At 43.5% G+C, this 60,948-nt stretch overlaps 1 protein-coding gene across 1 annotated transcript; it reads left to right on the top strand.

Annotated features, from left to right (window-relative positions):
- Positions 1-892: 892 nt before the first annotated feature.
- On the top strand, positions 893-50,173 carry LOC143768192 (uncharacterized). The gene is made up of 15 exons (XM_077256883.1): positions 893-1,053; positions 3,124-3,232; positions 3,316-3,413; positions 3,612-3,702; positions 12,205-13,479; positions 15,204-15,329; positions 20,411-20,619; positions 20,853-21,072; positions 22,627-22,923; positions 24,757-25,793; positions 34,354-34,533; positions 34,617-34,740; positions 34,823-34,920; positions 35,227-35,308; positions 47,654-50,173. The coding sequence occupies exons 2-15, from the start codon at positions 3,148-3,150 to the stop codon at positions 48,592-48,594; spliced, it is 4,863 nt and encodes a 1,620-aa protein (XP_077112998.1). The 5' UTR covers positions 893-1,053; positions 3,124-3,147; the 3' UTR covers positions 48,595-50,173.
- The last annotated feature ends 10,775 nt before the right edge of the window (positions 50,174-60,948 follow it).

Below are 60,948 nucleotides of genomic sequence, written 5' to 3'. Positions count from 1 at the left end.
CACACGGCTCTGCTCCGTACACCTCATACACAGGTGGCTCCGCTCTGTACACCTCATATACACACGGCTCCGCTCCATACACCTCGTACACACACGGCTCCGCTCCGTACACCTCATACACAGGTGGCTCCGCTCTGTACACCTCATATACACACGGCTCCGCTCCATACACCTCGTACACACATGGCTCCGCTCCATACACCTCGTAAACACGCGGCTCCGCTCCTTACACCTCGTACACACACGGCTCCGCTCCATACACCTCGTAAACACGCGGCTGTTCTCCGTACACACTCGGCTCTGCTCCGTACACCTTGTACACACACGGCTCTGCTCCGTACACCTCATACACAGGTGGCTCCGCTCTGTACACCTCGTACACACATGGCTCCGCTCCATACACATCGTAAACACGCGGCTGTTCTCCGTACACACTCGGCTCCGCACACCTTGTACACACACGGCTCCGCTCCGTACACCTCGTACACACACGGCTCTGCTCCATACACCTCGTACACACACGGCTCTGCTCCGTACACCTCGTACACACACGGCTCCGCTCCGTACACCTCGTACACACACGGCTCTGCTCCGCACACCTCGTACACACACGGCTCTGCTCCGTACACCTCGTACACACACGGCTCTGCTCCATACACCTCGTACACACACGCGGCTCCACTCCGTACAAACGCGGCTCTGCTCCGTACACCTCGTACACACGCAGCTCTGCTACATCCACCCTGTAAACCCCTCCTGACCCCACACATAAACTTCCCCTCATCCAGCACCATGACAACCAGCACAGCAGAGTCCTGCATACACTGAGGCCCCTGATCATGTGACCCCTGACTCCTCCCCTCGTGTGACCTCAGCACAGGTCCTGTGCGCACAGAACAATACACTCCCAGCTATGTATTGTGTGTTGCTGCAGGCTGGCTGCTGAGCTGTGATCTGTTGTCCTGAGGAGAGCTCGTGTCTGGATCAGGGTCGGTGAGACGGACAGCAGGAGGCTCGTGCCACAGAGGAGTGGGAATACTGGTGGGGACAGAGGTGAGCAGGCCGAGGGGCCGCCCATCTGTACTAACTACACAATAAATAATACATCACTGTGTGCTGGAGTTCAGTGTTAGATTAACCCCTTCCCGACATCGGATGTACTGGCATGGTCTATGTATGGTGCAGGTGTATCTGACCTTAAGTTCTACACAGCCTCCATCCGCCTCTAATGGCAGCGATCAGAGCTAAGCCGTGGCCCATTATATGTCAGCGTATAAGTGAGCAGGATTGAATTATCGTTAGTGGTTTCATGATTGTTCACTTTTTTTACGTGCGACCAACACATGTAGAGTGATGAACAAAAGGGTAACAATGTTTTGACTTCTGACTTTCAGGCTCCATATCTCACCATCCACTACTGCTTTGAACGTGAGACTGCCATAATTTTATAGACAATCATCTTGGCTATCTCATACATAAATTTGACTTACAACTATTTAGCATATGATTAGTTTTGTAGATGCTTGTTATGTCATTGCATTGCTAATTAGTATTAGTATTGTTACTAAAAATCTATATTTTAATTTTTATCATTTTGTATATCCACCTTTTCGCTTTCAACACTGCCTGAGTTTTTCTAGCCAAACTCTGATCTAATTCAACCATGTCTCGACCGAAATTTGATCTCAGGTCTCTTCTACACGTTACCAACGTTTGTACGTACTTGTCGACTCACTTGAGTATGTATTCAGTTTTTCCTTCAGCTCTACCCACAAGTGTGCTGGAACACAATGTTGTCCATTTCATACCCATAGTACTTGAGTGTACGAAGTAAATCACCTTGTAGGATGCTCACATATAGCTCAGCATTGAGACCACCATAGATCTTAGTCAAATATTCAACGCCTTTGGCTGTGAAACAACTCCATACCATCAGGTTTCCTCCACCGAACTTGACAGTTCCCTCAATTTTTCAATTTGTTCGCCCCTTTTTCCCTTATTTCTTCCAGACCCATTTGCACCCATCATAGCCTAGTCTATTGACTTTTGTCTCATTGCACCAAATCACCTGTTTCTACTTTTCAGACTTTTTGGCAAACTCAATCCGACATATTTTATGACGGTGTTGAAGTTGAAAATTGTGGTTTGGTCAGATAAAGAGGTTTGAAAACTTTCAAAGACGTTGACACAATAAACTGGATTTATGCTTCACCTTTGTGTATGACTGTACCTTTGAACCTCGGGCAGCGCGGGCTCTGAACCACCGTATTCCTTATTTATTGCATGATATTGATGTGAAGGTTTCTTCACCTTTTCATGGGCCACCATTCCAGAATTGTGTAATGTATGGTGCTTTGATGGACGTCTGTGATCTCACTATTACGAAGCATACGAGCCACCTCCACTGCTGTGTTTGTCGCGCCAAAACTAATAGACCTTGTGAAGACCAACTTGTTGATTCTGACACCTTTTGGCTTTTGGATTTCATTTCATATTCTTCGAACTGTCAGGGCACTCACATGATGCAGTTTGGCAATTTTCTTGGCCAAGAGACCGCTATTGATGAGCTGAATGATGCTTTTTCTCTTTTCTTGGGAAATCTTCTTTATGGCTGCTCTTCGATTCGTACCAGTGACCTTTCACTTGGGAATCAACCTAATAATACACTGCGCTATTAGGCAATGTGAGAACATGTTGTATTTTGTAGTATACAGGAAGAAAAAGATTTTTTTTTCCACCACCAGGAGCAAAACCATAACCATGCAGTGACATGACAAGTATCTGAATAACTAATCATATGCTACATAGTTGCAAGACAAATTTATGTATGAGATAGCCAAGATGATCCTCTATAAAATGATGGTAGTCTCATGTTAGAAGCAGTAGAGGATGGTGAGATATGGAGCCTGAAAGTCAAAAGTTCAAAACATTGTTACCCTTTTGCTCTTCAGCGTATAAGTATTCATTTTGGCTCCAGTAGTGTCATTGATTCAATGCCCAGGTTAAGGTTTCCCTCTGACTTTTGACAATTCAGCAAAGTTGGCAAATTTGAATTTCAAAAGATTTGCTCATTGCTGGAATATTTGTGTGAACAAAGTAAAGAATCAATGTATTTTGTTGTAGAAGAGAAGGCTACAGTATTTTTCCATGGAGGAGAGAGAGTATTTAGAAGGACACAAAGATCTGTACAAGGAGGTCATGATGGAGGTTCCCCAGCCCCTCACATCACCAGGTAATAGACAGGACTAAATACACACGGCCTATAATTATCTGTATGTAAAGAATTAATTCAGTCCCTGTATGTGTTTCCTCCAGTTCTATCCAGTAAGAGGACAACACCAGAGAGATGTCCCTGTCCTCTTCTTACACAGGACTGTAAACAAGAAGATCCCAATGTTCCTCAGGATCATCAGGTAGATGGAGAGAAGGTGTCATGAGATCTCCCCTATGATGTGTAGACGGCTGTGAAGGTCTTGTGCTCAGTCTTGTTTTATCCACCAGTATTATATGTTTTATACTTGTGTAATGTGAACGATGGAGATGGCAGGATTAGAGCTGATCATAGATGTGACTTCTCCATCTGTCTGTGACTTTTACAATATTTATTTCAGGGTGAAGATCTGACCCATATTAATGTTATAGAGACATATGTGAGGGGTGATGAGCGATATAAAGAGGAGATTCGTACATATGACCACACAGGTGAGTAGTGACCATTAAATGCACAGATTTTCCTCAGTCACTGGCTGCTACATTTTTTATTTTCTTTATGTTCTGTTGTCTGTCAGGTTTGATTTTGTGTTTTCTTCCAACACAGTGGTGCTTGAAAGCTTGTGAACCTTTCAAAATTGTCCATACTTCTGCACAAATTTTACCTAAAACTACTTAAGATTTTCACGTAAGCCCTAAAAGTAGATAAACAGAACCAATTCAAAAATATTAGACATTGTCATTTTTTTAAATGAGAAAAATGATTCAATATCAGATGGCTGGTGTTCTTAATCTATGGCATGAAAATCTATCAAGATCAAACTATTTTTTATAAATAACGGAGATCTATCAAAGTATGATTTTTCACAACACATTGTTCTTGATGTATGCCATGGCACGAACAAAGATGATTTCTGAGGACTAGTGATGAGCAAACATGCTTGGATAAAGCGCTATCCAAGCATGCTCATGTGCTAACCGAGAGTCTTCAGCGTGCTCAAATTCTGTGTTCAAGTCCCTGGGGCTGCATGTCTCGTGGCTGTTAGACAGCCACAACACATGCAGGGAATTCCTAATAAACAGGCAATCTCTGCATGTGTTGAGGCTGTTGAACAGTCACGAGACATGCAGCCACGGGGACTTTTCAAGCACACCGAAGACACTCGGTTAGCACACAAACATGCTCTGATAACGCCTTTTCCCGGTATGTTCTCTCATCACTACTGAGGACCTCAGAAGAAAAGTTATTGATGCTCATCAAGATGGAAAAGGTTAAAAAATTAAAGAGTTTGGACTCCACCGATAAACAGTCAGACAGATTGTGTACAAATGGCAGAAATTGAAGACTATTATTACTCTCCCACTCTGTTACTCTCTGAGCAACTAAAGGCCTCTGTCACATTAGCTAATGCTTCACCATTATTAGGACACGGAACAATAATGTTATGTATGGAAGTGTTGCAATGAGGCCGCTGCTCAACAAAAGAATCTTGCCATCCCTCTGCAGTTTGGTAGAGATCACCTGGACAAGCCAGAAGACTATTGGAACAATGTTTTGTAGACAGATAATATCAAAAAATTTTATTTTTATTTAAATGATTATCACGATGATTGGAGAAAAAAACCTGTGGTACAGGATAAAATCCTCATAGCATCTGTGAAACATCATGGTATCGAGGTTTCGCTCTGTTTTTCTGCATCTGGGCCAGGACAGGTTGCCAATATTGATGGAACAATGAATTCTAAATGCTAAAGAAAAATGTCAGGACACCTCTTTAGGAGCTGAATGTTAAGAAAATGTGGGTCGTGCAGCAACACAATAATAATAATTTTATTTGTATAGTGGCAACATATTCCGCAGCACTTTACAATTTAGCAAGAAAATGTACCGACATTAAAAACAATACAAAGCAACAAGTAATTCACCAGTTGCAGGAGGAGTTGGATTCCAGCTCGCAAACTACAATCTATAAGGAAATGGAATGGGGGGAAAGAATAGGTAGAACGTGTTTTATGTACAGTCCAACCATCTTTATGATAAATAGGGCATTTCAAATAAGCTGCATGATTTTGTCATTAGCCAGGATCTGTGTAATTGTAGTTACCGTGTGCTATTGGAGCCTGGAGGATGTGGAGACAGATGAGTAGAAGGGAGCAGATTCTGAGGAAAATTTAGGAAGAAGGAACAGGGGAGAGTTAGATTAGTGAAGTGATAGGCCTGTCTAAAGAGATGTGTTTTTTAAAGCAGGCTTAAAAATGTGGGGACTAGGTATTAGTCGGATTGTCCAGGGTAATGCATTGCAGAAAACTTGCACAACACGAGAGAAGTCTTGGAGAATTGGGAGGTTCGGAATATGTAGCATGTTAAGTCTTGGTTCAAATGTGGAGCGGAGAGCACAGGTGGGATGATGGATAGAGACAAGGGAGTAGTTGTAGGGTGGTGTAGAACCATGTAGAACTTTTGTGAGTGAGAGAGATACGTTTACATTGTATTCTGTAGTGTATGGGTAACCAGTGTAATGACTGGCACAGGGTGAAGGCATTGATGAAGCGGCTGCACAGAAATGTGACCCTGGATGCTGCATTCAAAAACGATTGGAGAGGAGAAAGTTTGGTTAGAGGGAGACTGATCAGTATAGAGTTCCAGAAGTCCAGACAGGAATGAATAAGAGCGACAGCAAGAGTTTTTACATTTTCAGTGAGAGAAGGTCGGATTCTAGGATGTTATTAAGATGCAGGTAACATGAGCAAGTGAGTGATTGGATATAGGGAAAAAAGGAAAGTTCTGTGTTAAACATGACCCCCAAGAGACACAGTAACACCAAAGCACGCGACATTCTACAAAAGAATGGCTAAAGATTAAGAAGAATAAACTTTTGGAATGAACAAGTCCTGATTTTAATCTTTTAAAAATGTTGTGGAAGGACCCGCAGCAAGTAGTTCATAAGACAAACTCCACGAATATAGAACAGACACCAGAAAAGGAAAGAGATGACAACTGGTCACACAAAATATATAGAAACAATATAAACTTTATTAGTAATATTCTACAATATTAAAACCAGGTGGAAGGAGGGAAGGTAGTAGCAGCACAAAAAACACTGTTGAAAGATTAACAGAAAGCGCGCCACCAGGACCTACAGTCCTCCAAGTTTGAAAATTATGAGTGTATACAAGTAGAAAAAATAAGCAAAAATAGAAAAAAACATAATAAAAAACTAAGCAAACCACAACATAATAATACATAGATCTTACAGCGGGGGAGAACCGAGCAGTCAGCAACAATTCACAATATATGAAATAGGCAAACAGACAAAAGTCGCTATAATGCTATCACATATGTGTGCCATAACCTATCAAATGGACATAATAAACGCTGCTGCAGCAAGGTACCCACCGCACGGAGGACTGAAGTACTGGAGACGCGCTTCCACCCCAACGCACGTTTCGGCGATCACACCTTCATCAGGGGGCATAGAAAGTGTGTGCACATGGGTTTAAAAAGCACCCGAACAGGAAATGTGCGGGTGTAACGACCAAAAGTGCCTGTGCGGCAACGTAGGAATGAGGAATAGCGGCCGCGTGTGCAGGAAGTGGAGGGGCGTGGCTACCGAAGTGATAGCGCGGCACCATGGAAACCACAACGCCGGCAGCGTCCGAAAAAAGCCGAAGGAAGCCGAGGATCACCGGGGCCCCAGGTGATCCACAGCAACCAAAGGCCATCACGGAAGCGCGCCGGCGCATAGGAACCATACGGGCAGCGCTATCGCACTAACACCCAAAAATAAACACAATTGCCTCAACTGCTACAGCAAAAAGCCGTGCCAAAAAATAACGCAGTGGACCTGAATACATAGAGATTGTAGCAATTGTTAATAGGGATCACCGTAATGGGATCTACCTTTTACAAAACTAGCAGACGCAGCCCCAAAAGGGAAAGAGTATCTAAATATGTCACAGAAGCCACCAGGTAACATATTCAAAAAAGGGGGCATAATTTAAGCAAATAATAGCCACAATTAGACATATACAAAACATATTTACGTCACCTACAGTCCTATATAGATTAATACAGAGGACTTATATCACAATCTCTACATTAAGGCCTCAATAAAATGAAAATAACATATGTAACAAAGTTTATACAAATGCAATGAATATGATTATAGATACAAAACTTGATTAATTATAGCCACAGTCCATTTATCAGTGTCCACAGTCCATTTATCATTTGTCCCTACTGAATCCTTTTTCAGATTGTTGTCACGTCCACGATAGAAACAGACGATGTCCCCTTCATAGCGTTGCAGAACAAGGATTCAAACGAGCCACAGAGCACTACCAGGTCGACATGTGCTAAAAATAATTAAGGTAAGTTAAAAACAGAAAATAAAAACAAAGGCAACAACAGCGTAGAAGTGTTGGCACTACAGAAACAAGGCCAACAACCAAAGATGAACCTGAGGGATGAATATTCAAACAGGGCATTTAATATTAAATATTAAAGAAAGGGGGCATAGCTAATATTGTCGTTAAGGCCAGCCGGCTGCACCGTGCCCAGAGTCCTGATCCACCTCGACTCAACACGGGCCAGCCTCTGGAAGGCACCACCCCCACGGATCCCAACGTCAAGCAAGTCAATCCCTCTCGCCCTGAGAAGGCCAGGATTGCAGTCATGAAAGATCTTAAAGTGGCGTGGTATTGTTTTGAGGGTGGATGCATCTTCCACAGTGGTCACTGCGCCGATGCCCAGAACATGTTCACGAATGCGTGTTTTGAGCTGGCGGGTGGTCATTCCAACATACATTTTGTCGCATGGACATGTGACAACATAGATCACATTAGTGCTGGTACATGTGATTTTTTTCTTGATTTTAAATTCACGTGATCTATCACAGTTGGAAAATACGCCAATTCTCTCAATGTTCGGGCATGCGACACAGCGGCCACACGGAACACACCCCACCCGAACCGCCATACTGTCCAGGAAGGTGGTCATCCTTTCACCAGTATAGTGACTGTGCACTAAGACATCCCTAAGATTGTTTCTGTAGTGCCAACACTTCTACGCTGTTGTTGCCTTTGTTTTTATTTTCTGTTTTTAACTTACCTTAATTATTTTTAGCACATGTCGACCTGGTAGTGCTCTGTGGCTCGTTTGAATCCTTGTTCTGCAACGCTATGAAGGGGACATCGTCTGTTTCTATCTTGGACGTGACAACAATCTGAAAAAGGATTCAGTAGGGACAAATGATAAATGGACTGTGGACACTGATAAATGGACTGTGGCTATAATTAATCAAGTTTTGTATCTATAATCATATTCATTGCATTTGTATAAACTTTGTTACATATGTTATTTTCATTTTATTGAGGCCTTAATGTAGAGATTGTGATATAAGTCCTCTGTATTAATCTATATAGGACTGTAGGTGACGTAGATATGTTTTGTATATGTCTAATTGTGGCTATTATTTGCTTAAATTATGCCCCCTTTTTTGAATATGTTACCTGGTGGCTTCTGTGACATATTTAGATACTCTTTCCCTTTTGGGGCTGCGTCTGCTAGTTTTGTAAAAGGTAGATCCCATTACGGTGATCCCTATTAACAATTGCTACAATCTCTATGTATTCAGGTCCACTGCGTTATTTTTTGGCACGGCTTTTTGCTGTAGCAGTTGAGGCAATTGTGTTTATTTTTGGGTGTTAGTGCGATAGCGCTGCCCGTATGGTTCCTATGCGCCGGCGCGCTTCCGTGATGGCCTTTGGTTGCTGTGGATCACCTGGGGCCCCGGTGATCCTCGGCTTCCTTCGGCTATTTTCGGACGCTGCCGGCGTTGTGGTTTCCATGGTGCCGCGCTATCACTTCGGTAGCCACGCCCCTCCACTTCCTGCACACGCGGCCGCTATTCCTCATTCCTACGTTGCCGCACGGGCACTTTTGGTCGTTACACCCGCACATTTCCTGTTCGGGTGCTTTTTAAACCCATGTGCACACACTTTCTATGCCCCCTGATGAAGGTGTGATCGCCGAAACGTGCGTTGGGGTGGAAGCGCGTCTCCAGTACTTCAGTCCTCCGTGCGGTGGGTACCTTGCTGCAGCAGCGTTTATTATGTCCATTTGATAGGTTATGGCACACATATGTGATAGCATTATAGCGACTTTTGTCTGTTTGCCTATTTCATATATTGTGAATTGTTGCTGACTGCTCGGTTCTCCCCCGCTGTAAGATCTATGTATTATTATGTTGTGGTTTGCTTAGTTTTTTATTATGTTTTTTCTATTTTTGCTTATTTTTTCTACTTGTATACACTCATAATTTTCAAACTTGGAGGACTGTAGGTCCTGGTGGCGCGCTTTCTGTTAATCTTTCAACAGTGTTTTTTGTGCTGCTACTACCTTCCCTCCTTCCACCTGGTTTTAATATTGTAGAATATTACTAATAAAGTTTATATTGTTTCTATATATTTTGTGTGACCAGTTGTCATCTCTTTCCTTTTCTGGTGTTTGTCTATCCTGATGATAGGTCTTGTTGGTCCTTTTTCACATATGGTACAGATTTCTGCTATATTATGAGTTACCATGGTGATTAGTCATATAAGTTGGTGAATATAGAACAGAGGTGAGCTTTTTTTTTTGGCCTTTTTTGTACGTCCCTTTTTAAGGACCGCAAATGCGGACGTACACACACCCATGGTATTCAATGGCGGGGTGCACTTATCAGGTTTTTCAAATGGACCGTGAGTCTGTGTGAAAACCCGCAGACATGTCAATTTGTTTTGCGCAGAATGGACAAAATGCATGCTGCACATGTGCACACAGATGACATCTGTGTGTCATCAGTGTGCCACATATCGGCACCTGGGAGCAAGTGGTACAGTTCGCGATGTTCACTGGCGCTGGCCAGCGGCTGAAGGCAGCTGTCATCATTGTCTTCTGCTCTTGCTGATCTAAGTGTGACCAGGAGACCAGGATGGGAGTTGTACCTAGCCGCAGCTGTGTAAAATAAATAAATTAAAAGTGTGGGCTCCCTTGCAGTTTTCATAACCAGCAAAGGGAAAGCCCACAGCTGAGGAATGATTAACCTGTACAATACCTCATAAGGTTCCCAGGCTATTAATAACAACTCACAGCTGTTTGTTTACCCTCTCCTGGTGAATTTACTGAGAACCCCGGAAAAAAAATGATTTAGGACCCTCCTGTAAATTCAAACCAGTGAAGGATTGATATTAATAGCCTTTACAGGGGTCAGTGATAATGTTGCCGCCCCAGAAATGGCGCATCAATAAGATGTACCAAATCTGGCGCTTAGCCTCGCTCTTTCCAGTTGCCCTGTGGCTTTGGCAAGTGGGGTAATTTGGGTTGGGGGGTTGATGGTACCTTTGTATTGTCAGGTGACATCAAGCCCAGGAGTTAGGAATGGAGAGGCGTCTATAAGGCGTCTATCCATTACTAGCTCCAAAATCATATTGTAAATAAACACACAGCAAGAACAAGGTCCTTTATTTGAAATAATGCAAAAAAAAACCAATTTTTAACACATTTATTTAAAAACAAACAGTTATACTCACCTTGACCCCATTCCATTGAAGCCCTCACACCCTTAACAACCATATACCATGCCATAATCCATCTCAGTGATAACTTTCACAACTTGGACGGTGCTAAGATGTGACCGTCCAGGCTGAAGTGCAGGATACAATGAGGTGCTATGAACGCAGCTACAGTGATGAGTAGGGACATCATAGAGTTCACCGCCGGTCATTGTAGCTGCTTTCCCACACTTCACTATGTGCGGCACAATGAACTGCGGTGACCTCAATGAGATCACTGCGAGAAATGCACCGTCCAGGTTGTGCAGCAGTTATCGGACAGGTGAGGGATATAGTAGTTTATTATTTTTACCAGAGACAAGGGCTTCAATGGAATGGGCATAAGGTGAGTACACATTTTTTTTTTTCTGTTTTTTTTTTACAGGGGAAAAGGGCTTAAATGGAATGGGTGTAAGGTGAGTATAACTGGTTTTTTTTTGTTTGTTTGTTTTTTATATGTGAAACAGTGTATTTTGTATTATTTCAAATAAAGGACTTTATTCTTGCTGTGTGTTTATTTAAAACATGACTATGGGGTTAGTAATGGAGAGGTGTCTTATAGATTAAGTTGACAGGTCCCTTTAATTGTTTTTTGGCGTGTTTTGTGACCCTGAAATTGGAGAAAAAGACCATGTGATGTCCTTAATTCCTTGTTCTGAAGTTTACAGCATTTTGAGTTTGCAAGAAAGAATACAGAACCATAATTTGTTTTTCTGTATTTCTTCAAAATAAAGCTTCTTTAGCCAAGATTATTACCACTATATGACATCCCACATTGTTGATTGGGATGTTTTTTTACCTATTGTTTATCTTCTGTGAACATTCATTTAGCAGTACCTAGAGGATTCACTTACATGTCTTTTTTTTTTTTTTTTTATTGTGGGGGCTTACAGTTTTCAGACATCTTGTTGTCCATTCTGCCTATCCCCTCCGGGGGCAGGGGGGTTTCATGTGATATAAAAGCGAGAGAAAGTTTATTTAAATCTCACATTTCTCAGATGTTTCAGCTCTCCAACGCCATGGTAACGTTCCTTATACTACATGTGAGCACTGCAGCCCATCACTGGCCTTATGGTATAGAACACACGATCCATCTGTTACATGTTATATATGGCTAGTCATCACTGCAACCAATTGCACAAAGATTGGAGGGGAGAACCAGAGAGTCATTACTGGAATGGCCTATGGATATACTGACTTCAATACAGAATTAAAAAATTGTTAGAAAACAGCCCAATGGCTAACCATAAACTCCAAGCTCTACTGATAAGCATCAATGGTTTTGTTGACTGTCTCAGTCAATGATAATTAATCTTTCAATTTCTATATGAAGATTTTTAGAAATTATATAAATAATTATTTTCAAGATGTTCAGAAATAATTATTTTTCATTCTTGACAGATGATTATGATTTGAGATCAGAGGAACGTATGACATCTTCAGAATTTAAAACAGATGATATTCGTTTAACACAAGATACTTATGAAGAGCATTCCACCATACCAAATCCACCCTCTGCTCTGCTCAACAAGGATCTAACAACAGACCCTTATAAACAAGTTCTATCTTCTGATTTATCACAAACTTTTAATAAAAATGAAAGTCATAGAAAGGTTGTTAAAAATCAAAGAGATCCCACAGTAAAGAAGGCATATTCATGTTCAGAATGTGGGAAGTATTTTTTTATAAAGTCAGTCTTTGTTCGACATCAAAGAACACACACAGGGGAAAAGCCATTTAATTGTTCACAATGTGGGAAATATTTTAAGCATAAATCAAGTCTTGTTATTCATGAGAGAATTCACTCAGGAGAGAAGCCTTATGCATGTTCAGAATGTGGGAAATGTTTTAAACAGAAATCAGATCTTGTTAGACATCAAAGAAGTCACACAGGGGAGAAGCCATATTCATGTTCAGAGTGCGGGAAATATTTTCAGCAGAAATCAAGTCTTGTTATACATGAGAGAATTCACACTGGGAAGAAGCCATATTCATGTTCATATTGTGGGAAGTGTTATAACCAAAAATCAGATTACATTAAACATCAAAGAAGTCACACAGGAGAGATGCCATTTTCATGTTCAGAATGTGGGAAATGTTTTAACCAGATATCAGAACATATTAGACATCAAAGAAGTCACACAGGAGAGAAGCCATTTTCATGTTCAGAATGTGGGAAATGTTTTAAGCAGGAATCATATCTTGTTACACATCAGAGAACTCACACTGGGGAGAAGCCATATTCATGTTTAGAATGTGGGAAATGCTTTAGCCAGAAATCGGTTGCTATTAGACATCAAAGAATCCACACAGGGGAAAAGCCATATTCTTGTTCAGAATGTGGGAAATATTTTAACCAGAAAGCATGTTTGCTTGCGCATCTGAGAATTCACACAGGAGAGAAGCCATTTTCATGTTTAGAATGTGGAAAATGTTTCAACCGGAAAATAGATTATGTTAGACATCAAATAACTCATACAGGTGAGAAGCCTTTTTCATGTTCAATGTGTGGGAAAGATTTTAGGCATAAATCAAGTCTTGTTACACATCAGAGAAGTCACACAGGAGAAAAGCCATTTTCATGTCCAGAATGCGGGAAATGTTACTTTCACAAAAAAACTCTTGTTAAACATCTAAGAACTCATACAGGGGAGAATTCATTTACATTCTCAGAAGGTGACTAAAACTTTGAAAAACTCACAAATGAAAACAGCCACACAAACTGCACAAGAAAACAAGTAAAGTCACATGGGTTTTTAAGAACACATGACTTTATGAAAGGGAGTACCTTAATTAGAATTAAGAAATGTATGCAATTACTAATAGACGTCTGTTATCTGAACAGAAAATAAAATCAAATAGATAAAGCATGCACTGAATATTTGACACTAATAAATATATATACCTGGTTTCCAAACTTTAATAAACATTGTTTAATATTAAACATCAAGTGTGTCTGCTTCATTATGTGCATGTAATTTTTGGGCAATGATGTTTTTCGGGGTGTAAAATTGTTCTATATTTATGGGTACTAAGTGTCTCCTGCAGTTATCTGTTCACTGGTTGTTGTCAAGACTGATCCATCTATTGATACAGATAAGCAGTACAGGTTACAGGAAGTGAGGGCATGTCATTATGTGCCTGCTATCACTGTCAGATCGTATACAGTGTGAAACAACATCCTTGCTACACAAAGTGACGTACACCTTAGGGAGCTGCTGGATTCTTCATCACACCAGTTTTTGCCTTTAAGCAGTGATTATTTTAGGATTTTACAGACTAGTAGGCTGATGAAAATAACGGCAGCACTTTTGTATTTCCTGCTGTCCTCCGGATACATTTGCTGTGATTGCCGCCTCACTCGTCGCATGTCTTCTACTTGCCTCTTTGCTTTTTATAGAAGATTAGCACTTCTATTCTACCCTTCTCTCTCATCCCAGCTTTGTCTGCTATCTCTTCCCACCCGTAATCTGCTTTCCTCTTTATTTCGTAATGCACATCTGCCAAGTGCATTGTGGGAAGTAAGGGAGGAGAAGTTGGTGCACACACTTCTTGCAAGCTCAGCTGGCACAGTATGCACCCACCTTGCTCTTGGGAGAAATTGAGGAATGGTGAGAGGATCAAGCAACTGGAGGGAGCATAAAATGTGTTAGAATAGCAGAGATAACACATGATACATTGGATTATGCATTTTTTGTATATTTTAAACAAATAACCGATACACATGTATGAAAAATGCCTGTCGGCTCTTCCTTAAACAGGTGACTAGAGAGGGTTGCATGTGCCCCAGTCACGGCAGCAGTGGGGCCCAGTTGTCTGCCTCATGCTAGGGGCGGCATTTGGCCGTTCTCCAAACTGATTGTTAAACTGACAGCCGACTCAAAGAATAGGTGAAAGGCCAATTCCCTGTACTCTATTGTACTTTTATCTTATCCTACAAAGCGCAAAAAGGAGCAAAAGCTCACACAAAAATATACATAATAAACAACTATAATAATTTGTACAAATAGTCTTTACTAAATAATTAACACAAAAAAGAGAGTATGGACATAAATAGCCCCAAATACAAGATGAGAATAAAAGGGGTAAGGGAACCAAGCAGCACTGGTGATACTGAACCTCTCATGCTCATGATTAGTGTATAAAAGCACTGAGCACCCCAACAAATGTATAAGCCCACCTCCAGAGGGCAGACCACAGCAAATATATGTCAATAATCAGTCTATGTGGATACAGTAGATTATATGGCTAAGAGTGCCCATAGCTACCGGAGACTAAAGTGCCGCTCATAGTGCATAGGAGAGCTATCACTTACCCATAGCGGGGAGAGGAATCAGGCCAGTGCTTGCATGCCAGAGCCCTGACGCGCATTTCGCGTGATAATGCTTCCTATCTTGTAGACGTAAATGAAGTTCTGATGGGCGGCACTTCCAAAGTGAAGGTGGCATGCAGCAGCATACTGAGGTCACCTGTTCACACTGCTTGTGTCACTCCTGCCTTGCAGAGGAGTAGCAGACCGAGCAAAAGTAAGTTCTCCAATAGAGCAGAAGATATTGGGGACATTTATTGGGGGGTGAAGGGAAATAGTGTGAGGGAACAGAACGGGGGGATAAAAATGTGAAGGGTAAAGTAAACAGACTAATGACAATGTGAAGGGAAACTACACAGATGAGATGGTACTGGGAGAAAAGTATGAGCAGATGTCACAGTATGTGGGGACAGTATAGAAAGGTGGCAGTGTGGGGGACTGTGAGGGGAGTCGAGAGAGACAGCGTGGGGGACTGTGAGTGGACTGTATGCAGAGGGGTAAAACATGTGAGGAGTGGGCACTTGATATAGAAACTGGGCAATATGGTGCATATCATTGAGAGGCAGCAGCGTGGGGAGACAGTTTGAGAGGTAAGTGGGCACAATATAGAGACTAGACAGTATGAATAGGATACAGCATAAAAGAACTGTTAACAGGAGACCCAGCATAGAAAAGGGGAAGAGTAGTGAGGGATACTGAAATAGGGACAGTGTGGATGATGTAGAGACAACATTTTATAGAAAGGCTAGTATGGAGGCCTTGTTCAAAGAGACGCAGTATTGTAGTCATATTTTGGACAGCAAAACAATAAAGTGTGATTATTTATTGAGGGGCACAGCATAGGACTAGTGATGAGCGAGTGTACCCATTGCTCGGGTTTTCCCGAGCACGCTCGGGTGACCTCCGAGTATTTATGACTGCTCGGAGATTTAGTTTTCATCTGGCAGCTGAATGATTTACACCTACTAGCCTGCTTGATTGCTTGTGGGAATTCCCTAGCAACCAGGCAATCCCCACGTGTACTCAGCCTGGCTAGTAGCTGTAAATCATTCAGCTGCCGCGATGAAAACTAAATCTCCGAGCAGTCATAAATACTCGGGGGTCACCTGAGCATGCTCGGAAAAACCCGAGCAACGAGTACACTCGCTCATCACTACATAGGACATTTATTTTTATTCAGGGACATTATAATGGCAATTATATTTTTAAGGGCACCAAAGAAAATTACTCCAATCAAGGATGACACCTATAAGTTTCCTGGATGTAAGTGTTTGTTTGATAGCTGTTAACTCCCAGTATCTCCTTACCATTATTAAGGAGGACATACTGGGTGTTGAAGGTTCATGCTATACAAATGTATAATGAACTGACCTGACATTGCCATTAATCGCTGTACTAACGTAGTCATGTACTGATGATTGTCCTGGAACTGTATTGATGTACTGATGATGGTTCTGGTGAAGTATATTCATGTACTGATGGTGTTTTTATTGCTGTATTCATGTACTGAAGATGGTTCTGTTGCTGAATGCATGTACTATTATTGGTGATGTATGCATGTACTGTTGGTTGATCTGCATTTTGTAATCATGTACTGATGGTGGTTATTCTGCTCTATTTCTGTACTGTTCTGATCCTGTACACATGTAGCAATCCTTAACTAGTCAGATAATGTGATATACGGCTATGTTAAAAAAAAGGCTGCCTGGTAAGTTACGTGTTACTACATCTGTATTTATATTAGGAACATTAATTCTACAATTAAGCACTGTAGAATAGCAAATCCTAACTGTGTGTAATATGGTGGATGAGGCTTTCCTTGCCAACCACCCATATGTGCTTTTCATACCTATAGTCACATGACAAATAGCTTCTTTTCCTTCTTCTATGAATCAAGCAGGAGCTATATTTTTCACTTAACTGATAATTATGTCAACTGTTTAAAGCAATCCTCCACCCCAGCACTGAAAACTGAATATGAAACCAGCATTTCAGTTTCCTGCATAAAAGATAGCCACCACAGTGATAAGATTGAACCATGCCTGCATAGCTGAGGAGAAGCAGAGTTCACACCACCACTACGGTGGCCATTTTGAATGCAGGAGGACTAGAATGCTGGTCTTGGCAGAGGGGCAGCAGAACATAAATAGGTCATCGGTTGAGGTAACTATACATAAACAAATGAACAGGCACTTTTCAGTGCCAGTGTGGGGAGCATCACTTTAAAGTTTACTTACCATCAATTCAGAGCTTGAGAAACAGATTACCTAAGCTTCCGTTGGTGTCCAAAGGTGCTTATTGCTGTTTCCTGTTAAAGCAACTCTCCACTTGTCACTGGAAAGTGACTCCCTTTTATCATTTAAAGTCATAATACATGCTGCCCTCGGTTATCCTTTCTGCCTCCATCACTCAGATTAGCGTTGTGTTGCTCCTGCTTCCATGATGGTTGCAGTAGTGGCATGGGGAGTGCAGTTGTAAGCCTAAGCCATACCTTCTCTCACTTTCCTGGCCCGTAGGATTGTAAGCGTATGTTCCGTCATGTGATGTTTGTGTATAGGCTAAAATGCCCCATACCCGTTGTCATAGAAAATATTAAAAATCTCTGAAGTCCCTCACATCCCCCCCCCCCCTCTCTCTTTTCTCTCTCACACCAATTTACAGTAAACGTAACAGAGGACTCGATACTAAACCCCTCTTCTTCCTCTCCCATTTGCAGTGAGGAAATAGGAGATGGCAATCTAAAGCTGCCGTTACGTAAAATGGCAGTGTACAAAGAGATGTGAACCATCTTAATTAAAATGTATGGAGTCCTCTTTATGACTAGGTGACTGAACGAGGATGTATATTGTGCATAAAGAGTACAGATTGGACAAATAGTTTAGACAGGAAAAGGCTTTTTAAGTTTTGAGCGAATTAAAGGGAATATCTCACACCCTTTAGAAATAGCCATGGTCACGCAGCCTACACATAAACAGGACAATGGAAGCCCTTTTGTCTACAAGAGATGCATGTTGAATTCAGATGACATTGGGTTATTGCCAGGGGAAATGTTACAATAAGTGAGCTCAGACAGTATGTCTTTGAGAGATAATATAGAATATGGGAATTTGTATGAATCCAATATTAATGAAACATACATTTTCGGTGCTGGGCTAACCGGGGAAAAAGATACATATTTTTTCGTAACTATAACCCCCAGCAAAAGGCCCCATATCCATAGGCGCCATATAACTACCAACAGCTATGACATGTTTGGTTTTTAAGTAAAGATAAAATCCCGATAAAAAATGTGGCATCAGTTTTGAACTTATATGGTCATCCAGTGAGGAGTTATCACATAAGTCGGGATTTCATAAAATCCTGAATGGCTGAGAACAGCCCACAACCCAGCCCACGTGAGGTCATCATGGGGAGGGTGTGTGGGTGGCAATCGGTCTGATAAAAGATCAAGCCGAATTATGATCTTTGTTCTTGTAGAGACATGCACATCGTGTATGCATGAATCCCGTTTATTGACAGCTCCAAGCGAAGCGCTCTCCTTCAGTTAAATTAAATCATCTCTGATCGGTGTAGTAATTTCTCTTGTTAATCCTTTTTATTTTCTGTAACTGTATATTCTGTATTATTTTATCCCCCTTCTAAAATCTTTTGAATTTTTGTCATAAACACTGCCACCTTTTGGATTAAACATAAAATAGTTCTGTTCCTTTTGTTCAGTAAACCACGCCTCGAAGCCATACACTACCTGTAAGGGGTGTCCAATCGGCCTGTATAAATGATTGGTGGTGGCAGCAAGTAGTCCAGGGTTATCATGGAGTTAGCATTGACTGTACGGAGGTATATATGTATATTCCATGCATTGGAATCCAGAGGTGTATATACCATATGCTTCCCTGTTAGTTTCCCGATAACTGGCCTTTTAGTACAAAGAGCCTGTGGCCTCCTCCGTTATTCATCGGCCAATCATGTAATTGTCCAGAAGGTAGGGTGCAGCAGAGAACTGTTCGCTCCAGAGATCAAAGTGTGTGGTTCTTGTGATCTTCCCGGCCTGTGATATTGTGAATTTGTGATTAAATTCTTCACAAATTTGAGAAATCATTCCTGTCACTGAAAAGTTGCTTGGTTCTCGAGAGAATTCTGCACAAAGTTTTGAGTAATCAGACTCCAGTGTTTTTTTTTAAATATTTTTCTCTAGGACATAACTGTACACATAGCCGTAACACCCCACCTCATTCTCTTGTTTTTTCTGTCCTATTCTTTGTTTGGCAATGATGGCTATGAGCAGTCCAAAGACACCTTTATTACCCTCTGTGCGCAGAGGCAGATTGACTCTACGGGCAAAACGAAGCCCCAAATGATTGCTGAACTGTTGCAAGGTGCCATAGAGCCAGTCCGTTACCAGAGCCCTGATGACAGAGAGGCCAGCCCAGGCGGTGCTGCTGCAGAGATTTAAGCGGTGAATGCCAGCCATACTAACAACCAGCATAGGGTGGACCCCTCCTGTGGATGGCTTTGGAGCAACTCGACGTAAACGATCATGAGGTACATCTGAAGCTAATTCAGCAATACCAACAGACCCAGGCCAAGTGGGAGGAGTGACAGTACTAGCTGAAGTTAGCCTGAATCCAGCTACAGAGATCTCCATCAAGCAGTGAGTCCAGCAACTCCAATTGCTTTAAACCCCATCCACTGCTTCCTGTGATGGACAAGGATGGGGACATATTTCTGTGGGGGTTTAAAAAAGCTTGTAGGTAGTACCAGCTGCCTGAGGACCAGTGGTCCCGATATCTAACCCCAGGGCTCAAAGAAAAAGCTCTAAAGGTGTTGGCTTCTCTTCCTCGAGACCAAGATGGAGACTATGAAAAAATACCAGCTTACTCCAGAGGTATACCATAAAAAGTTCTGAGCCCTCCAGTGTAGACCATGCGACAGCTTTAGTGATGAAGTGGATGGACTCAGAACCAACTAGGAGCAGTGGGTCCAAGGACCTTCGAGCACTTGAAATGGTGGTAAAAGACCAATTTCTTCATGTTTGTCCTGTGGAGGTAAGACGGTTTGTGCTGGACCGGGAGGCCACTAAAGTAGCACAGATCATTGATGCCTATGGAGTCAATCATACACTGGAGGTGCAGAAGTCGGCTGTCTTCCACTGGAAAGGGGGTAAGCCGACAACCACCCCTAGTGCCCCTGCCAGCCTTCCCTTAGGAGGTCTTTCCCAATCTTCCAGCACCCGGCCTGCATATGACTCCTGAGAGTGTTATACCTCTGACTTGACTGGTCACAGACTCATTTTCCCAGAGAAGAAGATGGACCCCATACCTGAGGCCCCAGGGCCGACTGCAGCCATTTTTGTGGGTGGAGCAGTTGGGAGGGCCAGTGAGAATTTGCAAATGATTACTGTGGGCAACACCATTACTGTTGGGCTTAAGGACACTAGCGCAGAAAGTACTCTCATCCATCCTGAGTTTGTGTTACCGGAGGAACTCATTCCTGGGAAGACCCCGATTGTGGGTGTTCGTCATCTCTTACCGATGGCCTGCGTTTTTCTGGATTGCGGCATGGGGAGGGGATAAGGGAAGTGGGGGTCTCGGAGAATCTCCCCACAAATGTGTTATTGGGAACAAATCTAGGATGATTGTTGCCAGATACTTTCCTGACAACCCTCCCGAATCTGATGTCATGTGATGCATGTGTCAATACTGTCAATGTTATGCGTAATAAAAATGTATTTTGTGCTCAGCGAGAACTCAGACACATCACACTGCGGGTTGATGTTGCTGAGGATACCCTAAAAGGCGCCAGCATAAATGTTAAGGGCGATGGGAGTAGGCACGGAGACCATGAAACAAGTGGTTCCGTGCAGCTGACCAGTGTCACGACGGAGTGTGACAAGGCTGTTGGTAGCTGCCCCAAGATTAGCATGGCTCCAAAGTTAGTTGGTACCATGCAGGTGGCCAATGGTAACTGAGCCACAGTTAACACACTTTCTAAGGTAACAAAGAGTGCAGAGAAGGTCTTATCCACAGCCCATCCAGGCTCAGGGAAATTGTGTCCCACTGTGTCAGGAGGATGGGAAAAAAGCTACTTATAGCCTGTCAGAGGGATCCTGTGAGATTGGGGCCTTAACGTCATTTTTGGCTACCTCTAGCGAGGATTCGTGATGCCGAGTAACTCCTCGGTAATTGTCAGCTGGCTCCCCCCAGTTAGGCTGCGGTAATCTGGTTGTCAATCAGATTCGTGATGCCGAGTAACTCCTCGGTAATTGACAGCTGGCTCCCCCCAGTTAGGCTGCGGTAATCTGGTTGTCAATCAGAATGATGCCAGAAGTCCCTCCCTGTCGACAGAGTGTAGGGAAAAAGAAGCCTCGGCTCTGTAGACGTGATGTCAGCAGAGGATTCTGATTCCCCGGCATCAATCGCCATGGAAAGGATGTTTCTTTTTCTGTGATGATCTATGTTTACAAACACTAAATCTTCTGCTACTACAAAAAAAAGAGATAATTCTTAGACTGCAGTTTATTAAAGAAGTTGTCTATTTCTTGGACAACTGAGTCCTTATCATACCCCACACTTCGGCCAGATAAAATAAAAAAAGCTTATACTCAACTTCCATGTTTGCACCGTTCCTGCAATGTTGGCACTCGCTCCCCAGAGGCTTCCATGCGGTTGTTGTGATACGTGAGTCAGTCGCTCAATCACCCCTGGCATCAATGTCTTCTGTCGAATTGAACAAGAAGAGTAAGTCAAATCAGCCGCAGCCCTTAGTTTTCATGTTCAATTCCACATACGGTGGGGACAATGACGCCAGCTCTGAGAGGGCGCCAGATTCACGTGTTGTAACAATTGCACGAGAGACCGGGGACCTGCTGGAACGGCGCCGACATGGAAGGTGGGTATAAGCTTTTTTATTTTATTAGGGCCATACATTTAGATCAAGAAGGTGTTGTCCTAGTAGTGGGCAACCCCTTGAAAGTGACTCGATCAGGACAGAATGACTGTTCAAACCAAGTACAGGCCCTAGGTGCTCCCTTTGGCATGGCCAAATATTTAAGTGCACATTCCAGCTACTTGATTTCCATCTTTCTCCACTCCCCTTCCTCTATTTTGACTGACAGGTTTGGCTTTTGTAAAGCCAGAGTGGAAAGTGGCAGAGATGGAGAGGAAACAACTAGATGGGAACGTTCACGGAACTGTCTGGCCTTGCCAAATGTGCACCAAGAGCCTGTACTTGGTTTAAAAAGTTAGTTTGAGAGGCGCATGTGTGGTCTTCGGCGGTGACAGTTATGTCTTGCTGATCTCCGCTACCCGACTTATCTATTTAGGCCCTAATTAGCACCTGAACTACACCAAACGCACTACAATTGGATCCACTATTCTCCTAGGCGACCCTCTCCCTGGCGATGCCTAAAAAGGGAGGCGCGACACAACCACCGGGCCGTAACATCGTGGATCTTCTTCAGAGCGGCGGCACCACTAAGATGGCTACTACGACTTCTTTCCCCTTGGCCCCAGCAGGAGATGTGGAAGATAGCATAGATCAAGACGAGACAGGTCCCCATATAGAGACAACGATCTCCACAGCAGCTCTTACCAAATCCTTACAAGAGACTTTCCGGGCAGAGCTTACATCAGCTATGCAGAAGATCTCCTCCCAGATACAGGACATTATGCAGCGTACGGTGGCCCTGGAGGAAAAGATGGATGCCACTGCAGATGCCTTAGAAGAAGACCGTGAAACCCTCAAACTACATGCAGACCGTGTCGCAGAGCTAGAACTCCGATGTGAAGACTATGAGAACAGATCGCGTCGGGGTAATCTGCGGATTAGGGGACTCCCTGAAAATATTGTAGCTCTCAAAGACACTGCTACCGCTCTCTTTACCGCGCTACTCCCTGACATAGACCAATCTATGTTACATATCACCAGAATCCATAGAGCCCTGGGCAGGCCACGCAATAGTGATATGCCCAGAGATGTGATCCTAAAACTGCATTATGAGGAGGCACGAGATTTAATCCTGAATGCCGCACGAGATAATCCAGACCTGCCGGGACTGCCATCATCAGTACATATCTATGCAGATATCGCGTCAACCACCCTCGCCAGAAGGAGATCCCTTAAACCAGTAACATCAGCTTTGCAGACGGCACAGATTAAATACAGATGGAGCTTCCCCTTCGCTCTCATCTTTACATACAAATCTCAACTATACACCTGCCGTACACTAGAAGAAGGGAAGCAAGCCATGCTTAAAGCTGGGATCCCGATCTCTATAGAGACTTCAGCCATGCCACAGAGAAAACCAAGACCAATAAGAGAATGGCAAAACACCCCCAGAACGAGGAGCCAAAACACACGGGTTTTCTGATATCTCTAACTTACTAATTTGTCTACCTAGTTTCCTGGGAGGCGGAGTGGGTTGATACTGTTTATCCTGATTGCTCCTGGAGTTGGGAGGAAGGAGACAATAGTTCTTTGCCGTCTCTCCTCCCAGCCTCTCAGAATTGGTATTGGAATACTAACTGTTTATATAGATAATCTATTTTGACTTTAAATGCAAGAGGTCCATCAAATTCCTGCATCCCTAATTGACTCTATTTCTTCCCCATCTTTCCCCTCTCTGATTCCCCCCTGCTTCCCCCTCTTCCCCCATCAACTCCCCTTCTATAATTCCCCCCTTCTTTCCTCCTTCCCTTCCCTCCCCCCCTCCTTTTCTCCCCTACCCCCCTTCACCTCCCCTCACCTCTCCCCCCCACCTCTCCCCCCTTCACCTCTCCCCCCCACCACTCCCCCCTCCACCTCTTCCCCCTCCACCTCTCCCCCCCCTCCACCTCTCCCCCCCTCCTCCCTCCTTTCCCCCCACCTTCCTCTCCCTTCCTTTTTCCCCTCCTTCCCTCCCTCCTTCCCCCCCACTTTTCTTCTTTTTTTTTTTTTTTTCTTTCTCTCTCTCTCTCTCTTCTTTCTCTCCTCCTTCTCTTCTCCCTTTCTTCCTTTCCTCCCCTTTACACCTAGCTTTTTATCAAGGGCCTAAATGTCGGGTATACAACATGCTGCCTACACTTGGCGACACCTGGTACTCCACCTAATATGGTAAACCAGATCGCCATGTCTACCGGAATTGATATCCGTTTGCTCATATTAATTGTTATGTTTGTCCTTGTCTCCCCCCAGTCTGTTTCCTTCCTACTGTTTTCCCACAGAGATCTTCACTGCATTTACCAACCAACCCAACAACTGCTAATCGAGAACGCAACTCTGGACCCTGCTCGGGCTTCTTCATTCTATAGCGGTAAATACTCACTGAAAAATGTGTAATGTTATTTCCCATAATGTCCGAGGATTCAACTCGCCCACTAAGCGTAAGAAAGCCTTCCTTGATTACTCAAAGCACGCTCCAGACATTATCTGTCTCCAGGAGTCCCATTTTTCCACCTCTTCCCACCCTAAGTACTTTGATGCCAACTATTCACAACACTATATGTCAAACTGGGATAAAAAAACGAGAGGTGTCGCCACTTTCATTAGAAATAACTTTCCATTTCAACTCATCAGCACACAGTCAGACCCTGAGGGCAGATTCCTCATTACTCTTGGAACATCACGAAACCAGACAATTTGCATTGTTAACAGCTATTTACCCGCAGCATCCCAGAAGTCGGTCTTTCAACTAATTACATCTAAACTAGCCACTCTTACGTATGACCACCTTATTTGGTGCGGCGACTTTAACTTTATCATTGATCCTAAATTAGACAGCAGCGCCCAGAAGCGATCAGATATAACAAAGGCAGACAAAAAGAAAATCCAACACCTAATGAAAGAAAACTGCCTGGTCGATGTGTGGAGAGAATTAAATGGTCCTGTAAAGGGTTACACATACTTCTCACCTGCACATCAGTCCTATTCGCGAATAGACCTACACCTAACTACAGCAAGAACAATCCCATCTGTCCTATTCTCTCGTCATATTCCATCATCATGGTCTGATCACGATGTTGTCTTATCAACATTTAAATTCAATGTCACCACCTCTAAATTATTCAAATGGAGACTGAACGAATCCTTACTTACTGACCCTACTACTCTCACTAAAATTAAAGAGGAATTAGGACTGTACTTCCAGACCAATTCCACTGATGGCACTTCCCCTGGACTAGTGTGGATGGCACACAAAAAATTTATTACTGGCTCACTAATCAAAATTGCATCCAATAAAAAGAAACAGAGATCTGAATTACAAACACGCTTAGAGACTAAACTCATGAAACTTGAACTTGCTAACCAGACCACCACCTCCCTCTTTTTGATTAAACAAATCAGAGACACTAAACAACAATTAGATACTATTCTTACAAACAAAACAGAGAGAGCGTTAACATGGACTAAGTCAACTTTTTATAAATATGCCAATAAGCCTTCTAGCATGCTGGCACGTAGACTCAGATGCAAAGAATTTATAAATAATATCACCTCTATCAAAGATTCCAAAGGCAGAATTTCCGCACACCCGGATGTAGTATATGAAACATTCCGAGACTACTATCAGAAACTATATTCCTCCCCACAGATATCCTCACCACAATCCTTATCCTCCTTCCTTGATGAACTGAAATTACCTAAAATCCCCAACTCTGTAGTAGACCAACTCCAAACACCTATATCTGAGGACGAAATCTCTGCGGTAATTAAAAACCTAAAGAAAAATAAAGCCCCCGGACCTGACGGACTCACGGCACTATATTATAAGAAATTTACAAACACTCTCACACCGCACATTAAAAATTACTGTAACGCTCTACTAAATGGCACCCAGATGCCTCCTGAATTCTATATTGCTCATGTGACGGTAATCCCAAAGCCAAAGAAAGACCATCTCCTTCCCAAGAATTATAGACCTATATCGTTATTAAATGTTGATCTCAAACTTTTTACATCCATCATTACCACTAGACTAAACAAATTTTTACCTACCCTCATTCACCGAGACCAAGTGGGTTTCATACCCAATAGGCAAGGCCCCGACAACATTAGGAGAAATTTAAATATTATACATTCAGCAAACTACCACAAACAGCCCCTGCTATTATTAGCTTTAGATATAGAGAAAGCTTTTGACTCAGTCTCCTGGTCCTACCTATTTGAAGTCCTATCTAGATTTGGCATCCCTCGCACCCTTATTTCATGCCTCCAACTATTGTACGATAGCCCTACAGCCTACCTGAAACTCCCGTCAACTAGACCTACTCCTATCAACATACAAAGGGGGACGAGACAGGGCTGCCCACTTTCTCCAGCCCTGTTTGCCATGGCCATGGAGCCACTAGCTGAGGCAATAAGGCTTAACCCGAACATACTAGGGCCGGCAGGATTTGACGCACAATATAAGGCAAGTTTGTTTGCGGATGACTTATTGCTGACTTTGTCCAATCCACTTATCACTCTCCCAAATTTATTTTCAGTTCTACGTAGATTTGAGTCGATATCAGGACTCAAAATTAATGTTGACAAATCCGAAGCTCTATTTCTTAACACCGCTAAGGACATGCAAACAAATATTATCTCCCAGTTCAAATTTGTAAAAAATGAACATTATATAACCTATCTCGGAGTTAACCTTACCTCTCATAAGTCGACCTTATTCAAATGGAACTACCTCCCATTAATAAAAAATTTCCGAGCTGACTTAACCAGATGGTCTGCCATGAAGTTGTCCTGGTTGGGCAGGTTGCATGCAATTAAAATGGTCTCTCTGCCCAGATTTCTGTACTTATTCCACTCTCTCCCCATTCCGTTGCCCCATGAGACCTTACATGAGGTCCATTCCATGATATCAAAATTTATTTGGCAGGGAAAAAAAACCAGAATCCGTCAAAAAACTATGTTCATACACAGAAAGTTGGGGGGGCTTTCCATGCCTAACTTTACACTCTACTACAAGTCAGCACAGCTGGCCCAATTGACTAATGCCTGCGCTGCCACTTATGCTCCAAGATGGGTTGGCCTGGAATCGTCCCTCTTGTTACCATTTTCCTTGCCTGGCCTTATGTGGTCCACACAAAAACTACCAAAAGGCCTACACATTACAGCACCTTTCACAGCGCATTCCCTGATCCTTTGGAGGAAGGAAAGGTTTAAATTTGAACTCCAATCTAAGTCCGCCCCACTGACTCCCCTCTTCTGTAACCCCATGTTCCCACCGGGTCTTGATCCACGTTCTTTTGCTTGGTGGAAACTAAATGGAATTACCACGCTGAAACACCTTTGCTCACCCTTTAATATAATTCTATCTAGACAAGAATTCCTACATAAATACAATCCTCCCGCTAATGAAACCTTTCGTATCTATCAGGTTTTCCATTTTGCGGAACAGCTTCTACAACATAAAATCCCCCTTCGCGCGACTAGCTTTGAACAGAGATGCATGGATGACCCACTGGGAAGGGGAACCATTTCTCTGCTATACAGTTCTCTTAATGCGGCACATGGAGTTGACAAACTACATTACATGAAACAGTGGGAGGAAGACCTGGGTATCCAATTAACTTTGGAAAACTGGAGGCGTTGCTGTGACACAGTTTCCAGGGGTAGTCATCAAGCCTCCCTAGCAGAGACATCCATTAAGGTCATGCACAGAACATACCAAGTCCCAAGTAGACTCCACACTATATACCCCAACATTTCTGATAAATGCTTTAGAGGATGTGACGCAGTGGGCGATATGAAGCATATATGGTGGGAATGTCCGATAGTCTCGACTTTATGGCGGGAAGTAAGATTAATAATTGAAAAAATGTATGGCAGGGCAATACAACCTGACCCGACCACATTCCTCTTGGGAGCCAAGTACCCAGGATTTTCTAACAAATTCCACAAGCTAATAAGCCAGTTGCTTATGGCCGCTAAGCTACATATAGCTACCAAATGGAGATCGCCATTTCTCTCAGTCCAATCAGTTAGAGATAAAATGAATACAATCCTCTTATATGAACGTATACATGCGACTAGGGAAGATATGTGGGAGGCCTTCTACCAGATTTGGAAACCGTGGATGGATCTTAACATGAACTTGAATCTTGAACAAACCTTGACTTTATCTATTTGAGATTCCATTATCTTATGAGAGATTCTGATGACACTGGGGTTGAGCCTGTGTGGGGTGGGGTGCGGGGAGGTGGGAGGCGGAGCTCGCACAACGGAACAAAGTATAATCTTGTCTTGTAAATATACTGCAGTTTGCCGCGAAGAAAAAAGTGCAGAATCTCATTTCTCTCCCCTTTTTCCCTCTTTTATGTCCCCCCATGTTCTTGTCTCGTCATATTTGTATTTTTGAATCTGAGTTAATGTATGTACAGCTTTTTCTCATTGTTTAGTTTAATGCCTACTGAACTCCCTTATAAGGGAATCTGTTGTTCAATTGATATGTTATTGAAAATAAAAATTATTGAAACTAAAAAGTTAGTTTGTTTTTAAAAAGTGCTCTTAAAAAGCCATAGCTGATTTGTACACACTGCATGTGTTTAAGTACATCACATATGCATCTGCAATAGAAAAGGGATAATTTTTAGACCTTTTTTTAAATTTATTTAAGAAAGCAGTGCTGGTTGTGCAGAGTGTTTTTAAATAAGTTGATTACCAACCATTTACCCATATATGTTGTGGATACATAGCCATTACTAAGGATGGGTTTGAGTTAAAGAGCTCAAAAGGGGTTGGATACAGTCCTAGGAGACCTCAGAGAGACATCCACATTTTGTTAAACCAATTGGGGGCTTTTGGAGAACTTTCAATTCATAACTTATAGTTTGTCAAAATCCAATTTTTTTTTCTCCACTTACCAAATTAATTTAAAAAAATGTGCTCATCTTGAGATGCAATTTTACATGATTCTATAAATTTCTCCTGATTTTTTTTAAACCCCAAGATCATGTCCTCTACCCAAGTGCGTTAAATAAGTGACTGCCAAAAAATGTCACAAAAAATGCACTAGATGTCACAAAAAATGCACTACGATGCAGTCTGTCATTGCCCTCTCCAACAGGAGAAAGGCCCCCAATAACTCTCCTCCCGAGCCAGAAGACTACAGCGAGGGTCAGGAACAAGTAGCCTCCTCTAGTCAAAGCCAAGGGAGAACCAATCTTGCCCCTAGCATCTGACTGGGCTCCCTCCCAAGCGAGAACTAGGAACCACTGATGGTCGGCTCCCCTCCCGAGAGAGGAGAGTCAGAGGAAGCAGAACATTATAACCACACACTCCCTCCCTAGACCAAGGATTGACCCTGTAAGGGTATGTGCAGATGTTTAATAATTGGCAGTGCTTTGGACACAGCACATCTACATATGACGCTGCATGTCTCTGGACCATTTTTGGCATGGGATTTCTTGAAATCCCATCCACTATGCTGTAACATCTGGACGTTGTGCAAGTACGCAGCGTCCAACCCACAGCGTTTACTGACCGTGCGCACCTGTCCTTAGGGAACTACAGCCTTAAAAGTCTTAGTGACAAACGCCCAGTGATAGGGTGACACACAGTGAAAAACAATTGAAATAAATAATGAAGGTAATCCAGTGTAATTCTAGCCGGACTTTTGATGTTGAATTTACAAATCACCCAGCCTAGCCAAAAAGGCCAGAAAAGAGTGTGTGCACAAATGTATGTGAAAATTTGAAGTGCTTGTGCAAAAGTGCCAAAACTCAAGTCCTGTTCCCATTCCTGGCGAGTTAAGGCTCCTCAGGGTAATCATTCCTGGAGCAATTCACACCTCGGGCTTTCAAACTTACCCAGCCTAATGGCATCGAACGTAGAGGGCCGCGGTTTCCACCGTATGACTATATAAGCCACCCTTCATAGTACCAAGCGTACCATGCCCAGTGTGCATATTGTATCACTCTACGAGGGCGGCCCCCCAGATCAATCCGCCTTCTTGAAGGATACTACACTTGATTTTAGCTAAAAGAAGTAAACCCCTCCTGACCCCACACATAAACTTCCCCTCATTCAGCACCATGACAACCAGCACAGCAGAGTCCTGCATACACTGAGGCCCCTGATCATGTGACCCCTGACTCCTCCCCTCCTGTGACCTCATCACAGGTCCTGTGCGCACAGAGCAGCCATATATGTGGTGTGCGGCTCTGCGGGTGGAGGTAGGTGCTGGAGATTCCCCATTACTGGGCGGGGGCAGTAACCCCTTCAGTACTAGGACTATTTTGGTGATTTTCTATAGTGACCCTCCAGGTGACAATTCTTCTTCATCTCCCTGTGATGTAGCTGTGTGAGGGGCCGGTATCTGCGGTGTCCTCTGTACGGTGTAATAGAAGCATTTTGGGGGCATATAATTCCAGAAGATAGAACTTATTATGTGATTTTTTTGTCCTTTTAGCTGTATTTTCTCTTATTTTTTTGTGTTAAGAGTCATATTTGTTAATAGAACCGTTCATGGCTGACATTGTTAGACCCTGGAGTTCCATTGCATCTTATTACTATGTTGGAGGGTCTTAATAGGGTCACAGAGTCAGCTCCCTAACTTTGTATCCCCATAAAGAGGTCAAAGAGCTGAGGCTGGGGGTTACCTCTAATCACAGCTGTTATAACGTGATCCCAGTGGTCAATCAATAGTATTTTCAGGTGCTTACTGTCACATACTATTAAAGTAATCATAGAGGATTAGAAACTGGACCTGGGCGATCAGTGTGACTAATATCAATCAAATATCTGGCTGGCATTTGTATGTAGAAAGACAGTGATGGTTTGTCGTATTGTACAAACAATAGTGCAAAATTCCACATCACCCACTATACAGGGAACCAATCCAATAGCTGATACCTTCTACCGATCTATGGACAGGATGTATGAGATGTTGGCTGTATGATCACAGCCATTTTATGTTTCACTCTGATACCTCCTGCCCACTCCATGGACAGAATGTATGAGACGTTGGCTGTACGACCACAGCCATATATATTTATCTGATACCTTCTGCCCGATCCATGGACAGGATGTATGAAATGTTGGCTGTATGATCACAGCCATTTATGTTGAGTCTGATACCTTCTGCCCGATCCATGGACAGGATGTATGAGACATTGGCTGTACGATCACAGCCATATATGTCAGAAGAGATATTGGTCAGAAAGGTCGGTCCCCACCCACTGCTAGAGACTTAGAAATTCACAGCACTTCTTTAGATATACAAACAATTTATTGCACGTTTAAAAAATCAGACTTCTGCACAGACATTTGAGGGTGGAGAAATTAGAGACATGAACTGTTATTTTTTAACGTTTCAACCACGGCTGTGGAGTTGGAGTCGGTGTCCATTTTGGTGGAGTCGGTATAAAATGGAGACTCAGACTCCTAAAATATATAATAAATTGGGTACAGTAGTACAATGCAGTTTGAGATGTCATTTTTTTTCGTAAGATTTTGGGAACGTTGTGAAATGTCCTATAAATGTCTGTTCTATCATGATCTAAGGATATCAGCTTTAAGTTTAGATGAATCTGTGCTGCACTTTATGTATATGCTCAGTAGTGAAGCAGTGCTGTAGAGTCTGGATTCAAGTTGGAATCAGAAGTCAAGGAAATTGAAGAGTCGGAGGTTTGGCTTACAGACTCCACAACCCTGGTTTCGACGCTTCCCGGGTCTTATTCATAATGTTACTTGATGTAAGTGAAAAACATGTGCTCTCTCGCCTTTGTCAGAGACGCACATGACAAATGCGTGGGAGCGCCCGTTCTTCACTTACATTAAGCGAGATTATGAATTACAGTTTTATTGATAGGAAAGCATGGGAAAATAGGATGGTCAGCATTTTGGTCTGTCACAGACTTTGGTTCCCGGCCTATGTCCATCAACATTGTTCATGATTATGGCTTGAGACAGACCAAAACATGGGCTGTCGTATCTATTTTCATATTCTGACTTGTCAATAAAACTTTAATTGCATATTTAAGTGAGTTCAGTGTGATTAATATCACAATATGTAAACTCTCATCACCATTTACATGAAAGTATAGGAAGTAGTAAGCGCTACATTATAATCTATCAGGCCCTTGCCTGACCCTCCCATATATACTCCTCACAATGGCAGGATTACACTTCTTTCACCCTTTGACTATACTTGGATTTTATTTTTCCATGAAATGAAATGTATAATTACAAGCAGTCCAGCTGCTTCTTCTTTCCACCATTGCAATCCAAATCTTTGGCCACTTCACTTTAGACCAGAACTTAGCAGAAACGCATTGGTATAAGGTCCCCCGGCCTCAAGACTTCTGGCTGAATCCAAACCCCAGAGGTCATTGCACGTCATAAGATCACAACATCAACGTTGAGACCTTATGAAGCGCAATAACCTCCAGGGCCTGGACACAAATTTAAGCCCTGGTCTTTAATAAAGGGGCTGGAGTTGTGGCATGTGATGGAGAAAGAAGAGGATCATATGGTAGCCATAGAGGACAGTGATGATGTGAGGCCCTGATCCTACTTAAATATTCGGGTTACGAACTAAGCTACAGAATGTATCGAATTTGTAGTCTGCGAACTGCCTATATGTACTAAATGGTAAAACACTGAGTAAAACGGTCACTGAAAAAGGTTTGGACGTATGGGTGGACAGTAAACTCAACTTTAGTGACTAGTGTCAGTCAGCTGCTGTCAAGTTAAATAAAATGATAGGATGCATTAAATAAGACAGATGCTTAGTCAGAAAGCCTATATATATATATATAAATATCAAAAGACTGACCATCACTTCCAAACACAAAACAAGTGTGTACTTAGTGTGTGCAAACTAAGAGTTGTAACCTCTATATATAATAACAAATAAAGTTGCACGCTGTAGCGCTGCAGCATGCAAACATGTATGAAATATGAATTGCAGTCATGATTCATAAACCTGAAGTCATATAAAATAACTAGACTTTGCGTCTGAGACTGGATAACCCCTGCAATAATCAACGCAAAAGATGATGCTTTACTGTAAGAACAGTGAGACTATGGAACCCTCTACCACATGATGATGTAACAGTCGATTCACTAAGGCTAGGTTCACATTTGCGGTTGAGGCCGCAGTGTATGATCTGCATGCGCAAACGCATGCTTACGCGTTTATCTGAATCAGCTTACGCATGATGGCAAAAAAACGCAGCATTTGCTTGCGTTTTTTTACATGTGTCTGCGCTTTTTATGCGCATGCGTTTGATATTTCCATGAGGGCATGTCTCAATGGGTGTGTCTAAATCAGTTCCTGTATAATAAGAACCTGGCACTCAACTTGTTGTAATGCAAGTGGATTTATTCTGTTCCAACTGGTGGTACAGTAACAGAAAACGTTTCGGTCTCAACAGCGACCTTCATCAGTTACGTTTTGTAAGCACTACTGAGGTGAATGATTACACTTAACTAGTGAATTGGACAAATCGGTACTGGTATCCCGTGAGTGGAGAAAATGAACTCGTAAGGAACAACATGCAAGCAGCCTGACATGTAGAGCTGCCGACGCGGAATCCACGCTTCGGACACAAATGCAAATGTGAAACCAGCCTAAGAAAGTTCAAGGAGGCCTAGCTGCCTTACTTGAAAAATCTAATATTACAGGTGATGGGGATAATGCAGGGAACTAGTCCGATTGCCATATGTGGAGTTGGAATGGAATTTTTCCCCTAATATGGGGCATTTAGCATCTGACTCATGTTTTCTTTGCCTTCCTCTGGATCAGCATTAGGTTACAGGTTGAATCCAATAGACTCGTGTCTTGCTCCAACATTAGGACTATTAACTATGATAGGTGTGGATTGCAGCTATTGGACATTGATAGCACAACCTATTAAAATGCCAATAATGTCCAAGTTGGGACAACATCTTTACTATCTCCTCATATGTTTCCCCTTATTATTTCCAGTAATTGTATTATTACATGGGTTCGTTTATGTTACATCGGCTCATCTTCTTCACATTCAGGTCCGTACGATATCAGATCCTCAGTGAAAATCTTCTATATTTAAAGAATTTTCCTGATTGACCCATCAAGGATGGATAGGGACAGGGACAAGATGGCTGAGAAGTTATTACACCTCACCATAGAGATCCTCTTCCAGCTTACTGGAGAGGTGAGAGATTCTGATGACCTAACATTACATTATTCTTTTCTATGGGATTAACAGATGGACGGAACTGGAGAGGTGAGGAATCTGGAAATATTTGTAGTGAGATTTATTAATGTGTCTCTCCGTAACCAGGGTTACACTGTAGTGAAGAAAACCTCTAGTGAGCACTGTCAGACCCCTGTGTCTGAGAGATGGGGAAGACCCCTGAGCCCAATCACGGGGCCTCCACCTCAACCCCTGATCCATGAGGACATCAATGACCAGAAGATAATAGAACTAGCCTACAAGATGATTGAGTTGCTGACTGGAGAGGTGACTCTGCTGGGAATGCTGGGACATTATACAGTAACGCTATGAAGGGATCAGGGGAATGACGGTATCATTGTATGTGTCAGGTTCCTATAAGGGGTCAGGATGTCGCAGTCTATTTCTCCATGGAGGAGTGGGAGTATTTAGAAGAACACAAAGATCTGTACCAGGAAGTCATAATGGAGGTTCCCCAGCCCCTCACATCACCAGGTAATAGACAGGGCTAAATACACACGGCCTATAATTATCTATATATAAAGAATGAATTCAGTCCCGTTTGTGTTTCCTCCAGATCTATCCAGTAAGAGGACAACACCAGAGAGATGTCTCCGTCCTCTTCTTCCACAGGACTGTAAGCAAGAAAATCCAGATGTTCCTCAGGATCATCAGGTACATCGAGTCATGAGATCTTTCCTATGATGTGTAGACGTCTGTGAAGGTCTTGTGCTCATGCTTATGTAATAAGAATGGTGAAGATGACAGGATTAGAGCTGATCATAGACATTAGTTGTTTGAAGCATCTTACAAATGTCTAGTTATGGACACTGTTGGCTGGAATAAAAAAACAAACAAATTAGATTCATACCAAAAACTTGAAGTAATTTAACTGCAATACCAATGTCTGTCATATTTTGGTTGCTATACATCATGTTAATTATTAAGCTTTCTGTAATATTTAAAAAATATTTATTTCAGGATGAAGATCTGGACAATATTGTTACATATGTGATAGGTGATGATTGGTGTAAAGAGGAGATCCCAACAGATAACCTCCCAGGCGAGTAGTATAATTTAGATTGAACACATTCACTGGCTGATGCTATTATATGTTATATTTCAATGGTATGTTAGAGTATTTGATTTAAAAAATCTGTATTGTAATGAATGTCAGAAAAACAAAATTTTTTATTAAAACAGTTTCAACACTAAATTTCAGTGAGCAAAATTGGCAGATCCTATCTCCATAAATTCTGTTCTGGCCGTTCAGATGAGACCACTGCAGCTAATCACCAGCCAGAGTTTAAAATGGCATTTGGACTGAGGGCGATAGGCCAGAATGAAATATTACCTAACCTGCACTCATCCACAGCACATTGGACAATTGGACACATACAGAGAGGAACTTATTCATCGTGTACCTTGCTTGCGTATCATTTAGCAACAACCTTCTTACGTGCTTGTAGTGCTTGTCTTTGCTATTTTATTGTCTTCCTGATCCCTCCTGTTTTCTGACCTTCGCTCAAATTCTGATCATCTGCTTGTTTTACTATTTTTGTCCCTTGTGACTTGACCTCTTGGCATTGACCCTGCGTGGTGACGCTTGCCACTGGTTCGCAGTTGGTATGTAAAAGTTCACTTGAAATCAGAAAGCCATGTCATCCTGACTTTTTTGCCTTTTGAGGCATCTTCAGGAGTTAATGTAACAGACTAGCCATTAGGCAACACTATGCAGAGCCAGATCAAACAGAGGATGTATCAGCTAGAGAGATACATTTCGGGTCTGATTCAGCCCAAAAGTTTGTTTTTGAAAAACTGATTATGTACAAATCAAAAGTGTTCCAAAGCCTCCAATTGCCCTGAAAAGACATGGATGGCACTCTGAGGTCTCCAGTGTCTGTGTCCAACCTCTTTAAAGTCCTTTAACACAAAGACAGCCTTAGTAATATCAAAGTCACAAACACATATGGCAATGGATGAATGGATAGGAACTGGTGGCAATGGACAAAAAATTATCCCTTTTGGGGTAGATGCCTGCAGGTGTTAATATACTTATGCGAGTAGCAGCAGGTTTAATTTGAGAATAAAGATACAATGACTTATAGCCATCCAAGAATTCTCCCTTTTTTGTGAGCAGTTTCAGTTTTGTTATAATTACCCTGTGAAGTCTATGGTTCCCAGCAGAACAATATGGGACATGATGGACAAACAGGAGATGTGTGACTGTGTAATGGGAGTGGTAGCAGCAACAGTATGCCTATAGTTTGAAGAACATGCATCAGATGTTCAACAGTGTAGGGGAGAACAGAGTGGCAGCAGTACAGTATGGATCACAATGGACAGTCAGGAGATATTAGGCTATATAGGGTCAGTGGTAGCAACAGCAATGTAGACTTTGAACATGATGGACAGGCAGGTAGCATCAGGCTACGTAAAGGAAGTGGTTGTGGCAGCAGCAGTATAGCATGGAACATAATAGACAGGATATGTCCAGCTGTTTGGGGGGGGTAAAAGCATCATTACAGCATGCAACGTGATAGACAAACAGCAGCAGTGGTTTCATTGGACTAGTGGTAAATACCTAGTACCTACTGTCAACAAAAACTTGTGTAATTATTGCCATCAGCGGTAATAGTGTGAAAATCCTCATAGATCCATGCCGGATTTATATTCACATACGTTTTCCATGCTTGTGGAGGACAGCCTTGTCTGTTTAGATATGACAATACCATCTGCCACTCTGAATAGCTTCGTTGACAGTAAGCTTGAAGTTGGAAAAGGCCACTGGCAAACTAGGACAGTTCTTGCTGCAGGCCCAGTCTTCTGAATGAGGTCCACTGGGTAAAAATTAAGGGTGTCTTATAGAAAAGAGGCACAGCTCAGATACTACCGAATCTGGTTGTTCAGGTTTTGTGTCTGTTTGCTACAGCGACCTGATGCATATAAGTTATGAAAAAATAACTGATCCATCTTGTTCCAGAAATTGTGTAGGCTACTAGTGCTTCGGCTACTTGTTGTAGAGGTGGTACTGTCAGGGGTGGTAGAGTTGTTACTCAGTGGGGAGCAAAGAGAAGCTTTCCAGTTAGACATGGTACCAGCTTGTATCATCTGCTGAGCGAATCTTGGGGTATAGTTGGGTACACAACTAATCCTGATAATCCAGCAATTTTGCTTTCAAAAGCATGAAAAATTTCCCCCATTTTTCTTTTATACCAAGGGTCTATTCAATAGACATCCCTATTCTTCATGCTAACTATACACCTGTCAGCAGGTAGGGAACAAAGCATGTAACTTGCGTTCATTGTCAGTGTGACGATTGTCAGTGTGACCAAGAACTGTTGTATTTTGTTCTCTACCCTTTACTGCAATGGTTGGTCATATCTAGCATTGATGTAATTCTGCTTTCTGTGCTTACCAGTGTGACCAAGAGCGCAATTATTTCATACTCCACCACACACCGCCATGTCATAGCGACAGTCATGTGTCTTGATTTGAACCCTTGATTCTGTGTTCTGTTCTCAGCAACTCTTCCTGCTGAGCCACAACAGATACACCTTTTCTTTGGGAGTTTTAATTCTGTTTTTCTGTCAGTATTGGGTAACAGGTGCTTTTCATTTACTCTGTCCTATCGCCTTTCAGGTGCAGCTTTAAACACCTTCCCACTTCTAGTGTTTCGTGCTGGTGATAAGACTTTTCTGAATTCATTTAGTTTGTGTTGGTTGCAGTTGTTTTGTATGTGATTTCTTTACTCCTTAGAAGACTACTTCTCTACCGAACCTAAGAGCTGCTAAGGACATTCATGGTAAGCCATCGAGTGGGGGTGCTATTTCACTGTCTTCGGTTGCCAAACTTCGTGGTCAATCTGGGTCAGAAAAGGGCTTTTCCTAGTCTGGACAGGGATCAGATTGAGGTGTTTATCTCCCTGGTTTGTATGTTACCCGTATGAATGTGCTTTGTGCATCATCACTATGGTGTCAGCCTCACCCGTAGCCAAAACTGTGTCCATCTCCTCATCCTCCCTAGATCCTCATCCTTTTCTACATCATCCTGCAGATGACCAATTTTCTTCAATTCCCCAACAGCCCCGGGGTAGCGATCATTAGGTGGAAGCTGTTCATTCTCTATCCCTTATTGAATCAATTAGCGGAGAGACATCCAGTAGGAAATCTACTGCTCAATGCAGGTCAGCAACTCTTCCACTCTGTCGCTTCTATTGCTTTGGTAAAGCAGCCATTTCAGCAATGCAGAGCTTCAATTTACACATATGAAAGGAGTAAAGGGGAGTGGAAACTACATTCTGCTGTATTGCTGTTGGACACAAAGATGTTCATTGAAGTAGAGATGTTTGAGCATGCCTTGACCTGCCCAACTGTTGAGATGTTACTAGCCCCTCACCTGTCCTTGCAGTTAACATTGTCATTGCTCCAAGCAAAATATTTACCTAGCGGGCTGTGAAAAACATATACTGGCCCTTGCTGCTCTATGCTTCGATGGTAGAGTGCACTTTACAGTGCAATGACAATTCCAAGTAGCAGTCCGCCTTTTACAACACGTGAAAATACAAAGTGACAATTACACCACCAACTACTTGGCCAAGTAAGGTTTCATTTGGCATACAAGGGGATGAGTGGGCACATATTATTGTTTCTTGTCCACACATTCAGCTATGGATGAGGAATATTCAGCATACGGCAAGCATGAAGATGATGACAATGACCAGGCACTACTTGTAATGAAGTCTGGCTACTTGAATGAAAATGAGGTGGTGGAGGCTAAGGCCGGGGTCAGACATAACGTATAAAAATAGCCCTCTATGTCTGTACTGCTACATACATAGGCAGTTAACTGGTTCATGCAGCTTTACATGAACACCCGAGCCTTACACTATGGCTGGTCCAAATAACTAAAGCAATTGTTACCATCCACCTCTCATAGTTACATAGTTATTAAGGTTGAAGGAAGACTAAGTCCATCTAGTTCAACCCATAGCCTAACCTAACATGCCCTAACATGTTGATCCAGAGGAAGGCAAAAAAAAAAACCATGTGGCAAAGAGTAAGCTCCACATTGGGGAAAAAAATTCCTTCCCGACTCCACATACGGCAATCAGACTAGTTCCCTGGATCAACGCCCTATCAAGGAATCTAGTGTATATACCCTGTAACATTATACTTTTCAAGAAAGGCATCCAGTCCCCTCTCGTGACTCCCCTTTTCCTCATAGTTTGTAAGCTTGCGAGCAGGGTCCTCATTCCTCCTGGTATCGGTTTTGAACTGTGATTTCTGTTATGCTGTAATGTCTATTGTCTGTACAAGTCCCCTCTATAAGTTGTAAAGCGCTGCGGAATATGTTGGCGCTTTATAAATAAAAATTATTATTAAAAATACGGTCCGTTTTTTACGGCCGAGATACGCAGAAAAGTTCCTGAACAGTGATCCGTATGTTATCCGTTGGCAAGGTGTGGCTGCGTATTTTGCGCATGTAACCCTCCGTATGGCGAGATTTTCTCGCCGGCTTGCAAAATGGACATATAATGGATCCGTGGGCTCAAATATTCATGAAAACATACAGTACAGACCAAAAGTTTGGACACATCTTTTCATTTTAAGATTATTCTTTATTTTCATGACTATGAAAATTGTACATTCACAATGAAGGCATCAAAACTATGAATTAACACATGTGGAATTATATACTTAACAAAAAAAGTGTGAAACAACTGAAATTATGTCTTATATTCTAGCTTCTTCAAAGTAGCCACCTTTTGTTTTGATGACCGCTTTGCACACTCTTGGCATTCTCTTGAGGAGCTTCAAGAGGTAGTCACCGGGAATGGTTTTCACTTCACAGGTGTGCCCTTTCAGGTTTAATAATTGGGATTTCTTGCTTTATAAATGGGGTTGGGACCATCAGTTAGTTGTGTTGTGCAGAAGTCTGGTGGATACACAGCTGATAGTCCTACTGATGTTCGAATTTGTATTATGGCAAGAAAAAAGCAGCTAAGTAAAGAAAAATGAGTGGCCATCATTACTTTAAGAAATGAAGGTCAGTCAGTCTGAAAAATTGGGAAAACTTTGAAAGTGTCCCCAAGTGCAGTGGCAAAAACCATCATGCACTACAAAGAAACTGGCTCACTTGAGGACCACCCCAGAAAAGGAAGACCAAGAGTTCTGAGGATAAGTTTATCCGAGTCACCAACCTTAGAAATCGCAGGTTAACAACAGCTCAGATTAGAGACCAGGTCAATGCCACACAGAGTTCTAGCAGCAGACACATCTCTACAACAACTGTTAATAGGAGACTTAGTGCAGCAGGCCTTCATGGTAAAATAGCTGCTAGGAAACCACTGCTAAGGACAGGCAACAAGCAGAAGAGATTTGTTTGGGCTAAAGAACACAAGGAATGGACATTAGACCAGTGGAAATCTATGCTTTGGTCTGATGAGTCCAAATTTGAGATCTTTGGTTCCAACCACCGTGTCTTTGTGTGACGCAGAAAAGGTGAACGGATGGACTCTACATGCCTGGTTGCCACCGTGAAGCATGGAGGAGGAGGTGTGATGGTGTGGAGGTGCATTGCTGGTGACACTGTTAGGGATTTATTCAAAATTGAATGCATACTGAATCAGCATGGCTACCACAGCATCTTGCAGCGGCATGCTATGCCATCCGGTTTGCGTTTAGTTGGACCATCATTTATTTTTCAACAGGACAATGACCCCAAACACACTTCCAGGCTGTGTAAGGGCTATTTGACCAAGAAGGAGAGTGATGGGGTGCTACGCAAGATGACCTGGTCTCCACAGTCACCAGACCTCAACCCAATTGAGATGGTTTGGGGCGAGCTGGACCGCAGAGTGTAGGCAATAGGGCCAACAAGTCCTAAGCATCTCTGGGAACTTCTTTAACCCCTTAACGACCGCCGATACGCCTTTTAATGGCGGCAGTTAAGGGTACTTAAACTGTGGAAAAAGTGAATAGCGCGTCCCAGAGTCGGATTTTCTCTGGGGTCTTGGTTAGCCGAGACCCCAGAGAACATGATTCAGGGGTTTTTTACCGACCCCCGGTTTGCGATCGCCGGTAATTAACAGTTTACCGGCGATCGCAAAAAAAACAAAAAAAAAAGCGATTTCCCATTTAATTTCTGTCCTCCGATGTGATCGCACATCAGAGGACAGAAATGGGGTCCCCGATAGCCCCCCGATACTCACCTGTCCCCCCCGGTGCTCCTCGTGGCTCCCGATGGGCACCGCCATCTTCTTCCGGCCAAAAAATGGCGGGCGCATGCGCAGTGCGCCAGCCGGCACCCGAAACATCTTTGGGGTCTCGGCTGCTGGGGGTAGCCCAGGCCCCAAAGAAAATGATCGGGGTCGGTTTTTACCGACCCCTGTTTTGCGATCGCCGGTAATTAACTGTTTACCGGCGACCGCAAAAAAAAAAAAAAAAAAAAAAAAAAAAAAAAGCTATGTGTAATTCTCTTTCCTCTGATGTGATCGCACATCACAGGACAGAGAAATAGGGGGATTCGGGGACCCTGTTATACTTACCGGTGTCCCTGGGTCCTCCTGTGTTCCCTCCTGGCCGCCGGCTTCTTCCTCCGGTAAGAAAATGGTGGGCGCATGCGCAGTGCGCCCGCCATGATCTGCTGGCCGGCAGCTAGAGGAGTTGGGGATAAATTTAGGGTTAGGGTTAGGGTTGGGGCTAAATTTAGGGCTAGGGTTGGGGCTAAAGTTAGGGTTAGGGCTAAAGTTAGGGTTAGGGTTGGGGCTAAAGTTAGGGCTAGAGTTGGGATTAGGGTTGGCATTAGGGTTGAGGTTAGGGTTGAGATTAGGATTAGGGGTGTGTTGGATTTAGGGTTCTGGTTGTTCTGGGGTTAGGGTCGTGATTATCATTAGGGTTGTGATTAGGATTATGGATCGGGTTGGGATTAGGGTTGGAGTTAGAATTGGGGTTTCCACTGTTTAGGTACATCAGGGGGTCTCTAAACACCACAGCCAATTTTGCGCTCAAAAAGTCAAATAGTGCTCCCTCCCTTCTGAGCTCTGCCGTGCGCCCAAACAGTGGTTTACCCCCACATATGGGGAGTCAGCGTACTCTGGATAAATTGGACAACAACTTTTGGGGTCCAATTTCTCCTGTTACCCTTGTGAAAATAAAAACTTGGGGGCTAAAAAATCTTTTTTGTGGAAAATTTTTTTTTTATTATTTTCACGACTCTGCATTATAAACTTCTGTGAAGCACTTGGGCATTCAAGGTTCTCATCACACATCTAGATAAGTTCCTTGGGGGGGGGGGTCTAGTTTCCAAAATGGGGTCACTTGTTGGGGGTTTCTACTGTTTAGGTACATCAGGGGCTCTCCAAACGCAACATAACGCCACAGACCATTCTATCAAAGTCTGCATTCCAAAACGGCGCTCCTTCCCTTCCGAGCCCCGATGGGTGCCCAAACAGTGCCCCCCACATATGGGGTATCAGCGTACTTAGGACAAACTGGTCAACAGATTTTGGGGTCCAATGTCTCCTGTTGCCCTTGAGAAAAAAAATTGCAGGCTAAAAAATCATTTTTGAGGGAAAAAAAAGATTTTTTATTTTCACGGCTCTACGTTATAAATTTCTGTGAAGCACTTGGGGGTTTAAAGTGCTCACCACACATCAAGACAAGTTCCTTAAGGGGTCTAATTTCCAAAATGGTGTCACTTGTGGGGGGTTCCCACTGTTTAGGCACATCAGGGGCTCTCCAAACGCGACATGGCGTCCGATCTCTATTCCAGCCAATTCTACATTGAAAAAGTAAAACTGCACTCCTTCTCTTCCAAGCTCTGCGGTGCGCTCAAACAGTGGTTTACCCCCACATATGGGGTATCGACGTACTCAGGAGAAATTTCACAACAACTTTTGTGGTCTAATTTCTCCTGTTACCCTTGTACAAATAAGAATTTGTGGGCGAAAAGATCATTTTTGTGTAAACAAAATGCGATTTTTTATTTTCACGGCTCTAATTTATAAACTTATGTGAAGCACTTGGGGGCACAAAGTGCTCACCCCACATCTAGGTAAGTTCCTTAAGGGGTCTAGTTTCCAAAATGGTGTCACTTGTGGAGCGTTTCCACTGTTTAGGCACATCAGGGGCTCTCTAAACGTGACATGGCATCAGATCTCAATTCCAGCCAATTCTGCATTGAAAAAGTCAAACGGCGCTCCTTCTCTTCCTAGCTCTGCGGTGCGCCCAAACAGTGGTTTACCCCCACATATGGGGTATCGGCGTATTCAGGAGAAATTGCACAACAAAATTTATGGTTACAATTCTGTTTTTACACTTGTGAAAATAAAAAAAAAATGGTTCTTAAGTAAAATGTTTGCAAAAAAAAGTTAAATGTTCATTTTTTTTTTCCATATTGTTTCAGTTCCTGTGAAGCACGTAAAGGGTTAATAAACTTCTTGAATGTGGTTTTGAGCACCTTGAGGGGTGCAGTTTTTAGAATGGTGTCACACTTGGTTATTTTCTATCATATAGACCCCTCAAGATGATTACAAATGTGATGTGGTCCCTAAAAAAAAATGGTGTTGTAAAAATGAGAAATTGCTGGTCAACTTTTAACCCTTATAACTCCCTAACAAAAAAAAAAAATTTTGTTTCCAAAATTGTGCGGATGTAAAGTAGACATGTGTTAAATGTTATTTATTAACTATTTTTTGTGACATATCTCTGATTTAAGGGAATAAAAATACAAAGTTTGAAAATTGCAAATTTTTTTAAATTTGCCATATTTCCGTTTTTTTTCATAAATAATCGCAAGTAATATTGAAGAAATGTTACCACTAACATGAAGTACAATATGTCACGAAAAAACAATCTCAGAATCAGCAGGATCTGTTAAAGTGTTCCAGAGTTATAACCTCATAAAGTGATAGTGGTCAGAATTGTAAAAATTGGCTCGGTCATTAAGTACCAAATTGACTCTGTCACTAAGGGGTTAAGATTGTTGGAAGACCATTCCCGATGACTAGCTCTTGAAGCTCATCAAGAGAATGCCAAGAGTGTGCAAGCAGTAATCAAAACAAAGGTGGCTAGTTTGAAGAACCTAGAATATAAGACATATTTTCAGTTGTTTCACACTTTTTTGTTAAGTATATAATTCCACATGTGTTAATTCATAGTTTTGATGCCTTCAGTGTGAATGCACAATTTTCATAGTCATGAAAACACAGAAAAATCTTAAAATGAGAAGGTGTGTCCAAACTTTTGGTCTGTACTGTATATCTACTATATAATTGTCTAAGGGGTACTTCCGTCTGTCCTTCTGTCTGTCGGTCTTTCTGTCTGTCACGGCCTCTGTCTGTCATGGAATCCAACTCGCTCATTGGTCTCGCCAGCTGCCTGTCATGACTGCCGCGACCAATCAGCGACGGCCACAGTCCGATTAGTACCTCCCTACTCACCTGCAGTCAGTGCCCGGCGCCCGCTCCATACTCCCCGCAGTCACCGCTCACACAGGGTTAATGCCAGCAGTAACGGACCGCGTTATGCCGTGGGTAACTCACTCCGTTACCGCCGCTATTAACCCTGTGTGACCAAGTTTTTACTATTGATGCTGCCTATGCAGCGTCAATAGTAAAAACATCTAATGTTAAAAATAATAAAAAAATTATATACTCACCTTCCGCTGCCTTTCCCTCTCCTCGCGATGCTCCAGTGACCGCTCCATGCAAGCGGCAGGTTCCAGTGGCAAGGATGGTGTGCGAGAAGGACCTGCCATGACGTCACGGTCATGTGACCGCGACGTCATCACAGGTCTTGCGCTAGAAGAACCTGCCATGATGTCACGGTCATGTGGCCGTGACGTCATCACACCCTGGGACCGGAAGCTGCCACCTGCACCGCACACAGGCGACAGAACTACAAGGGGCCCTCGGAAGGGGAGTATATGTTTATTTTTTAACCTGTGACATACGTGGCTGGGCAATATACTACTTGGCTGGCCAATATACTACGTGGCTGGCCAATATACTACGTGACTGGCCAATATACTACGTGACTGGCCAATATACTACGTGACTGGCCAATATACTACGTGGCTCTGTGCTGTATACGTCGTCACTGGGCAATATACTACGTGGCTGAGCAATATACTACGTGGCTGAGCAATATACTACGTGGGCTGTGCAATACGCTACGTGGATGTGCAATACGCTACGCGGATGTGCAATACGCTACGTAACTAGGCAATATACTACGTGGCCTGTGCAATATACTACGTGGACATGCATATTCTAGAATACCCGATGCGTTAGAATCGGGCCACCATCTAGTACAATATATATATATATATATATATATATATATATATATATATATATATATATATATATATATATATATATATATATATATATATATTTTTTTTTTTTTAATACAGAGCTAGATAGCAGAAAAGCCGGTGATTCAATTGCCAGCTTTTGCCAAGTCTTTATCAAACCCGACAGGATATGAGACTTGGTTTACATACAGTAAACCATTTCATATGCTATATTTTTACATATTCCTCACTAATAATGTTAGCAGTGTGTGTGCAAAATTTGGGAGCTCTAGGTGTTAAAATAAAGGGTTAAATAACGGAAAAAACTGGCGTGGGCTCCCACGCAATTTTCTCTGCCAGAGTGGGAAAACCAGTGACTGAAGGCAGATATTAATAGACTAGAGAGGGACCATGCTTATTGGCTCCCCCGGCTAAAAACATCTGCCCCCAGCCACCCCAGAAAAGGCGCATCTGTAAGATGCGCGTATTCCGGCACTTAGCCTCTCTCTTCCCACTGCCCTGTGGCATTGACATATGGGGTTAAAGTCACCTTGCTATTGAAAGGCGACATTAAGCCTGGTTAATAATGGAGAAATGTCAGTAAGACATCTATCCATTATTATAATATTAGTAAAGGGTTAAAAATACACATTTATTTCATTAAAATACTTTATTCTTAAACACATGGGGTTTTATTATCTTTATTGTGCGCTCAATCCAACTGAAGACACTCGTTCTCCTGTAAAAAAGGAAATAAAAAGAGCAACAATATCCCATACCTGTCCGCCGTACAGTCATGTCCCACAATGTAAATCCATCGGAAGGGATTAAATAAAGTTACAGCCAGGAGCGCTGCTAATACGACTGCTCCTGGCTGTAAAAGACTGAGGAATGAATGAAATGATGGCAACTTAGCTTCGGGGACTTGCAGTGCCGTCATCGAAGCTGCGACCCCTGGTGGCATAAACTCATATGAACTGTAGCATGAGAAAATATTCAGAAAAATTCAGACGTTACAGTTCATATTATAATATAAGGTGACATTAACCCCTTATTGCCCATATCCCACCGCTACTCGGGAGTGGGAAGAGAGTGGCTAAGTGCCGAAATTGGCGCATCTTACAGATGCGCCTCTTCTGGGGTGGCTGGGGGCAGATGTTTTTAGCTGGGGAGGCCAATAACCATGGTCCCTTGCTAGGTTATTAATGTCTAACCCAAGTCACCTGGCTTTCCAACTCTGGCGGAGAAAACTGCGTGAGAGCCCACAGCAGTTTTTTCAGTGATTTAACCTTTTATTTTAACACCTAGAGCTCCCAAATTTTGCACACACAAACTACTAACATTATTAGTGAGGAATATTTAAAAATATAACATTGTTTACTATATGTAAACCATGTCTCATATCCTGTCAGGTTTGGTAAGGAGCTAGCAAAAGCCGGCAACTGAATTACTGGCTTTTATGCTGTCTAGCTCTGTAATAAAGATATAGAGATATATATATTTTATACACACACACACACACACACACACACCTATTCTATGTGTGGACATTTATTTTAGCTATTCTGTTCTAACCTGTCAGTGTGATTTTACTGTACACCGCACTGAATTGCCGGCTTTTCTATAGAACACCGGCTGCGTATTTCTCGCAAGTCAAGTTCTCGGAATACGCTGACAATCGCCCATAAAATACGGCTGAGAAATATACGTCTGATGGAAGTTGCCCCATAGAGAAACATTGGTCCGAGTGCAATGCGTTGTTTTTGCGCTTCTTATACGTCTGTATTTCTCTCTAGTGTGATCCCGGCCTCAGAGATGGCTTTACCTAAAGGGGATTCTGCTTCATGTGCACGTGTACGTTAGTTGAAGCTTATGTAAAGCTAAATGGCCGTCACTAGCCTCCGAATCCTTCCTTTGCTACCCCATTTTTTATTGTCTTTACTATAAAGAAATAAAAATTAGTTTTTAGCTTGTGAGTACCTCCACAATTCTATATACAGTTATGAACAATTGTTTTTTTTCTGAAAAATAGTATTTTATAAAATGTAATTATTCATAAATTCAACACACCGTTATTGAAAAGTAATAAAATCACTTTTATTCTTAGCAGATGACTGTACCTGGACATTAGATGGATATCCAATATCTTCAGACTTTAAAGCAGATGATTATGGTATCACAGAAGATACATATGAAGAGCACAGTATTATCCCAGCTACACCTCCAGATCTTTACAGCAAACATCTATCATCTGATCCTGTTGAAAATTATCAATCTGATTCATCACAGACTGTAAAGCAAAAGAAAAATAAGAGAAAGAATGTTGAACATAAATTTGCTCACACAGGGGAGAAGCCATATTCATGTTCAGAATGTGGGAAATGTTTTACCTACAAATCACATTTACTCAAACATGAAAGAATTCACACAGGGGATAAGCAATTTTCTTGTAGCATATGTGGGAAATGCTTTATAGAGAAATCGCATCTTGCTAGACATCAGAGAAGTCACACTGGGGAGAAACCATTTTCATGTTCAGAATGCGGAAAATGTTTTATAGACAAATCACATCTTGTTATACATCAGAGAATTCACACTGGGGAGAGGCCATATTCATGTACAGAATGTGGAAAATGTTTTAACCAAAAATCAGTTTTAGTTGCCCATCAGGTAACTCATACAGGGGAGAGGCCATATTCGTGTTCAGACTGTGGAAAGTGTTTTACCTACAAATCATATTTTCTGAAACACCAGAGAATTCATACAGGGGAGAAGCAATATTCTTGCTTCAAATGTGGAAAATGTTTTATTGAGAAATCTCATCTTGTTCGACATCAGAGAAGTCATACAGGGGAGAAGCCATTTTCATGTTCGGAATGTGGTAAAGGTTTTATAGAGAAATCACATCTTGTTACACATCACAGAACTCACACAGGGGAGAAGCCATTTTCGTGCCCAGAATGTGGAAAATGTTTTACCCAGAAATCTCATCTTCTTAAACATCAAGGAAATCACACAGGGGACAAGCCATTTACTTTTCTTACTTAAGGTATTGACAAAATGTAAAACGAAAAATACAACCGTTAAAACCAAGGTAAAGTCACAGGTCCACAATAGAAAGAAAGAACACGTAAAATTACTATATGATTAGGAAATGTATATAATGACCAATAAAGATATGTTATAGAACAGCAAATTAAATTCAAACAAACATGTATCAATCATGTCATAAAATATTTCACATCTACACATGTGGATAATTACCCTTCCGTTAAAAGAAGAGAAAGCTCACAATAGTCTCTGAAATAACGTGAAACTGAAAAAAGTAATTTTCAATTTACATTTATTGAATATCAACTAGTGAAAATCAGATATTGCTATTGTATTTTAATTTAAAGGGAACATGTCACCAGGTTTGGCCTATATGATGTAAGAGGAAGGCCACCACCATTCAGCACGGTGCCAGGGAGACTGTGTGGATGACGTAGAGACGTGTTATTCACATGAAGCAAGAAGGAGGTCGGCATCGCAAGAAGATAGTGCTGAACCAAGAACATCGACACTGCTCGGACATGATCACCCCACAGGTGAGTATAATAAAAGCTCTTTTTCTTCTCTTTCACGTCAGGTTGGGGGCAGATATATAGCATTATAGAATACTGTATATCAAGCCTGAAAGGTGGTGGCTTTACCTCATATCAGCTAAACCTGGTGACAGGTTTACTTTAACAGAAAACTAAAAAAAAAAAATGTATGAAACTGGTGATGGTACCCTTATCTTAATATTCTGTTACACATCACTACAAACAAATGATTTCTGTGGCGCTCAATAAGACTTCTGCACCTGTCCACAAGTATTTTGTCCCACTCCTCATGAGCAACTACTCCTGGTGTCTCGGGTGTAGAGGTACCTTCTCCAGACTGCAGGTTTCCGATGTTTAGCTCATAGTCATTCCCTGGATGTTTTTAGCTGTGTGTTTGGGTCATTTATCCTGTTGGAGGACCAATAACCTGTGCCTAGATAGTCTTGAGATTTAATTGTACTCTGCACAGTCTCATGATCCCGTTGTACTAGATGTCGCAAATCAGGCTGTAAACATAACCAAGCAACTATGTTTCACACAGTAGGTACAATGTTCTCTTCTTTGTAGGCTTCATTTTTGCATTTATGAACATAAAACTGATATGACTTGCCAAAAAGCTTCACTTTATATCGTCTGTCCAAATGACATTATCCCGGAAGCTTTGTGGCTTGTCAATATGCATTTTAGCAAACTCCAGTCTCTCTTTTCGATTTTTTTGCTTTCCATAGTGGTTTCCTTTACAATCGTGACCGATGGTGCGATCTGACACTAATGCTCAATGACCTTGGAGTTCACCTCTAATCTATTTGGAAGTTGTTTTGGGCTGTCATTTCTGTTGTCTGTCTAATTTCCTCTTATGGCCACGTCAAGGGAGGTTGGCTACAGTCCCATAGATCTTGGGTTACTTTCACACTAGTCCGTCGGTACGGGCCGTCGCAATCCGTCGGCCCGAAGTACCGACGGACAGTGTGCTAATTGATCACAACTTGGGCAGCGGATGCAGTCTTACGACGCATCCGCTGCCCAGTGTGATGAGCGGGGAGGAGGGGGCGGAGTTTCGGCCTGCGCGGCCAAAAATGGCGGACTCGACGCACAAAAAGTTACATGTAACGTTTTTTTGTGCCGACAGTCCGCCAAAACACAACGCATCCGTTGCACAACGGATGCGACGTGTGACCATACGTCGCAATGCGTCGCTAATGTAAGTCTATGGGGAAAAAACGCATCCTGCAGACAACTTTGCAGGATGCGTTTTTTCTCCTAAACGACGCATTGTGACGTATGCAAAACTACGCTAGTGTGAAAGTAGCCTTTACACTGCTGAATATGTGCAATTGTAGTAAGGTGTGTAAATCTAGAAGTGGGAATCAGAGCACACAATAGGGTGATACCCCATGGAGGGAGATAAGGAGAGTGCTGGTTACGCTCTCCTGGTGGAGTTGTGACAGGCACAACTCCTATGTAGGCTTTTCAAAACAGCTGCTGCTGCCCCATGGCTGGTGGATAAATCCTCCAGGAGATATTGAATCTAGTTGGATGAATACATAGGTGGGATACTGGAGTAAATCAATTCTTCAGAAAGGATGATGAGGAAAATGCTTTTTATTTACAACACATTTCAACTAGTGATGAGCGAGAATGCTCGTTACTCCAGGTTTCCAAGCATGCTAGGGTGATCTACGAGTATTTTGGGCATACTAGGAGATTTAGTTTGTGTCGACACAGCTGCAGGATTTGCGGCTGCAAGCCAGCCTGAACACATGTGGGGATTCCCTAACAAACAGGAAATCCCCACATGTATTCAGGCTGTCTAGAAGCCGCAAATCATGCAGCTGCGGCAACACAAACTAAATCTCCGAGCATGCCCAAAATACTCGGAGAACACCCGAGCATGCTCAGAAATCTCGAGTAACAAGCATACTCGCTCATCACTAGTTTCAATGCCATAACGGCGTCATTTTTCAAGTGAAACAAACACTAATTACATTTGTTTGTTTTTTTAACTTGAAAAAGACGCTGGTAAGAATTTATTTACTCCAGCCTCACAGCCCACATTCATGTTCATTCAACTGGATCCAAGTATGGTACGAGGAAATGGTCTTATAGCATTTACCTTTAACATGTTTGGCTATAATTTTCTTTGTAATTTCCTCAGAAAACTGTCTTAAATTTTTTTTTTTTGTAGCCACATTCAATGTGGTACACACCATGACACCAAGCAGCACAGTGACCACTTTTCACCTGTTAAGCAAGCAGACTGACTAATTATAAATTTGAAAAAGACATCTCTGATGAAAATTACCGAACACACCTTGGTTTAAAATATCCATATAGTCAAATTATTTTCAATTGTTTCTAGAATACCATCATTTTTGTCCAGGCCAATTTAATTATTATTATTATATTTTCTGTTGAACCACAATTCAGAAGCAATGTTTGGTTTTCATTGGTTCATATTCATTACATTTAAAACTGGAAATATTTTTTGTCAGTTTCAAGTTATTCGCATTATTATGCGATGACGTCACTGCCATGTGATTGCCCTAATCACCTGGCAGTGACGTCATCACAGGTCCTACAGCTATTTGCTGTGCAGCAGATCCATCCTGGTGTTCTGTGGATGTCTTTTGTTCTCTGGTATCAGCCATTACACGGAATATTCTGTATAGGTGAAACATAAATATATACCGATAAGATGTTTTCCAGGGATTGAAACGATAACAGCGCTGAGGGGGCGGCGCTGAAAGCGCAGGAAGATGTGAGTGACGGCAGAGGAGCTGGCCAAGCTGGGGAGTGAGGACCCGCCTACCTGGCTAGAGACAGGAATTGTGGCTAAGTATAAAAACGCTTTATTTGGGGTATACTTGAACCTAAAACTAAAAGAGCCACCTTGTTAGAATGCAGCATTACTGCTGCACAAGGTGGCTCTTTTAGTTTATGACGGCTGGAGGGGGTGACAGTGGCCCTTTAAGAGTAATGTCCACCAGTCACGGCGAGATGAGGCTTTGCACTATTACGTCAGTGGCCCAGTTTGTCTCATCTAATCAATTGGCTGGTCAAAAAAAAATTGCAATGCGGTGAAATTAATAAGCAGCTATTTAGTAAAGTTTAGCCCAAGATAAATAGCAGCCTGTAAGGCTACATTCACATTTGCGTTGCGTCGGGAGCAGGTTCGGCGACGCATGCGTCATGCGCCCCTATTTTTAACCCCTTCCCGACCTGTGACACAGCGTATGCGTCATGAACGTCGGTGCCAATCCGACCTGTGACGCATATGCTGTGTCACAGAAGGATTGCGTTCCTGCGGGTCGGGTGACCGGGGTTAATGAAAGGTCACCCGACCCGCAGGTGCAGGGGGACCTATACTTCACCCCAGGGGGGGTGGCTTTGCCCCCCCCCGGGGCTACGATCGCTGCTGCTGACCCTTTTTTCACCCCCCTCTGATCTGATTGGAGCTAGCGTCCATGTGACGCTAGCCCTCCAATTAGATGTGGAGGGGCGGAGAAAAACAACGTCTGCCTCGCTCCTCAGCTTCATCCCATCCGTGGAAGCTGAGGAGCGACGTGCCTGACATCTCACCTGCCCCCCCAGACACCGCGATCGCCGCCGTCGCTGCTGCACACTTCTTTAGTGTCGGCGCCGCCGCTGCCACCGCCTCCCCCACTGCCACTGCCAGCACCGCCGCTGCTGCGGAGGACAGGTACCTCCCCTCTCCTCCACTCCCCCCAACCTCCGCTTCCTCCCCCCTGCCCCCCTGATCACCCCCTGCTCCGGTGATCGCCCCCTCCAGCTGCCGTTCTTATTCATCTTTTTACCGCTCCCTGCACCTGTCAGCCCCTCCTCCCCTGGTGATCACACTAGTCCGTGATCACCGCTAATCACCCCCTGCCCCCCCCTGTCCACCTGATCACCCCCCTGCCCCCCTTTGTCACCTGCTGCTGCGTGCTCCATTTTCTCCTCTCCTACCCCCCACGCCTGTCAGTCCCTCTTCCCCTAGTGATCACCCTCTTCAGTGATCACCCCCTGCCCCCCCCACCCCCCTGATCACCCCCTGCCCCCCACTGATCACCCCCTGCACTCCTTTATCACCTGCGGCTGTCGTGCTAATTTCTCTTCTGCCGCCCCCTGCGCCTGTCAGCCCCTCCTCACCTGGTGATCACCCACCCTCTTTAGTGATCACCCCTAATCACCCCCTGATCACCCCCTGCCCCCCCCCACCCCCCTGATCACCCCCTGCCCCCCACTGATCACTCCCTGCACTCCTTTATCACCTGCGGCTGTCGCGCAAATTTTTCTTCTACCGCCCCCTGCGCCTGTCAGCCCCTCCTTCCCTGGTGATCACCCTCTTTAGTGATCACCCCCTGCCCCCCCCCCCCCCCCCTGACCACCCCCTTCCCCCCACTGATCACCCCCTGCACTCCTTTATCACCTGCGGCTGTCGCGCCAATTTCTCTTCTACCGCCCCCTGCGCCTGTCAGCCCCTCCTCCCTTTGGTGATCACCCTCTTTAGTGATCACCCCTAATCACCCCCTGCCCCCCCTGATCACCCCCTGCCCCCCCCCCCACTGATCACCCCCTGCACTCCTTTATCACCTGCGGCTGTCGCGCTAATTTCTCTTCTACTGCCCCCTGTGCCTGTCAGCCCCTCCTCACCTGGTGATCACCCTCTTTAGTGATCACCCCTAATCACCCCCTGCCCCCCTGATCACCCCCTGCCCCCCACTGATCACCCCCTGCACTCCTTTATCACCTGCGGCTGTCGCGCTAATTTCTCTTCTACCGCCCCCTGCGCCTGTCAGCCCCTCCTCACCTGGTGATCACCCTCTTCAGTGATCACCTCTAAACACCCCCTGCCCCGCTGATCACCCCCTGCCCCCCTGTCCACCTGATCACCCCCCTTAGCTCCATCTCCATCTGACGCTGCATCTCCTCAGCCCCTTCCTCCCCCCCCCGCGCCTGACAGCCCCCCCACGCCTGACAGCCCCCCCACGCCTGACAGCCCCCTCCTGCAGAAGAGTTTCACCAAACACTCGCACATACACACGCACACGCAACACTATAATAAAGTTTAGATTTTTTTTTTTTACACACGCACACACACCACACACACAATGTCCCGCTCATCCCAGTCATCCCAGTCACAAAGGCTGTACTCAGCTGAGGAGGCATATTCCTTTCTTGCCTCCGAAGCTGATAGTGAGGGAGAGGACCCCACTTTTTTGTATTCCTCCCACTCTTCCTCCTCTAGTGACACGGACTCGCCACCCCCAAGATGTCGCAGGACGAGAAATCGCCCGGAGCCCAGGAGAGGAGAGCCGGAGCCCAGCGGAGGAGAGCCGGAGCCCAGGGGAGAAGACACACAGCCAAGGGTAAGTAACCCAACCTAGTGCTAGTCACGCCCAACCTAGCACTAGTGCCCCCACCTGGACCCCCGTCCCTGAAAATTTTGCTCCACGGATTCCTGATTTCATTCCCCAATCAGGAATCCAATTTGAGACTGCCAACCTCAGGGAAATAGACTTTTTCAAAGTCTTTTTCTCGGAGTCAATCGTCAGTCTCATGGTGGAGCAAACAAATTTGTACGCCATGCAATTTTTTTCCCAAAACCCAGTTTCATAATTTTCTGCTTGGAGTCCCGTTGACTCTGCAGAAATGTTGAAATATTGGGGACTGGTCCTTCACATGGGGATTGTGAAGAAACCAGAAATTCGCCAATACTGGAGTACTGATATTTTATATCAAACTCCAATATATGGCATGGTTATGAATCGCAAACGTTTTGAGGCGATTCATAAATTTCTCCATTTTAGGGACAACACTGACATCCTTCCCCGCGATGACCCGAATTTTGACAGACTGTTCAAAATTCGGCCTATCATCGAACACTTCAGCAACAAGTTTGCTGAAGTGTACATTCCCCAAAGGGAAATTTGTGTGGATGAATCCCTCATCCACTTCAAAGGGCGGCTTCAGTTCCGTCAGTACCTGCCCAGCAAAAGGGCGAGGTACGGGATAAAGCTCTACAAGATCTGTGAGAGTACCTCAGGGTACACTCTCAGCTTTAGAGTTTATCAAGGAAAGGACAGCAGGATCCAGCCCCCAGAATGTCCACCCGCTCTGGGGGTGAGTGGGAAAATAGTGTGGGATTTGGTCCACCCACTGCTTGATAAAGGTTACCATCTGTACGTTGATAACTTTTATACAAGCATCCCACTCTTTCAATCCCTCTCTGCCAGAGCTACCGTCGCTTGCGGTACCGTGCGGAGAAACCAGAGGGGTCTCCCTTTGTCACTAATTGAGCAGGTTCTCCCAAAGGGTGAGAGCCGGGCCCAATGTAGCGGCAACATGCTTGTGGTCAAGTTCAAAGACAAAAGGGACGTCTTTTTCTTGACCACAATCCATGGTCCCGGCACCACGGCCACCACCGTTCGAGGTACCCCAGTACAGGTCCAAAAACCGGACTGTGCCCTGGGGTACAACAAACACATGGGGGGAGTTGATCTTTCTGATCAAGTCCTCCAGCCCTATAGTGCCATGCGGAAAACGAAGGTGTGGTATAAAAAACTGGCTGTGCACATCGTACAAATGGCACTGTATAACGCATACGTGCTATCACGATGTGCAGGCCAGACCAACAACACCTTCCTTCAGTTCCAGGAGGCGGTGATAAAGGCCCTGATGTTTGGAGGCGAGGAAGGAGCGGGCCCCAGCACCTCTGGAACTCAAGCTTCCCGTATTGTACCAGGGCAACATTTTCCCAGAGAGGGGATAAGAAAAAGGTGCCGAGTGTGCTATAAAAGGGGGACAAGAAAAACAACTCGTTTCCAATGTGAAACGTGTCCTGACAAACCTGGACTGTGTTTGAATGAATGCTTCAGAATTCATCACATGTCCATTGACTAAACACATCCTGACATGGACTCACCCACACCAGGCTGACATACACTACACCACACACACCAACGTGACGTACACTACGCCACACACACCAACCTGACACACTACGTCAGGTTGGTGTGTGTGGTGTAGTGTATGTCAGGTTGATGTTTGGTGTAGTGTACGTCAGGTTGGTGTGTGTGGTGTAGTATACACCACACACACACCAACCTGACGTACACTATACGACACCAACCTGACGTACACCACACCACACGCACCAGCCTGACGTAGCGTGTCAGGTTGGTGTGTGTGGCGTGTACGTGAGGTTGGTGTGTGGGGTGTATACAACACCACACATGACGTACACTACACCACACCCCAACCTGACGTACACTACACCACACACACCAGCCTGACGAAGCGTGTCAGTTTGGTGTGTGTGGCGTTGTGTACGTCAGTTGGTGTGTGGGGTGTATACTACACCACACATGACGTACACTACACCACACCACACACCAACCTGACGTACACTACACCACACACCCCAACCTGACGTAGTGTACGTCAGGTTGGTGTGTATGGCGTAGTGTACGTCAGGTTGGTGTGTGGTGTGGTATAGTGTACGTCAGGTTGGTGTGTGTGTATGGTGTACACTACACCACACACCAACCTGACGTACACTACACCACACACACACCAACCTGACGTACACTACACCACACACCAACCTGACGTACACTACACCACACACACCAACCTGACGTAGTGTACGTCAGGTTGGTGTGTATGGCGTAGTGTACGTCAGGTTGGTGTGTGGTGTGGTATAGTGTACGTCAGGTTGGTGTGTGTGTATGGTGTACACTACACCACACACCAACCTGACGTACACTACACCACACACACCAACCTGACGTACACTACACCACACACCAACCTGACGTACACTACACCACACACACCAACCTGACGTAGTGTACGTCAGGTTGGTGTGTATGGCGTAGTGTACGTCAGGTTGGTGTGTGGTGTGGTATAGTGTACGTCAGGTTGGTGTGTGTGTGTGTATGGTGTACACTACACCACACACACCAACCTGACGTACACTACACCACACACACCAACCTGACGTACACTACACCACACACCAACCTGACGTACACTACACCACACACCCCAACCTGACGTAGTGTACGTCAGGTTGGTGTGGGGTGTGGTATAGTGTATGTCAGGTTGGTGTGTGTGTGTGTGTGTGTGTATGGTGTACACTACACCACACACACCAACCTGACGTACACTACACCACACACCCCAACCTGACAAAGTGTGTCAGGTGGGTGTGTATGGCGTGTACGTCAGGTTGGTGTGTGGTGTGGTATAGTGTACGTCAGGTTGGTGTGTGTGTATGGTGTACACTACACCACACACACCAACCTGACGTACACTACACCACACACACCAACCTGACGTAGTGTACGTCAGGTTGGTGTGTATGGCGTAGTGTACGTCAGGTTGGTGTGTGGTGTGGTATAGTGTACGTCAGGTTGGTGTGTGTGTGTGTGTGTATGGTGTACACTACACCACACACCAACCTGACGTACACTACACCACACACACCAACCTGACGTACACTACACCACACACCAACCTGACGTACACTACACCACACACCCCAACCTGACGTAGTGTACGTCAGGTTGGTGTGTATGGCGTAGTGTACGTCAGGTTGGTGTGTGGTGTGGTATAGTGTACGTCAGGTTGGTGTGTGTGTATGGTGTACACTACACCACACACACCAACCTGACGTACACTACACCACACACACCAACCTGACGTAGTGTACGTCAGGTTGGTGTGTATGGCGTAGTGTACGTCAGGTTGGTGTGTGGTATAGTGTACGTCAGGTTGGTGTGTGTGTGTGTATGGTGTACACTACACCACACACACCAACCTGACGTACACTACACCACACACCAACCTGACGTACACTACACCACACACCCCAACCTGACAAAGTGTGTCAGGTGGGTGTGTATGGCGTGTACGTCAGGTTGGTGTGTAGTTTGGTATAGTGTATGTCAGGTTGGTGTGTGTGGTGAATACTACACCACACACACCAACTTGACATACACTACATACCTTCCACACGCAACATGGTGTCCGCTAATGATTGGAGCTAATTTTCCATTCAAAAAGTGAAATGGCGCTCCTTCCCTTCCGAGCCTTGCCGTGCGCACAAACAGTGGTTTACCCCCACATGTGAGGTATCGGTGTACTCAGGAGAAATTGCCCAACAAATTTTAGTATCCATTTTATCCTGATGCCCATGAAAAAATGAAAAAAAGTGAGGCGAAAATAAAATTTTTGTGAAAAAAAAGTACTTTTTCATTCTTATGGATCAATTTGTGAAGCACCTTGGGGTTCAAAGTGCTCAATATGCATCTAGATAAGTTCCTTGGGTGGTCTAGTTTGCAAAATGGGGTCACATGTGGGGGAGCTCCAATGTTTAGGCACACAGGGGCTCTCCAAACGCGACATGGTGTCCGCTAAAGATTGGAGCTAATTTTTTATTCAAAAAGTCAAATGGCGCTCCTTCTCTTCCGAGCCTTGCCGTGCGCCCAAACAGTGGTTTACCCCCACATGTGAGGTATCGGTGTACTCAGGAGAAATTGCCCAACAAATTTTAGTATCCATTTTATCCTGATGCCCATGTAAAAATGAAAAAAATTGAGGCTAAAATAAAATTTTTGCGAAAAAAAAGTACTTTTTCATTCTTATGGATCAATTTGTGAAGCACCTTGGGGTTCAAAGTGCTCAATATGCATCTAGATAAGTTCCTTGGGTGGTCTAGTTTGCAAAATGGGGTCACATGTGGGGGAGCTCCAATGTTTAGGCACACAGGGGCTCTCCAAACGCGACATGGTGTCCGCTAAAGATTGGAGCTAATTTTCCATTCAAAAAGTGAAATGGCGCTCCTTCCCTTCCGAGCCCTGCCGTGCCCCCAAACAGTGGTTCCCCCCCACATATGAGGATTCAGCGTACTCCGGACAAATTGGCCAACAACTTTTGGGTTCCAGTTTCTCCTTTTACCCTTGGGAAAATAAAAAAAAAGTTGCTAAAAGATCATTTTTGTGACTAAAAAGTCAAATGTTCATTTTTTCCTTCCATGTTGCTTCTGCTGCTGTGAAACACCTGAAGGGTTAATAAACTTCTTAAATGTGGTTTTGAGCACCTTGAGTGGTGCAGTTTTCAGAATGGTGTCACTTTTGGGTATTTTCTGCCATATAGACCCCTCAAAGTGACTTCAAATGTGAGGTGGTCCCTAAAAAAAATGGTTTTGTAAATTTTGTTGTAAAAATGAGAAATCGTTGGTCAAATTTTAACCCTTATAACTTCCTAGCAAAAAAAAATGTTGGTTCCAAAGTTGTGCTGATGTAAAGTAGACATGTGGGAAATGTTATTTATTAACTATTTTGTGTCACATATCTCTCTGGTTTAACAGAATAAAAATTAAAAATGTGAAAATTGCAAAATTTTCAAAATTTTTGCCAAATTTCCATTTTTTTTTTCACAAATAAACGCAAAAATTATCGACCTAAATTTACCACTAACATGAAGCCCAATATGTCACGAAAAAACAATCTCAGAACCGCTAGGATCCGTTGAAGCGTTCCTGAGTTATTACCTCATAAAGGGACACTGGTCAGAATTGGAAAAAACAGCAAGGTCATTAAGGCCAAAATAGGCTGGGTCATGAAGGGGTTAACAAGGGGGCGCATGAACATGCGTTTTCTAGCGTTTTGTGACGCACGCGTCATTTTTGGCGCAAGCGTCAGGGCGCAGAGGACGCTGCATGATGCAGTTTTTTTGCGCCGAAAATCATGCCAAAATTGGACGCATGCATCACAAAAAGCTGCGTTGTGCATGCGTTTTGCATGCATTTTGCGTTGCGGCGCCGACGCTGCGCCCAACAACGCAAATGCGAACGTAGCCTAAAACAGAAGAGTGATCACTCAGCATACCCGAACATTGATATGAAATTATTTGCCAAAATTCTGGCAGCTAGGCTCTTTAAGGTTATTAACATAGTAATAGACTTTGACCAAAATGAATTTAGCTAGTGATGGGCGAGTGTATTCAGCACTGCTCTGGGCCCGATCGACCATTCTAGTGCTCAAGACGCTCGATCGAGTATCCAGGTACTCGTGCTACTAAAAAAAAGCATTCTTTTAGTAGCATGTGTTCTTACTGCTGATATTGCACCCCCATTTAAATAGTTATATTAACCCCTTCATGACCGTGGGATTTTTCATTTTTCCGTGTTCGTTCTTCACTCCCCTCCTTCCCAGAGCCATAACTTTTTTATTTTTCCGTCAATTTGGCCATGTGAGGGCTTATTTTTTTGCGGGACGAGTTGTACTTTTGAACGACATCATTGGTTTTACCATGTCGTGTACTAGAAAACGGGAAAAAAATTCCAAGTGCGGTGAAATTGCAAAAAAAGTGCAATCTCACACTTGTTTTTTGCTTGGCTTTTTTGCTAGGTTCACTAAATGCTAAAAATGACCTGCTATTATGATTCTCCAGGTCATTACGAGTTCATAGACACCTAACATGACTAGGTTATTTTTTACCTAACATGACTAGGTAATTTTTTACCTAAGTGGTGAAAAAATGTCAAACTTTGCTAAAAAAAAAAAAAAAAAAAAGAAAAAAAATTGCGCCATATTCCGATACTCGTAGAGTCTCCATTTTTCATGATCTGGGGTCGGGTGAGGGCTTATTTTTTGCGTGCCGAGCTGGCGTTTTTAATGATTCCAATTCGGTGCAGATAAGTTCTTTTGATTGCCCGTTATTGCATTTTAATGCAATGTCGCGGCGACCAAAAAAACGTAATTCTGGCGTTTCGATTTTTTTTCTCGTTACGCCGTTTAGCGATCAGGTT

This window comes from Ranitomeya variabilis, chromosome 4, assembly GCF_051348905.1.
Source record: "Ranitomeya variabilis isolate aRanVar5 chromosome 4, aRanVar5.hap1, whole genome shotgun sequence".
NCBI lineage: Eukaryota > Metazoa > Chordata > Amphibia > Anura > Dendrobatidae > Ranitomeya > Ranitomeya variabilis.
This window is presented reverse-complemented; position numbering and strand designations above follow the sequence as displayed.

Bases quoted from the DNA above. Each gene is read 5' to 3' on its own strand.
- LOC143768192 (XM_077256883.1), top strand. From the start codon at position 3,148: ATGGAGGAGAGAGAGTATTTAGAAGGACACAAAGATCTGTACAAGGAG. The intron at 3,233-3,315 runs GTAATAGACAGG...TGTTTCCTCCAG, and splicing joins CCAGCCCCTCACATCACCAG to TTCTATCCAGTAAGAGGACA. The intron at 15,330-20,410 runs GTAAGTTCTCCA...TCATTTTCCCAG, and splicing joins GAGTAGCAGACCGAGCAAAA to AGAAGAAGATGGACCCCATA.